Consider the following 72,089-nt stretch of genomic DNA (forward strand, 5'->3'; position numbering starts at 1 on the left):
TGGTGAGACAGCCTTTGACTCCCGCAACCCTGATATAGATTGAGAAGGTTCCAGAACCTGCCTACTAAACTTAGTCCATTAAGCTATAGTGCCTGCACAGTCCTCAAACACACCTAAATGTTACACCATATGTACATTTTTAACTCGTTAATATTTTAGAAACTGCCTTTAAAATGTAACCTATAAGCGTTTTAGAGGAGCGTGTACCTAACTCACGGGAGTGGAGCCCCAAATCATCTGTAACCCACAGTATGGATGTGCTGTACTATTGGGTGGAACAGCTACTGTACATTTGGAAGAATGGAAAATTGAGGTGAGGGAAGTTTCTTAGCTGTATTTGGTGATAACACAAAAATTTTTTCCCATGTGGTATAAAGTATATAGCAATGACCCCACCAATAAAGGTTACTGATCCTCAGTACCTGCAGCAGTATTTTTGATTTGTAAAGATGAGATCATTTTAAAATTAATAATAATAGATTTTGGATAAATGTATTAATTAAAAAAGCCTAAATGAACTCTGAATGAAATCTGTACTTGAAACATTTACTGTATATTAGGTATAGTTTAGACATAACAACTTTGTGGAATGTTCTGAAAATGTAATGTAGGCATGAGTGAGTGTCAGCGTATGTATAAATGTGCTTTGCAAGAAAATGGCACCCAATCTCATTACTTCATCTTTATGGCCACTGATGCCAGGATACTCTCAGATCCCCATAAGCAGGTTCAAAGAATGGTTCTTACATTATTACCAATATTTCTTGATGAAACCACTTTCCAGCTCAGTTATTCCACTCTAATTCATACCTTATTCGCATTACATTACTAATTATTATTTCATCACATTAATTTTCTTTTTGTTCAGTATTCTTCTGTATTTTGCTTTGTATAAATATGCCATCAACCGCAGATAACTTCATCATTTAAGAATAAATTACATTAGCTTCTAGATGTGTAAATAAACTGAGAGAACGTAAGATGCATAAAGATAATTCTTAATCACAATAATCATTTGAGTAGCTTCTTTGTTTAAAGTTAATGAAAATAAAAATGAACATCAGGCTGTGCAAGATCTATTTATAATGATGTGTGTCCATACTCGTAAGGACATGGAGCCTTTGGAACCTGACATGAAAGTTAGAATTGAGTTAAATAAGCAGGCTGAAATGCTCTCTGAGAGTCAGATTATAGAAACTCCTGCATCTCAGATATACCAAGACTATAAAAATATTTATCACATTTACTTGACCTCCACACGACTCATCTCAGTGGGACAGTCCTCATCTGACTCCATCTCATGAAATAAGTGTAAAGCTTCCACTGTTGTGTATTTTAAGTTCTCAGGCGCCTCCTCCACAGTAGAGCTGTCTGTTGCTGCCATTCTCTGTTTTCCCACATTGGGAGTGCTTGTAGGACTGGATGGGACAGGGTTTTGCACCCGGTACAATTCAGACTCCTGCTTCTCCTCACTCTCTGGTTTACTACTGGAACTCAACGGCTGTTCATGGCTTGCTAAGCAAGGAAGGAGATAAACTGTCCCAGTGCTGCACACTGCATTAACAAAGGTATATAAATCTTGATTTCCACTGTCTTTTAATAGGCAAGAAGAAATGGTGTATTGTACATCAGAACCAGAAAATAACTTTAGATTTTGCACATTTCCAGCATTCTGACTGAGATTCTTCTCAGTGTCACTATTATTATTCAAGCTTGTTTCCATCTTCTGCTCCTCAACATAATCTGAATTTTCCAGCTTTGGTATACGTTTGGATTCTTTTTCCTCCTTTCCAACTGAAACACTTCCAAAACTATCTTTTGCACATTCAATCTCCAGTTCACTATCGAAATCCACAGAAGTGAAGCTTTCTTCCAGGCTGATATCAAACTGCTGTTCCTTGAGATAGTGTGGAGAGATATATCCAAGGAAGGAACTGAAGAAATGATCGATTTCTTCCATATTGCTTCTCTGTAATGCAAAAAATCATGTTAAGATATATTTTTTCTCTTATTAACATGTTAAGCTAGTCTGAATCTGAAATCATGCAAGAGTCACACTCTCCACCCTTACTGATAACATACTGTACATAATACCTTGACATCTTGAGCTTTGACTTGCGCTTTGTGCAAAAGTTGTGTAAAATGTCATCATTACCTTTCCACTTCCTGTAATCTCCAGAAATACTGTATGCCCCTATCTCCCTTCTTTGCCTGCAGATTTCTTACAGCCTCTCATGTCTGTATCTGGTTCTGTGCAAAATTAATCCTAAAGCTGGGACACAATGGGAGGAGCAGGGGAGATACTTGGATTGATTGGTCATTTGAAGCCACGAGTTGGAATACAGCCCTAATTTCTATATAGAAGGATGGCCAAATGAAGCCAGCTAAACAGCTTTCAGTCATACAGCATAGTGGTTTGATTGGAACCTGCAACATGGCTGGTGTCACAATTTAAGTTTAGAGTGGCAAAATAAAAAAGAGAAATCAGAACTAAGTTCATAGTCATTGACTTCTATAAGATGTTGTTTATTCTTTTTCATCAAATCTTTTCTATATTACAGTCTGGAAAATCTGGTCATCCTGTTGTATAGTGTGTAATTACACATGCTTTAAAGTGAATAGGATCTAGATGCTAGTAAATAAACTAGATTCTATGGATCACTTATCAAAACACTGCAAATGGTGCTATTTTAAATTTTAGTGCTTTACACAAATAATAAAGGGTTACCTGAACATGGAGGAACATTTTGTGAAAAATAAAATGAATATATAAATACTGTAAATAAATGTGTTTTGAAATGTAACAATAAATAAAATTATGTTTGTGCATAAATTAATTAAATGAGCCTAGAAATATGTTTTTTGTTGCTTATTTCATTATATATTTATTTTATTATTTCTTTACTGATTTATTTTAGTGACAATGCTTGCTATGTGTAATTGTCATTTTCAGCCATCAAAGCTGAAAGAGTAGGCTCAATGAATATTGTGTTTTGATTGGTGAATCATCAGTAGCGGGGATGTTCACAGTCGCAGCTTTCCACATGCCTATGAGCTGCGGGATTCCTAAGAGAAAGAAAGCACATGCTCCAAGTTGTGACTGTGTGTGTTCGTGGCAAACATGAATGAAAGAAAAAGTTGGCCAGAATAGCACCAACTTAACTTACTATGTCCTACACACTCATCTTGTAGCTGGCGTCATTAGCTGATGATCACTGTACAGAATTCATATCCAAGCAAATTGATTATTTTCTGGAGACAAATGCATCCCCAGAGGTTTCTGCAGGAATACTCTGGGAAACTCTGAATGTATTTTTAACAGGACAGATTGTTTCATATCTTTCTCACAAAAATAAACTGGAAACCAAAAAGATGCCTGAGTCAATCAGCAAAATTACCAGCATAGATCTAGAATACGGCCGTTCTCCAAATGAGACACTTTATATAAGACAGGTTTTGCAATCAGAATGTAACCTCTTGGCTACTAAAGAAAGAGAACAGATCATCTTTAAATTGCAACATCATTATTGTGAACACAGAGAGAAGGCAAACGAGATTTTAACTCAACAACTCCACAAGCAGGAAGTCTGCAGTGCAATAGCACCAATTACCAACATAGATGGAGATCATAGACCATAAAAATATAACCCACACATTTAGAAAGCACTATAAGTCCTTACATTCCATTCACTCTAAATAAGATAAGACACAGTCTAATGAGTTTTTTGACTCATTACAGATACCACAGCTAGATACAGTACTCTTAGTGATGTGGAATTGGATAAACCTCTGACATTCCCAGAATTACTAGATGCTATAAACTCACTTCAAAGTGGGAATTTAGCCGACCATGATGGCTACTCAGTGGATTTTTATAAAATATTTTCAAATAAGTTAGCTCCACTATTATTAGCAATGTTTACAGAAGCTAAAAACAACAAAATTCTACCTCAAACTTTTTGCCAAGCATTAATTTCCATCATTCCTAAAAAAAATAAGGACTTACTATAATGTGCATCATACAGACCAATCTCACTCCTGAATAATGATGTTAAGATACTCTAAAAAGCTCTGGCCAGAAAGATTGAGAAAGTGCTTCCTTCTGTAATATCACAGGACCAAACCAGATTTATTAAAGGCAGACACAGCTTCTAATCTTCTACATTTGTTTGATATAATATATTCACCCATTAAATCTAAGAACTCGGCGATCTTATTATCTTTGGATGCAGAAAAAAGCATTTGTCATGGTTGAATGGGACTATGTATTCACCACATTACACAAATTTGGGTTTAGCCCAAACATATGTGCATAGATCAAACTACAGTAATCCCTCCTCCATCGCGGGGGTTGCGTTCCAGAGCCACCCGCGAAATAAGAAAATCCGCAAAGTAGAAACCATATGTTTATATGGTTATTTTTATATTGTCATGCTTGGGTCACAGATTTGCGTAGAAACACAGGAGGTTGTAGAGAGACAGGAACGTTATTCAAACACTGCAAACAAACATTTGTCTCTTTTTCAAAAGTTTAAACTATGCTCCATGACAAGACAGAGATGACAGTTCTGTCTCACAATTAAAAGAATGCAAACATATCTTCCTCTTCAAAGGAGTGCGCATCAGGAGAGAGAGGAAAGCAAACAAATCAATAGGGCTGTTTGGCTTTTAAGTATGCGAAGCGCCGCCGGTACAAAGCTGTTGAAGGCGGCAGCTCACACCCCCTCCTTCAGGAGCAGGGAGAGAGAGATAGAGACAGAGAAAAACAAAGTCAAAAATCAATACGTGCCCTTTGAGCTTTTAAGTATGCGAAGCACCGTGCAGCATGTCGCTTCACGAAGCACACAGAAGGTAGCAACATGAAGATAATCTTTCAGCATTTTTAGACGAGCGTCCGTATCGTCTAGGTGTGCGAACAGCCCCCCTGCTCACACCCCCTACATCAGGATCAGAGAAAGTCAGCGCAAGAGAGAGAGAGAGAGAAAGTAAGTTGGGTAGCTTCTCAGCCATCTGCCAATAGCGTCCCTTGTATGAAATCAACTGGGCAAACCAACTGAGGAAGCATGTACCAGAAATTAAAAGACCCATTGTCCTCAGAAATCCGCGAACCAGCAAAAAATCTGCGATATATATTTAAATATGCTTACATATAAAATCCACGATAGAGTGAAGCCGCGAAAGGCGAAGCGCGATATAGCGAGGGATCACTGTACTCTATACTAGTCTTGAAGCCTCAGTTTGTATTAAAAACATTATTTCAGACTACTTAAACTAGAATGTGGTACTCAACAAGGATGTCCCCTATCACCATTGCTTTTTGCAATCACCATTGAGCCATTGCCTGTTTTCTTTTGAAATGCGTCAGAGAGAAAAGGGATTTTCAGAGAAGGACTTGAAAAGAAAATATCATTATATGCAGATGATATTGTACTGTATATATATGACCTGCAAATTTCCATACAAGCATTACTAAAAGCACTAGCAGATTTTCAATAGATATCTGGACTCAAAATTATTTTGAATAAAATTGTGCTTTTTACAGTGAACCCTATAGCACACAATACATGACTAGATATCTTCCCATTTATTTTAGTATATCAGTTTAAATACGTGTAAACATCACATGTAAATATAAAGCTCTTTTTTAACAAAATTTTGTCTGTTTGCATGGAAAAAATTAAACACGATGTAAATAGATGGTCCACCTTCCATCTCACGTTAGCAGGAAGAATCAACATTTTTAAAATAAATACCCTTCCCAAACTTCTTTTCCTATTTCAAACCATCCCCATATACATTAACAAATCTTTTTTTAAGAAATTAGATTAAATTATAACCTCATTTATTTGGAATTCTAAACATCTGTGCATCCAATGGGTGACTCTACAATGATCTAATGTAGAAGGGGGCATGGCTCTGCCTAACTTTCAATGTTATTACTGAGGGGCAAATATATAGGCCATAAAGACCTGGGGCCTCATGTATAAACGGTGCGTAGGCACAAAAATGTTGCATAAGCTCGTTTCCATGCTCAAATCTCGATGTATAAAATCTAAACTTGGCGTAAAGCCACACACATTTTCACGGTAGCTCCAACCCCGGCATATGCAAGTTTTCTGCTCGGTTTTGCAAACTGGTGGCACCTAGCGTCAAAGCAGTGTTTTTGCTCCAGTGTGGTTTCCCTTTCTTTTTAGATCCACATGCCTGACAAGGCTTTATCATATACACTGAAACTAATCACATATTGTTTATTAGTTTAAGGCATCTGATTGTAATTAACCTGTAACAATCTATAATGGTCCACGGAATGGCCAAACTATTCCAAATACCATTGTTGCTTTAGCGTTGTTACTCTCACTGCACCTTCTTCTTCTACTTTCAGCTGCTCCCATTAGGGGTTGCCAGAGCGGATCATCTTTTTCCATATTACTCTCACGGCACCACTCGGAGCAGCTGATCGGAAAGAGAATTATCGGTATACAGAATCAAGCACACACTGCCTCAGCCATTTGCTATTTGAACTGCTCTCATCCGACAAACACTTCAGAGCCTTTCCTGCACGGACCTTGCGGTTCAGAAACAGTTTCATCCCAAGAACTATAAATGCATTCAATCAATCCATCAAGTGCTCCTTATAGAACTGTTTGTACTTACAGCTGTGTTTGGTGCACTCTCTGATGAGCTTAAAGTGGAGAAGGACAAACAAACTGTGATTGCCTTTACCTCACTACTAGCACGTGGGCTTATTTTGTTCAACTGGAAGAATCCCAAACCACCACTTTTAAGTCAGTGGGTAACTGATGCCCTATACTATCTGAAATTGGAGAGAATCAAATTCTCACTCAGAGGATCTGTTCAAATTTCTTTTTAAATGTGGTAGGATCTGATCAATAACATTTTAGAATAATCTTCTATATCGGAGAAAAGAATACTCTTCCTTCCTTGCTGCTTCAAAGATTTGCTTTGTTGGCTGGCTCTCCTCTCTTTCTATCTTCTGGGTTTTGTTAAGTTTAACTTGATTGTATGGATTGCTATCTGCTTTTAATGAAAAATAATAAAAACAAAATAATAAAAAAAGAATTGCCCCATATGGTAGCAACTTTATTTCAAGAAAATCCTAAGTTAAAATTTTTATTATTGTGTATTTTTTATTAGGTTTGTGTTTTGTGTATTTAATTTCTCTATGTTCATTCTTCTGCTATGTTTTACTGTATGTTTTTTGTGGTTGGCTCCCGAGAGGAGGGGGCACCTGTCCATCTCCATCTTGTGACTGTCCCCAACCCTATAAAGCCTGAGCAAACACACAGTCCCCTGCAGTACATTGCATTTACTAGGTGTTGGTGAGTTCTCTGTGACTTTGCTGTGCTTTCTTTGATTAACTGGGATTTGACCTCTTTTACTCTGTTTTTCATCTCTCTCTCTCTTTGGATTTAGATTGTAGGACTTGGTTGCTACTGGATTGACTATTTTTGAAGGTAACTCATTCTCTGCCTTTTGTGCTCCTTCGAGCTTCTTCTGTGACAGTGCATTTTGGAGATAAATCTTTTATTTTAAAAGTGTTATTTTTATGTCCTTTGTCATTCAAGCCAAAGACTGATGGACCCTTAATCTTGTGGAGCTTCTTGCAACATGTTTTTGGGAATTCTGTGCTAAGGAGCTCCCTAACTCATGACATTTGCGACTCAATTTGAAATAAAAGCAAATGCTCTACCTTCCCTTAATCAGATTTTGAACTGTTAACAGAGCATACAACCTCAGAACACAATGAGTGCTGAAAGCATGTCTCATATGATCCACTGCAGAATACCTTTACCACTGGTACTTTACTGCTCAAAGACTGATCTTTAATGGCTCATGAGATATAAAAGACATTCTCATTTATGTTTCATTTAAGAATCAACTTTGTCACAGATGTTTCTCCTAAATGCATTAAGAGAAATGGCTTCAGACAAAAAGAAGACATGAGATACAACTGAGTTCAAAATTAAGAATCTGGTTTGAAAATCATACTATAAATCGTGAGATCTCCTTCAAGTCCTGTTTTAACCCTTTATATTTATTACTTATATTTGGACTGAAGCCTTTATACAAGGTGACTTACAACATTTGAGATACAATCAGTTACCCTTCTTTTATTTCTCCCGTTGGAGCACATGCAAATAAAAGTGACTTGCTCATGGTCACACAGTGTCAGTAGCAGAAGGATTTGAACCCAGTGTCTCAGGGGCTGAGGTCCAAAGTCTTAACTACTGCACCACACTGTCTGCTTTTTCTTCTAGAATGAGTGTGATCTAACTGGAGCACAGGAATATAAATTAGAGAAACTAATGGTATTATTCAGAAGTAAGGGCTAGAGTTTTATAATCATAGTAAAGTGTCTTATTACCACAGACAACTGTCCATAAATTTCACTGTATATTAGGGAGTGCACTATTTCAACTGTAAAAAAATACGTCAAGGAACTTTATGAAAATCTGAGCCCACTGTGTGACTTTGCTGATATTCCAGAGAAGACACTTGTGAAAATACTATATTTTACTATACTATATTTTTTCTCATGAGAAAAATCTGAAAAGCATGAGACAAAAGAAAATGTCTGCACTTTATTTCTTTCTGATCTCATTGTTGTCTAGGAGAAACCAAAAAGTTATTAAGAAGATCTCTTGTTTGATTTTTCATTCTTATGGGAATGTTTCTGGGCTCAAAATACTGAAGATTACTAAATGTTGATGATGTCATTTGAGATGCACGTTATACTTTGTGGATTACATAATGGAACAAGTTGGCTTTGAACCCATGTGGTCCACAGGGTCTAACTATAGATATGTCACCTTATCATATCTTCAGGAAAAAATTAAAAAATGAAACAACATAGACTCCATCACTCTACAGACATTTTTCCAGGTAATAAGCAAGGGTGAAAATTTGAATTTTAAACTAATCATTCACATAAAGGTGATCCAGACCCAAGTGCACAGTTCTTTTAGGGGCTAATGTCACAGACCTGTAAACTGTTACAGAGATCATAAACAGTTTATATCTCCAAGTTACAAAATCAAAAAGAGCTATAAAATATATTTAGCAGTGTAAATTGTGATATGGGAGAAGGAGGATATCCTGAGGATAAATATACTAAAACATTTTTAATACTACAAAAATGATCCTGATGTATGTTATACAGAACAGAATTTTACAAACCATAGTTCTGGGAGGAAGAAACATATTTCTTTTAAATCAAAACTTAGAATTTGGTCTCAGGCCAGAAGTGCTTAAGTCCGCCTTGATCTTTTTAAAGAGTTAAAACCACAGAGCTAATTTTGAACATACCTTCAAAAGAAGTGGATCAATCCCACTGATTCTTGGTTTAGGAATTGAAGGTAAGACAAAGGCTTTAATCCTACCAGAAAAAAAAATCAAAGGATAATATTAAAGGTTTCCCCAGTAAAAAATGCTGATTTTTGTATCAGCCATATAATTATCATACCAATGTTGGTGTAGTAATTGCCCTCAAAAGCTCTAGTAATTATTGAAATTCCGCAATCCTCTAAATGCTGTTTCAATCCATTTCAAACACTGAAGCAGCTACAAAACACACATCACCTTATTAAAGCCCAGAGATAAAGCCATCATTCAGATCTCCTTCCTAGTCACGGAGATGAAACAATGTATGTAACAGAGACCTTTTCAAATGTATGCCATGAATGCCACAAAATCAGCTCATTATGAGAACTTTTGTAATGACTGAAAAACTTGTATTACATTAAAAAATAAATCTTCCAAGTAAATAATAAAAAATAAATCCCACACAAAACTGTTCAGGTACATCTGACACCTCAAAGGAAAAGACAAAAAAAAGTAAGTTAACATAAGAAGAAAACAGATGTCAAGTACAGGGATTAACAAAAATGTGCACGGAAAGCAGAATGATATAGTCAACCAGTATATTTGATTCAAATACAATTTCCAAAACTAGTTCCACTTAAGAATACCTTTCCTCGATTCTGACTTTTGTATATTTTTTAAGGTACATTTGTTCATTACATCTACACTGGTATGAATGAATATGTGTGTGTTTGTTACTGGTGCCCAGTTCAGTGTTGATTTCTACTTTGTGTGTGATGTTACCGGGGTACGGTCTGGCCCTCCATGACACCAAACTGGATTACGAAAGTTCAGAACAGAATGGATGGACAGAAGGACGTTTAAGTTGAATACTACACATGGTTCTGAAGAGAGCCATGCAGTTTAGGAGACGACAAATAATGTATGTTCATTAACTTGAAACATTTCCAATAGAAAGATGCTAAACATAAAGCGCAATTAAAATGTAATTGTTCTACTCAAAAAGGGCACAAGCACAACAGAATTAAAAGCAACCAGGACCAGAAGATGATGCATACTCAATATGAAAGTGTGCATTGGTAACTGTCTCCCAGTTAAGTTTAGGGCTCATTTCAAAATTCTCCTTATAAAACATATAAAGTCTTAACTGGTCAATACCCTGCTTACTGTACTTACCTGAACTTATTATTATTTACAAACCAGAGCGCATGTTAAGATCTCAAGATGCTGGTCTGCTTATGATTCCAAGGATTGATAAAATAACAGTCGGAGGTTGAGCTTTTAGTTACATTGCTCCTAAACTGTGGAATGGTCTGCAGGCTACTGTAAGAGATGCCCCTCCGGTCTCAGATTTCAAATTCTGGCTGAAGACTCACTACCGCAGTTTTGCACACACTGACTAGAATGCTGGTTAGCTGTGCATAGTTTATGTATGTTGTTTGTCATTAGTAATAAAATATAAGTAATATGATATTAATCAACTGTTACTAACCGCACCCTATTCTTTTCTCTTCTCTATACCCTCATGTGGCACATGGTGCCACTGCTATACAGCCAAGTTGTTTGCCTGCCTGTGGAAAACTCATCCCAGATAAAAGAGTACAGAATCACAGAAGGGTAGAAGGGTCCTTTTATCAGATTGGCCGACCCCGCACTTGACTCAGCTGTAAAATGGCCAATAGGAGGGAGGCGGCTTGCAGGCAAAGGTCTACATGACTCTCTGTCTGGCTTGTCTCTGGCTCCATTTCTGCAATCTGGCTGTTGTTCTACAATTAGCTAATGGCCAGCTATTGTTGTTTTCCATTTATGGTACTTACTTTCAACTTTATTTTTGATGTGTATGGACAAATCTGTAATCTCATATGTAGTAGTTCTGTATTTAGAGAGTGGTACGATCTATTCTGGCATTTTGCTTTGAAAGTTGTCACGGCGCTGAATGCCTGCAATTTGTGAGGAGTGATGTACAAGAACAAAGGAGCATTTATTATATTATTGTATTTCTGAGATGGCAATGATAGATTGGCCATCTAGCTCTATGAAGAGGATGACTTGTGTTCTGTTTTGTTTATAGCATTTACCCCATTTTTAGACATCCATTGCACACCCAACCTGCCTGGAAAGGGATCTCTCTCTGAATTGCCTTTTCCAAGATTTCTTCCAATTATTTTCCCCCCTACAAGTTTTTGTTGGGAGTTTTTTTCTTGTCCTTTTAGGAAGTCAAAACAGGGCCTTTTAAAGCCCATTTAAACATTCACTTTGTGATTTGAGCTATACAAGAAGTAAATTGTTGTTGTTGTAAACATTCACTTTGTGATTTGAGCTATACAAGAAGTAAATTGTTGTTGTTGTAAAAAGTCAGAAGTCGGAATGTCACAAATAGACCTAAACCAAAACACTTAACATAAGTTGTAGTCAAGATACTTTGCCAAAGATTTATAACCCAAAAGACTATTTGTACACCATTAAACAACAAGAAAGACTGATATGGTATATCCACAAACTTGTCAATGATGTTGACTTATATACTGTTGCATTTGTGATGTCAAACGACTCAATTTCCAGTATCATGTCCTCTAGTAACTGGACTGTGCATGATGGGCACCGTTAGTCAAGACAGAGATTCAAAATATAACAGAAATTAACAAGACTAAAGGAAAGTTAGAAATTCTCTATACTTGATAACAAGAGGAAAACTATACAAGCGCAGATAACAAATTAGGTGCAAAAAAAGTATAAAACGTATTATCATTATATTAATTTTTTTTATATATTTGTGTAACTGATCCACACATCCTATTGCGATCAGCCACCCTAACCCTAAACAACAGAGAATGTTATGAAGAAGTGAAAATTACAAAGTTTATCATGTAACTGCAACACACAAATGAGATATGACCAAAAAGAGAAACACAAAGTGATAAATTAAAAAGAAAATCAGCACAACTGCAAACAGTTTGTACCTGCCTACACTGTTCAGCCTATTTGCATACCAAAGTACTGTACAAAATGCACTCTCTTTCACCATTCATCTCTTTTCATCATTCATCATCTCAAATATTTATAGCTAAATATTTCTAAGACAAATGATATGGTTATATGTCTCAGGTGCTCCCTGCTTTGATTGTCTCAACTTTAACTAAAGGATAGACATTGGAGATGGTAGAGCACTACAGACCATCATTGATAATAGAATAAACTTTGATCTTAACACAGAACAAATTTGTAAAAAGAGGCAGGCATGACTTTTCTTTCTTAGGAAATTCTACTGTTTTAATGACATTGTGTTTATAAGCCATCTATTATTAAATTTTTTGTAAATTGGTTTGGAAACCTCAGTCTTAGGAATATCTACCATCTTAACAACATTGTAAAAATTAGCAGCAAAATTATGGGTTCGCAGCTAACCTGTGTCACTGGACTGTATTAAAACAGGTATGAAAGAAGGCTGACTCATTTCTGTCAGACAGTTGCCATTCAATTTTTCCTTAATTTCAGATGCAATTGTAATTAGGCTGTAGATTTAAGTTTCTGAGAGTAAGCACTCTTTTATTCCTAGAGCTATACGCATTTTGAATGCTGTTACTTTTAGGGATGTTGCTAAATTCTAAATTATTACTTTGTGTTTTGTTGAAGGTAATTATTCTTCTTTCTACTAATCTTGAGTGTCTGTATATTTGATAACCCTGATAACCCTGGTTGTCAGTTGTTTCTTTATTTTATTGGATATGTGAACAATGTCTTATGTTTATGTACTTTCCTGCTGGAAACAAATTTCCTTCTGGGATAGTAAAGTCTACCCAACCTAACCTAACCCTCTCTTTCTTTATTATATCCTCTTACTTTCACCACTGAGACTTTTTCCAATTCACCTTTTGACTCCAGCCTTAGTAAACCTGTCTGTGAGATGGCTTTAAACTCCTTCCCAAAGTCATTTGCCACTAAGCCCAGAATTACTATGAAATCAAGTGTGGTTCTATAAATTCTCCTGGCAGTTTCTGATACCAGTTTACCTCTGCATCTTTCACAGCCTTTAAAGTTACAAGTTTCTTAGGCAATTCCTGGGTTGCCTTACCTAAAAGGGCCACACCATTCTATTATATTTACTCAGAGAACATGTGATGCATTCTGATAGGTTAGATGGAAACAAATTGACTCTGGCAAACCCTGCCTGCCTTTCCCACTTGAGGGGATAGAAGGGCTTCAAGGGTGATTTTAGAGTTCACACTAAATTTCCAAGTCTACTTTTAAGTCTGGGGTCTTATATTATTAAGCTTTATTGTTAGTGCTGCAGTTTGTAAAGTTATCAACAGTAAACAGTACATGTGGGTTACAGTATTTCTGTTTTCAGTGAATCTTTAGAATTCATAAGTAATTTTACCAGCATCTCAAACACAGAGATGAATAGCCACTTTACTGATGCTGTATAATCATAATTAAAACTAAAAGAAGCCTTTGTTAATGGTCTTGTTGCATTTTAGTGAATGAGTATGTGATAAGAGGTCTGTGGCGAAGTGCTATTTAAATAAATAATCAAGTACACTATCATGCAGGCTCCAAGAGTGTGCCACTTCAAGGGTGATTGGGGTGCTTGGCTGATCGTGCATTCACGTACTAATGAGAGCGGGTCAGTCAGATGCTTCATTCATTCCTTGGAGTAGGTGAAGGACAGAACCTGAACCCAGTCAGGGCTATATACACAACGGGGTCAAAAAGACAAGATCATATAAAATCAAAAGATCAAGAGGAGTGGAAGAAGAAAGAGACAGGATGGTGAGAAGCCTGTCCGGTAAAGAATGCAGGTAGGTGGTTGGGAGTATGCCCCAGGAAGTAAGCAATAAGTCTTTATTGGATCAGGGATGCAAGGGATGCCAGGAAAGTGAGAAGGGAGACGGGAGGACAGCCAGCTCTGAGGGGTCTGGCAGACGCCAACGGAGGCAACGAAGATGGGGATTGGACTGGAGGACAGCAGCTGCATGTGTCTCCATCAGCTCAGCAAGTGAGCCACGGAGACAGGAGAATGGAAGTTGCCCTGGGTTCACTTAGAACAATGAAGAGAAGAGCAAGGACCTGATGACTGTGTTGTTTTTATTATAGTTTTATCATTGGATTATTTATGGAATTTTAACTTGCAGACTGTCACTAATTTTATTGAACTATTTTTTATCGAAGATCTTTTTGCACTGCATTTTGGACACTGTTTGCTTTTAATAAAAGCACTTAAAACACTTTGCGCCAACCCCTGGTTGACTCTGTGTGTTCTCATTTGCCCAGCTCATCCATGGGTATGTTATCAATGGTTCCAGGTTCAAGAGACTCCTCGAAGGAATCAGGGATCATGGAGCCAAATCACACCATCAGAGTAATAGATGCATTTTTGCAATACATAAACTAAAATATTACTATATTTTGGCTTCATTATCTATACCAGCTTCTGGAATTCAGTACCAGTTCCGAAAAGGTTCTGAAGAAAATAATGGATAACTTCAAACCTCCACCCATCTTACTGGTGCACTGCACAATTATGTGCGTCCCTGATGCACTGTGTCATCGCACTGCATCCCTCTTAGAGCATACACTGTGCATTGAAGTCCCCCTTGAAGTCTGCAGCATGTCAAAGCATGCTGGTCCCTGTCTACTCTACCCTGTGTCAGAGGTGGGTGGGTTTTGGGGGTTGGGTGTTGAAAGCTGTTGTTTACTTCCATTACCAAAAATACCAAAATGTTGGTATCCTTCATTTTAAATTTTGGATTTGTCAGTACTTTTTCAGGACCAGTATACCTCAGACTCCTAGTGGGCATATGCAAGAATGTGACACTTCTAACACTCAATACTCCCAGGGATCGCTCTTCCATGGGCTTGCTTCTGTTTCTACCAGGACAGTTTAAATCTAACTACAATTCTTACTTAATCAGTATTTGTTCTTTCTGAGCCTACTTATTTCATTACAGGGTCATGAATGGCCAAAGTCTGTCCTTACTGTATTGGACACATGACTAGGATGTGGCTCTGAACAAAGAATACTGATACAGGTAGGGGGAATTTAGAGTAGGAAATCAATTTGGGTCTAACATCATAGGTGAGTGAGAGGAAAAGATGAGGTTTTAGATGAGAGGAGAAAGTGCCAAATACTGTAGATTGTCATGCATTTATGTTTGTTGGGATACTGGGGGCACCTGAAGGGTTGGATTACACCATATACAATAACAATTTACGTTCCTGTTCCCAAAGACAAGTGACATTACATCTGGTCCCTTCTCACTCCTCCCCTTAAACACATAAAAGAGGATCAACAGAGGAAGTTGTTGTCAGTTGACTGGCAGCAATCCTGTGTAACGTACTGTATATCTGTACCTGGTGCTATTTTTGAGAAGGGTCTTGCACCTACCACATATTAAGTAGAGTTTTCCCAGTTGATGTCAACTCTTTTTGTCTCAGTTGTGTTTCTTTTATAATATATTGACCAGGCACATGTCAAACTCCAAACTGCTGAAGTTAGGAGGCATCAGACCTAACCTTCGTGCTACTTTATGTACCAACTGAATATGGGTCATTATTACATGTTTTACCTGAGCCTGTTAATTAAAGCACAGTAATTTATATTTTAAGGTCATCTCAAGTCAAGTTTAATTCTTCTACCTCAGCTTCATTCTATTTAAAGAGAGAGAAAGGTTGCGGTATGCTCTGATATCACATTACTACACCCACTACATAATGAACCACCTGGATTGGGACCAGAGTGCAGCGGGTTACACCTCAGCACCACACTGGAACAATGTGAGTTTTTTTTTACTGTGGCTGGTGTACCCATCCTGCCACAAACCCCAAAGCTCTCCTGCTTGCTAGGCTGGATGCAGATTAACGTCATACCCAGGACGAAGCTAATGCAGGTTATGGGCCTTTAAAGTTTTTTTTTTTTAACACATTACGGGTAAATCTGTGCAACTCTGTTAACTTCAGTGGAGAACAAATAAAAACAGCACCCTAATCTGAGACATTCAATAAAGTAGGCTAATTTCTTATGGGACATTTTCGCACTTTAATAGAGTGGTTAGTGGTGTTGCTGTTACAGGCTTGGTCACTGTCTGTATTAGGGTTACATGATCTCTTGGTTCTTTTCAGGTACTCCTATTTCATCCGACATTTTCAAAGCATGCAGGTTAGCTTAATCCTAAATTGGTCCAGAATGACCAGGAGTATGACTTTGCCCTTAGACGAAGTAGCATCTCACCCAGGGTTCTTTGCACATAATTTTACTTGGATAGAGTGTAGCTCCCAATTATCCTATAATGGAAGAAGAGTGTTCAAAAATTTAATCAATGAACTTTTTGGACTGACTTGTATATTTTCAAAATATCTTTCATGTTTTCTCAGTTATTTTATGTCCATTGTACTGTATTCCAGCGTCTCAGTCAAATTGTTAACTATTTATATTGAATTAATTTAAAAATATAGAAAATCAGAAATACAATAGATGAAAATGTTCATTGAAGAAAAGTCTAATCTTTAACTAGAGAGCTCATATTGCCTCCATCATGAAGGTTAATCAATATTGACATCTAGTGGAAGGATTGCAGCAGCATTACAACCAGATAAAAACCCGACCATGTCCTATTTATGCAGGAACAAATCTCTTACACACAAGTTGAGAAACTCATGAACATGTTGTGTTAATTAATTTACTTTACCTTTTTCCATGAAAAGCCCCACCAAGTCCAATAACGACTATTGCAGTTATGCTTATTCCAATTGTCAGATTTAAGGCCAGCAATGTGCCTGCAAAAACAAAAGAAAAGCAAACTGATTTTATGTGTCAATAACAATATTTCTAACAAACATGGAATTTGCCTTTGCTTCTTCTGTGTTTGCTCACTGGAAGTTAATAAGTCTTGGTTTGTGATTTGTCTTCTTTCATGCTCAGTTATAATAATCCAATTTCTTAACAAAAAGTCAATAAATGCATTAATGTAGCTGTTCATCTTAATAGACTTGCACACATGTAGACCTGTACAGCTTTAAACGGGGGTTTCCCCATTGACTTTCTATCACATTGTTTTTTTTTGTTCATGCCTAAAATATAGAAACACCTAAGTGAACTTCCTCAGAAAACAGCAAAACAAGCAAATTAGACTAATTATAAAATATTGTAAAGATTTTTAGTCCTGCATGACACCATCATGATTACTACATCTATCAGAAAAAGAAGGTCAGCACATGGCGTAGTAGGTAATGCTGCTGCCTCATGGTTCCATGTGGAGTTTGCACATTCTCCCCCTATTTTTGGTGGGATTTCCTCCCACATACCCAAAGAGGTTCTGATTGGGTTACCTGGCAGTTCCAAACTGGCACCTTTGAGACTCTGAGCATGAATAGGAGTGGCACCCTGCCCAAGGCTGTTTCATACCGTGTACCCAAGATAGACTCTTCCTTATTATGACTCTAATTTTGTTTAAGTAGGTTTTAAATGGAAAGCTATATATTTGTGTTTTTCTATACTATAAGGCATCTTGGCATTGCATAAACAATGCCTCAGTCCCACTGTTTTACTCACTTTCTCTTCCCATCCTGTTTTTCAAACCTTAAAAAATAATGAAACACTATTAACCATTTTATATTTTTATAGAACATCCTCGAAATTCAAATAATCCCTTAAATTAAACCTTCCAGAAGTGACAGATGATTCTAATTGAATTCCTTCTAATTAGGTGTCCAAAAGAAACAGATTTTTTAAACCCCCTGGCACAGCAAATATGAAAAAGTATCAGGTTTTGACATAATAAACTTCAATATGTTGTGATCAAAAGGAGTGTACCCCAGAGCCCTGGACTCGAGACTCAAATGCACGTATGCAGTGAAGAGTTCAAATCAAGTGAAATTTTGTTATATAAAAGTACCTTTCACAGGTTTTTTCTATCTAGCTCACAATTAACCACAATATAATAACGAATCTCCTCAACTCTCCTCTAGGTAAGTCTTGCTCTCTGCCTCCTGACTCCAACTCGCCTGGGTGAGGCAGAGTGGCCTCCTTTATACCAGACCTGGGAGTACTTCCCGTGTTGCCACATTACACCGAGGAAGCACTTCCGGATCTGGCGGAAGCCTCACAAATTAAGGACAGCCATTCCCTGAAGCACTCCCTGGCACAACCCTGCAGGGCTGCCCCACAGGACTACAACTCCCAGTATGCCCTGCAGTTATGGATCTATGTACACCAACCCAGGAATGCTTTCACCAAGCGCACTGGAGGTCCATGGAGTCTTGGTATGCTACTTCCCTAAATCCATCCACTGGTCTGACCTCCCATCCGGGCAAGGTTCTTTTGTTGAATCCCACCAGGATGCTAGTCCATCAATTTTGGCATGGCATGTCTAGCTCCTGGCTGAGATAGGACATGCCCTGCCCCTGAGTGTACAGGCGAGGAAACAGGACCAATCCATCCTGGCCTATCCACTACAATGTATATTTGACATTCAAAAGTTAATTTCCATGTAATATTTCATATATCTAATAGATGGGAGTGCTGACGTAAATTTCACTCACATAACTTCATTCTAGTGTAATTCCACCTCTTTCTACTATTGCAAGCAGTGTAATTCTACATACACGATATGTACAATGTATACAGTATGTATAATGTGAAATGGTGCCTGACTGGCAAAAGTACCAAGTTTAGAACTGGCACTAGCAGGGCACAAGAACACTGGTGAAGAAAAGAGTCTGTCAGCTTGCCAATATAGGGAAAGAAAAATCCATTGCAACATGTCTGTCCATAAGTTAACTTTAGCATCAATATTTTTTTCTGAGACAGAAAGATATCCTCTGCCTCTGAAGATATATGCTTGACTTGCCTTTACTACCAATGCCAAACGTTTTATTTTACCATATGTACCATTTTTCATGTTTTGATGTAATTTAAGCTGTTATGCTCCAGGAAATGTTTCACTAATCCAGTTCCTGCAAAATATTGATGAACCACCCTTTAACTCTTCCTCCTTTAAAATGTCCCCATTTGTGGACATCATAGGCTCACAGCTCCCCCAGAGTTTTATTTTCTCCAAGGAAGCTGCTGACTACATTCTTTGTTTTTCTCTACTCCAACTGGCCATAGCTCAATGATAATATTAATGGAATATATTATTCTGATCTTTTTGAGTCAAACAGTTTGATTCATTATACTTTGTGTATAACAAAAAGGGATCTCAATATGTCACACTTATTACTTAGTACCTTTTTGATTTTTCAGATGGTATAAATTTTGTAATCGGTCTGCTCCATTTGCTCCAGTGACCAGAATTTTTTCTCTTGATAGAAAAATCGAATGCTTTAAAATGACACATCGCTTTTATTAAGCAATGCTTAGACTATAACTAATTTACATGTTAGGACACATGTTAAAGGTAATGATGAACAACTCTGTATAACACCATTACAACACAACCATGCTGAATTCCCAATGGAATAATGCCATGAAAACAAAAGTTTTTCTTCCCTACAGAAAGCATGTTTACAGTATTGCACTATTATTTATCCAATTTAACTTAACATTTTTTTGGTTTCTCCATTTCCTGTCAGCTCCTTTAACTGTGGACTGTTGACCACCTGTCCTTCAGATCATTGCCCACTTCCCTTGTAATATTATTTGTTTGCAGTCTGTTTAATTCTACTCTGGTGCCCACACTTTTATGTGTTGAGTCTCTCGAACCACTTCCTTTGTTTGTTATTGTTTAGCTTCAGCAGTCACATTTTTCGTTGACTTCCTATTGTTATTCTTAAGTTTTAGTTCTTTGTAGGTATTTAATTGTCAAGTCTTTTATGTTAAAAAAATGTTTTTCATTTTGAACTTTTCATTTTAGGCATGCTGAAATGCACCTTTTATGCTATTCATATCTGCTGCTAAAAAATTTTATATTAGCTTTTCTTTTAAATAAACATTTTGGTTGCCATGATCATATTTCCCCCTGTATGTATGAATGACCTAATGTCCTAATTGCCCATCTGACTCATTACATACCCATTACACAAAAACCAGAGTGTGCATTTTTCATGTTCTTACAAGGACTATGTCCCTGGCTTTAGTTTTGCTCATTGTTATTTGTTTTCTTAATGTAGATGGCTAGACGGATGAACTGGCATTCTGAGCAGGAGAGAGTGTGGTCCCTTACCTGGACGAGAGGCCCTAAGGGAAGGATTTGAATAGGCATCCCAGGTGGGATGGTTTATGGGTAGCTTTCCTGGTCAAGAAGATATATTGGAAGGACAGGAAAATACTGTCTCTTGGGGCCATGTAGTCCCCACCATATACCAGGTGTTTGGTTAGAGCCCCCATTTGTACAGGGCACCTTGGGAATTATAGTCCTGATGGAAAGCCCTGTCTGGGTAGATGTGTGCCACCAGAGGGAGCTGTGGGGAGAGGACACATTTTCAACAAGTTCTGCCTGACCCTGAAGTGCTACCAGAGTGTAATCGTGTGACACAGCAAGTGCTCCTTGGTCTGCCACAAAGAAGCTGCTCGACCTCATCCAGGTGAATTGGAGTCGGGAGGTGGTGCAGATTGACAAAAATCCAATAATTTTAAGGCTATGGTCATTTTTATTATCGTTTATATGAGTATTTTATAGATTCCTCAATTTTATGTTTTCTTAGTAGCTGAAATAATATTGTTATTAGTTGCTTGGGCTATTGCTACCACATTTAGGAAGTCGTTGCAGCATGATGGCCATTTTCTTTGATGAAAGCCCAAGTTTCTGGATTTTGTGGAATATTTGACAAGTTCAGTGTCTTAAAAATGAGTCAGGATTTTCTAAGTATGAATTCTGGTTTGTGTTTTGGGCTTGATCACTATTTTTGACCTTCTGTTTTATTGTATAGGCTCTGATCCATTATTTTTAGTTTTGCCCTTAGGGTCTACTATATTTCTATCACTGGAAGTACAATTTCCAGAATTGTGACTGTTTCTGACATTGTTTTAGTCTTTGTATTATAAGTGACTGTAGACACCCCCAAAGTTTTATTTTCTCCAATGAAGCTGCTGACTACATTCTTTGTTTTTCTCTACTCTAATTGGCCATAGCTCAATGATAATATTAATGGAATATATTGTTCTGATCTTTTTGCGTCAAACAGTTTGCTTCATTATACTTTGTGTATAACAAAAAGGGATTTCATTATGTCACACTTATTACTGAGTACCTTTTGATTTTTCAGATGGTATGACCATTGTAATTGGTCTGCTCCATTTGCTCCAGCGACCAGAATTTTTTGATTTGCAGCGGACTCTCACCATGTAATTTCCTGATGGAAGATCTATTAATTCCATGCATGGTTCCCGTAGAATACCCTTTTCCTGAAAAAAGAAGAAAATATGATGTATGAAGAGAAAGGATAAGCCTGGGTTATTTTAGCTGAAATGAAAAGTAGTTTGAACAAGATCAATGCCATGCATAAATCTGCTATGATTTCAGTCCTGTTTATATCCATTTACTTTCTGGAATGAACATTATATCAAATTTTTGCCTATCCCTGTCTGTGACTTTAATCAGGTACACCTCCAAATCAGCCTCTTTAGGAACTTTAGTCAGCCTCAAAATGGTGCTACACATGAAAAACTTTTGGAAAAGACACAAAATATTTAGAACCATCTTAAAATGTGATTCTAGCTGGAAAATAATGTTACGCTTTGCTCGCCCACCCCCTCGCCCACAGGGCGTCTCTGCCGGTCACGTTGTGAAGGGGCGGTCTGAACACACGCTAAGGAGATGCAGTTGGATCAGCTGCTAGCTTGCTGCTGCTGCTGCCGAGCTGCGTGTTCTGCTTCTCGCACTGCAAGTTGATCATTTAAAAGCCTGTACAGCAGCTGTCCTTTTGACTCACTGCCTTGTCTCGCGGGACGTTAAAGTGTCTCTGAGAAAATCATGTATCGTCCCCTTCAAAGCCTTCCAAGATTTTTTGTGGAATAGAGAGAGATGAATTTCTGTGACTCAAAAAACTTGTTGCGGGATATAAAGAGTTATAAAGAGGGTTCAAAGACAAATCATAATACTAACTTACTTGCCAAAATATCTATCCTGGTAAAGGTTATGGGAACTCGCAACCTGTCTCAAAGCAAAGTTTGCAAAGCAGGTAACTATCCCAATCACAAAACACACATACATACCCCTGGCCAATTTAGAGTCCCCCATCAAAATTTCCTTGGACTGGGAGAGAAAATCCATCAATATGAGCAAATGAGGAGCATGCCACCATAGTGGCAAGTTAATTGGAACAGCAGAATATATTTGTGACCTTTTGTTTATTTTGTTTTCAACCTTATTATCTGACTTTGAAGAAAACAGATGCATGTATCAGGGACGTTATATTAAGGTCATGCAACGCCTTACATATCTACAGTACCCTAGCTGCATTCCTGTTTATGTACTATATAATAAAATATGTATTAATATATACACCATGGGATTCTTATATGTTCTTTGTCTTATCCGGTTTCCATAGAGGAGCTGACCCTAAGGGCATTGCTACCGTAAATTCTAACAGCTGCAAGTCTGACTAGTAACTTGATGTGGAACAGAATAAAACAAATACCCTTATCAAATACATAATTCTGGAAGTTTCCTTGAGCATGGAGAGAATGCTCTTTGAAGTGCTAGACATGGTACTGAGCAACAGTGTGATGTGTAGGACCAAAACATTAAGAATAAAGATTCCTCTTTTACTTTAGCCTTGGCATTTATTACCTGTCACATATTAAGGTGACTAGCTAAACTTAATTTTGCGAAACTATAAATATTAAACTTGCATTCTCATTACTTAACAACAGCTCTAGTCAATGTTCTTAAATAGCACATATAACATTGCTGAAATTTTAACACTTAAAAGAAAGTTTTGTTCCACTCACCTTCCACTCTTCAGGCTCAGATGACAGTCGAAATTGCAGCTCATAAATTAATGTGAGCCATCCAATGTCTACATCAGCTGTCTCAGGAGCCTGCCAGGTTATGACCACTGTCTTCCCCGATTCTCCAAAGCTGTCATTTGTAATTTTGTATGAGATATTCACAGGTGGGTCTGGTTCAACTGTAATGAAAGAAAACAATAAAAAGTTCACTATTTCTGTCTATCACTTATCTGCAAATAGAAACAGCTAACTTCAATTTTGTTAACATACCCTTTTAACTTTAATTAAGATTTAATGTAAAGCAAATTTCTTTAAGTTATAAATAATAATTACAACTGTGTATTTATTTAATTAAGAAGACCCACATATCTAAATTGAAGAGACTGAGAATTGCAAAAATTAGCACATTCATTACATCTGAATTTAAAAATTGAATCAGTGGTCTTGTCTTTTGGTTTTCATTGTGCCCTCTAGTGGTCTTGTGGGACGTTAGCTGCATCAGAAAAACTGGTGCTTCTTTGATATACTAAGAGACTTCTTGTGAGTATCTGGTGTCTTGCATACATCATATCTATAAAAATATTCACCTTCCTTAAACTATTAATATTACACTGCTGGCATCAAGTGCCAGAATGGATCCTTATGCTCTTTACATGGCTCTTTCAGGTGGCTTGCTATCCTTCAAAGACTGTATGCTGTTACCACACTAGAAAAAAATCTGTTTGTGATAATGTAGGCTTAATATTTTTTATAGGCACCCCTGCCACTGGTGATGGAATGCCAGCTCATACTATGGATGACTCAGCACTGGGTGATGCAACTTGTCAGTGCCGTTACAATATGTTCCAGTATGAACAGAGGCCCTAGGCTATTCCACTTATGAGGCCCTTTCACCTTCCATTTTTAAGTTTGTAAATTACATGAGAGATAATAAAATTTTGCTAACAATTTGAATGTAGGACCCTCTTGATCTTGAGGCCCTAGGCTGAAGCCTAGTTAGCCTATAGGAAAATCCAGCCCTGAGTATGAAATATTAATGCATCTAATTTCTTTTTTTCTCATTGTAATGAAAGTGCAAAAACAAAATTTTACCACCTTACCCAGCCATCAGGTCTCTATATCAGCTTTTTAAATGATCAAATCATTGAGAACCACAGCCTGTCCCAACAACAGGGGGAGCAAAGCAGGTCACATCTCATGATGAGGCCACACTTTCATAGATAATTGTCAATTTAAAATGGAAAACAACTGATTTTGTAAGTATTCATCCTCTTCATATAATACTTGGACAAATATTCATTACCATGAATTTCTTGTACTACTTTAACACATGTGCATGCTACTATATCTGCAAAATTTTCATTGCAAAGTCAATCAGCTTTCAAATGTAATCAATTGGACTGATGAAAAGTCAAAGAGAAGGCCACTCAGGAATACCCCTGGCCCATTGTGGTTTTGGTTGGATATTTGTGGTTGTTTTTATAATTTTACTATGTTTTGTTTTCTTGCAAATTAATGTTATTTATTGTTTTCATTCAGTATTTGCTTTTTGAGGACAATAGATAGATAGATAGATAGATAGATAGATAGATAGATAGATAGATAGATAGATAGATAGATAGATAGATAGATAGATAGATAGATAGATAGATAGATAGATAGATAGATAGATAGATACTTTATTATTCTATGTTTACATCACATTTAATACCTAGGGACACCTTCCATGACAGAACTGTGGTTGAGCATGTGTCAATTGATGACATGTCTGATGCCATCCTATATAAGACTGAGGTTCTGCAGTTATTTCTCTCTCTAAACTTTATTGAAAAATAAGGGATTCTTTACTAAACATAAATTAAAAGTACTTCTTTAAGAATTACAGGAGAAAATCATGTTATTTTGAGTACAATTTCTGGTTTTGCCTAACTACAAAAATTGTTTTCTTACAGCTACAATTTTAGCAGTTGTGCTCATATGTCCACCAACTATGTAAAACAAAAAAAAATTAAGCTGCCAACAATACTCCCTCTTCATGCAAAAATGTTCTTATTAGTCCCAGGATTTTCTTTGTACAGATTTGTGAATTTCCCATCGGGATTAATAAAGTATCTATCTATCTATCTATCTATCTATTATCAGGTATGCCAGTTTATGGTGTTTCTCAGGAGTATGGTGTCGACAAATAATATGGGGAACGATTTGGATGTGACAGCCACTAACTCCTTTTCCTTTTGCTTTAGAAGAGAGGTTAACTATCTGGAATACCAATTACATCACCTCCTCACAGGATAACAGTCGCACCACTCCTGCTTCTGCCTCACTACATAAACGACCTGACCCAGGAAATCCTTGTAATTCTTGACCTACCCTTTGTCTCTAAAGAGCTAATCACACATCAGCATTGACATATTCTTTTTTTTTCAGTTGCCTCAATAGTTCATAATGGGCATTAAATAGGGTAACACACTGGTGTCCCAGCTCTTCTTTTGTTTCTTTTGCATTATTTTACAGAATGTATTTATTTTGTGGCCTGGTATGGCATGCTGCTGCCGCCATCAAGTTTCATGACATGGAGCATGTTCTCTGGATTCTTTGAGGCATGATACTTTTTCAAATATGGCACTTGGTCCTGAGGCCAGAAAGGTCATTTATGGTCTAATTGGGCAACAGAGCCTTCTGTAACTCTTTAAAACTGTAGTTAAGACATGAAAAGGATTTATTCTGCTACTTTCTCAGACTCCTCCTCGAGCCGCTATCTTATCTGTTGTCAGAGGCGCTATTCCCCTGGTAGGGCCACCCAAGGCAAACTGGTCCTAGGTGAGGGACGAGACAAAGAGCAGTTCAGAAAACCTCCTATGACGAAGAAAAACCTTGGATGGTGTTTTCCCTCACCAGGATGCGGGTCACTCCTCAGGAGCCAGGCCTGGAGGTGGGGCTCGATGGCGAGCGCCTGGTGGCCAGGCCTGCACCCATGGGGCTCAAATGGGCACATCCCATGAAGAGGCAACGTGGGTCCCCCTTCCCATGGGCTCACCACCTGTAGGAGGGGCCAAGGAGATTGGGTGCAGTGTGAGTTGGGTGGTGGCCGAAGGTGGGTACCTTGGCAGTCCAATCCATCAGATAGTCGAACCTTGGATTCAGGAGGAACAGTGTGGTTTTCGTCCTAGTCGCGGAACAGTGGACCAGCTCTACACCCTTGGCAGGGTCCTGGAGGGTGCATGGGAGTTTGCCCAACCAGTCTACATGTGTTTTGTGGACTTGGAAAAGGCATTCAGCCGTGTCCCTCGGGGAACCCTGTGGGGGGTGCTCCGGGAGTATGGGGTGCTGGACCTCCTAATAAGGGCTGTTTGATCCCTGTACAACCGGTGTCAGAGCTTGGTCCGCATTGCCGCCAGTAAGTTGAACCCATTTCCGGTGAGAGTTAGACTCCACCAGGGCTGCCCTTTGTCTCTGATTCTGTTCATAACTTTTATGGACAGAATTTCTAGGCACAGCCAGGGCGTTGAGACTCAGGATTGGGTCACTGTGTTTTGCAGATGATGTTGTCATGTTTGCTTCATCAGGCCGTGATCTTCAGCTCTCTCTGGATCGGTTTGCAACCGAGTATGAAGCGGCTGGGATGGGAATCAGCACCTCCAAATTCGAGACCATGGTCCTCAGCCGGAAAAGGGTGGATTGCCCTCTCAGGGCTGGGAGCGAGATCCTGCCCCAAGTGGAGGAGTTTAAGTATCTAGGGGTCTTGTTCACGGGTGAGGGAAGAATGGAGTAGGAGATCGTCAGGCGGATCAGTGCGGCATCTGCAGTAATGCAGGCTCTGCATCGGTCTGTCGTGGTGAAAAAGGAACTGAGCCGAAAGGCAAAGCTCTCAATTTACCAGTCGATCTATGTTCCTACCCTCACCTATGGTCATGAGCTATGGGTAGTGACCGAAAGAACGAGATCGCGAATACAAGCGGCTGAAATGAGTTTCCTCCGCAGGGTGTCTGGGCTTTCCCTTAAAGATAGGGTGAGAAGCTCAGTCATCCAGGAGGGGCTTAGAGTAGAGACGCTGCTCCTCCACATTGAGAGGAGTCAGATGAGGTGGCTCAGACATCTGATCAGGATGCCTCCTGGACGCCTCCCTGGTGAGGTGTTCCGGGCACGTCTACCTGGGAGGAGGCCCCGGGGAAGACCCAGGACATGCTGGAGGGACAATGTCTGTTGGCTGGCCTGGGAACTCCTCGAGATTCCCCCGGAAGAGATAGTAGAAGTGGCCAGGGAGAGGGAAGTCTGGGCATCTCTGCTCAAGCTGCTGCTCCTGCGACCCGATCTTGAATAAGTGGAAGAGGATAGATGGATGGATGGATGGATGGATGGATGGATGGATGGACTTTCTTAGACTTTTTTAAACTGCCAGTGCAATTCCTGTGATATCAAAGGTTCTCAAATCTCAATACTGGGAGGTGATTGGTGCTTATCATGGTGGACACCAATCATTTGGAAAAGCTCTGAATTACAAAAAGAAGCATTTCTTGCAATGCTAGAACAGCAGCCTGTGGATTTATGGGAGAAGCCTGTTAGCTGTCTCAAAAAGGGTGAATGGGATATTCCCCATTTCAAGGAGTGACCTTCATGGTTTATAATTCCTAGAAGTATTAGGGTTCCTGAATACAGTCCTTAGATAAGGCTGTGTCAGATATATCTGGTGAGGATAGGTATTTTGTCTTTGAACTTACTGTAACTCAAGACAAAACAGTAAAGGATTTTAATGAAAAAGTATCAAGATGAGATGTGATCGAGAAGACAGAAAATACATCTGACCAGTAGTTAAGTTTAAAACAATAAGCAATAAAATTAAAGCCTTTTAACCGGAAATATATTAGTTTGTTAACAGTAATAGACTAATCAAATAATGCAGCACATTCCAAAAATGGGAGTCCTAATAATATTGGATACTTCAGAGTAGAAAGTGCCAGTCTTTATGCCAGTGCTCTGAATGACATCACAAGTTGCATAATTTTCGGTGATCTTGGGAAAAATCACCCTAGCAATGCTCAATGTTCTATTATAAATAATATGGCGGCTGTTATAACTAGAAGTCCCAAAAAAGGTAAGGCTCAAAAAGCACTTCCACTAATCCCCACTAGAGGGGTATATACTGCCAAACCCCAACAAGATAAATGGGCAAACAGAAAATTTATAATGAAATGAAAAGGTTGTATTCTTCACAAAAATGCTCTGCCACATAGTTAAGCTCCATAGGGCAGTGTTTCCCAACCTTTTTTGAGCCACGGCACATATTTTACATTAGAAAAATCCCACGGCGCACCATCAAACAAAAATGTCACAAAAAGTATATGTAATGAAATATAATGATCTTCTAGTTTCAATTTATTCACAATTTACTTACTTAGTGTGAAACCTGGGCCTGTTTAGTTGAACACGATGCTGATATACACGCAGGAATTGAAGAAAGACACACACGAAGATCTTCTTCAACAGCTCTGAGTCTCCCTCTTTTTTTTAGTTTTTATAGCAGTCATGCTTGAAAAGCCAAGATCGCATAGGTAGGTTGTGGAAAATGGGAGCAGGGCTGAAATAGCTCTGCTTGCCAGAATGGGGAACTCCTTGGCAGCAGTCAGCCAAAAACTGTCCAAAGGTAGATCAGGAAAGCTCAGCTTTAAACAACGATTTTCTCTCAGTACAGTTATTTCCTCCTGCTCCTGCACAGTCATGTCCTTTCCAATTGTGGTTGAGCTATATGGGTTCCTAACTCAGTCAAGGCAATGAGTGGAAACTGAATGGAAATAAAATGACAACTTCTGTTCAACAGTTTTCAAATGCTTGCCTATTGTCTCACACAGTGCAGCAATGTTGATACCTTGCCATTTCTGAATGTGTGGGAACATGTCAAGGTTTCCACTTTCCACATGTTGTTGTCGGAGCTGCACCTTTGAAGGAAATCCATTTATTTTATCTGCTCTTGTGAGCAGGTTTTCATTTTGGCCTTGCATCCGTGTGTTCAGGTCATTGAAATGTTGAAGTATATCCGTCGGACATGCCAGTCTTGCACACCACTCATCACTTGAAAGCAACTTAGCGTCATCACACCTCTCATTTGTCAAAAACAATTTAGTTCCTCCCGTAGCTCATACACACGGGATAAAACTTTGCCACGGGACAGCCACCGGACCTCTGTATGCAGCAATAGCACTTTATGCTCCGCTCCCATTTCCTCACACAATGATGTGACTTTTTACAGGTCTTGTCTTCGCAAAGTTTATCATGCGCGCAACATGAGCTAGGTCTGGTAATGTCTTGGCAAAGAGTGACTCAAGGTGCAGAAAACAATGCGTCTCAATAACATCTGGATGTTGCTCTTTCACTCTGCTTACAAATCCATTGGTGCGCCCGAACATGGCGGCTGCTCCATCAGTGCAAACACTTATGCAGTTTTCCCATTTAAGTCCTCCTTGTTCAAGGTATTTTGATACAACTCGAAAAATTTCCTCTCCTGTTGTTCTTTCTGGAAATTCCTTGCAAAACAGGAAGTTTTCTCTGATGGTGTCTCCGTCTACAGAGCGCACATTTGCCAAAAGTTGTGCATGTCCACTGATATCCGTAGATTCATTGAGTTGCAATGCAAATTTTCCACTGGTGTGCACCTTTTCCAAAACGATCCTTTCAATGTCTGCAGATATGTTATCAATACGTCTGGCAATTGTATTATTTGAGAGAGGGACTTGGGCTATTTTTTTAAGAGCGCCAGGGCCGAGCATCTCATTTACAATGATTTTGCAGGCAGGTAGTATTAATGTCTCTGCCACCATGTGTGCCTGTTTTGATTTAGCGATGAGTTCAGCAACTTGGTAGCTAGCTTTGAGAGCTCTCTCATTCGTCTTTGTGGTTTTCCTCACTAAAGCTGCCTGTTTCTTAGTCTGTTCACGAAGTTGAGTAAAATATTCTGTGTTCTTGTTTTCAAGTGATGGGTGTTTTGTTTGGAGATGGCGTTTAAGTTTGCTAGGAACCATGGCACTATTGGACAGCTTTTCCCCACATACCAAGCATAACGGAATCGGCTCGGTTGGTTGCCCGGTAAATGTAAATCCAAAGGAAAGACAACTTTCATTGTATTGTCTTGAGCTCACCTTTTTTGCTTTCTTCTGACCACTACTCTTACTAAGGCCTTCATCTGGGTCACAATTTTCTCCAGGACCCAGTTTGGATTGTGTACTTTTTCTTTTCAGATATTTATCCATCGCTATCACTGCTGTCACAGCCGAAGCATCACTAATTCTACTGTTTGAATGGCAACAGGTAGATACACAGATTAATCAGCCATCTGCTGCCACCTTGCGGGAAGAGTATTTAATTGTTCTGCCTATCACTGTCGCATAGACGAATGAAGACAAATTATTTGCAGTAAATAAATAATAATTTTCAGACCAATTAAGTGAAACTGGATAATTTTCCACGGTACACTTGATGATCTGTCATGGCACACTAATGTGCCGCGGCACAGTGGTTGGAAATCACTGCCATAGGGCACAATTGCAAAATGAGGTTACTTAAAAACTCGTTAATCCAAATAATAATTCATTACATTTATATGGCGCTTTTCTCAGTACTCAAAGCGCTATCTACACAGGGAGGAACCGGGAAGCGAACCCACAATCTTCTTATTGCAAAGCAGCAGCACTACCACTGCGCCACCTGTGAGGACACAGACCCAATACAGAAACCCCAAGGTGAAGTCAAAAAACAGAGCACAGAGGTCAAACATCCAGAGATGTCAAAAAAACACAAAAATACCTAATACATACAAAAGAACCAAAAATGAACAACGGCAACATAAGAAATTAATCTGAACATTTGATTTAACAGTGGCATGATAGGACATTATCAAAATTGAACAGATATTGTACTAGCTTCAACTACTAAGCATTATGTGGACTTTTTAAATCTAAAAAGTCAGCATTTGTGGAAATGTGAAAATGAAACAAAAACATATTCATATTAATTCATATTTATAAATTCATATAGTGTATCATTCTGTTCTACATGCATGTATTATTGCAATATGGCTAATTAATGAATCTAATGCTTTGCAATATACAATATTTTTGATTTTCCCCTGAGGTGTTTAAATGTATACATGTTTCGGTGTGCCCATTCTGGAGTAAGTAATAACTCCGACAGACAAGTAAAACACATTTTTAACATTTTTTGGGGTAGTGTGAAAGGAAAAAACTTGACAAGAGAACCATGTCAATGGAAATACTGGTGAAATTTAAAAAAAATAAATAATAATAATAAATTATAACACCCGATACTGTACCTACATTTTTTATGTGGAAAAATTTTGGTTTATTGTATTTGATCCACCATCTTGAATTTTAAATAAAAATAATTTTAAACTTGTATTCTGCAACCCAGAAAATCCCAGCTACCAATTTTGGTCAAAATCAGTTAATAAAGAAACAGTACTGACATTTTTCATGTGCCAAGGGGATGAAATCAAGGGAAGGAGTGGGGAGTCCAGGCTTCATGGTAGTCTATCTTGTCTTTTTGGGAGTAACTATGCAAAATTTGGTCAATATCAGTCAAAAGTTTAGGATTGTATAGGGAACATACGGCATAAAGACATTCGTACAGACATTCTTTTTATACATACACTAGCCACAATACCTGCCAAAAACAGATAGTATAATAATTTAAAAATATTTGCTATCTCTTGCCCAATGTGTATTTTTAGCACCTTTCCACGTGTCCATGTGTGTCTGAACCTCTCTTCACCGCTGCTCCCACTCTTGAGTACATTTCCATAAAGCCTGCTTCTCAGATTTTGTCATTATTGCCGGGGCATCTTTCTTGCCCTTTTTCTTGTTTTATACTTTCTGTCTTTGAAGGTGACTCTCTCAGCACGTGCCTTTACTCCTTTGTGCGTCTCACACTTGCACTTCCTCTTTCGTCACGTCACCAAAGCCAAACTGACTAATTAGATTGCTCTGAGGGACAGGACACATAGATCTTAGTGTTTTATTATAAAGTAGATAAATCAAGAAATGAATGTGTAAATAATAATATAGGGGTCCAAAACCCAAATTTCATGTACAACATGTATTCAGACCTTAAGAAGGCAACAAAAAATCCAAGCAAATAGTACATATATAACAGGCTTAGGTCATGAAGGTGAACGAGAAAATCTATAGTAGCAGCACTGGCATTGGAAAAGATCTGGCTAGAAATGTCATGTCATTGGATACTGTTCAGATGTTTTGGTTGAAGTGCTTTTTTATTGTTATGTTGAAGGCAAGGTGGAAGCCTCTAGACTGGTAGACTGGCAGTAGAATGGTTTCTCAGAAAGAGAATCAAAGGACATATTTAGTTACTAAGAAATCACAATCTTCAGTCTCACCAGGGTGCTGAAATGGACAGTCAGGTTAACAGTCAAACTTCAGATTCATGTGTAACAATGTGGAATCCATCATTAGTTATTTAAAAGTGATTAAATCTTTCAGCATGTTTTAATAGAGTAACAGAATAGTTATAAAATGAATATACTATGTTGTACATACAAGCATTTTCTTAGTCCTAAATTAACTATGAATGATTTTCATGCACTAGAAAAATTTTTACCTGCATCAGCCACATCTAGACAATATTCATCAGAAGTCTGAGATCCAAAAGTGTTCCAGGCTTTGACATTTAGACAATAGACCTCCCATATTTGAGTGTGCCTACTGTCAAAGAAGCAGCTATTACTTCCACCAGTCACATAGTCAGGGCATTCATTTACTGGCCCAAAACTTAAAAAAAAGAAAAGAAAAAGATTAATTGTCATTTTCTAACCTGCATAGTTCTGAACAGGGTTGCAGGGGGTGCTGAAGCCAATCCTAGCTAGCATTGGGTGCAAGGCAGGAACAAACCCTGGACAGGGTGCCAGTCCATCGCAGGGTGAACACACACACACTTTGGTAAATTTAGTGTCGCCCACCTAACCTGCATGTCTTTGGACTGTGGGAGAAAACCGGAGGAACCTAGAGGAAACCCACAACGACACAGGAAGAACATGAAAGGAGAACCGGAGACGTGAACCCTGGTCTCTTTACTTCTACCACTACGCCACCGTGCCACGACAGAAAAAATGAGTATCATATTAAATAATGTGAATAAAGTATCAACAGAAGCAAAGATTATAAAGAACAGATATGTTGGGCAGAGTATATTTTTCTTACACAAGGATTGACATCAAGACAGCGCCAGTCTTAGAGCAAGGACATTAGCTGGTGTCCCACCTCCCAATTTCAAGTACAGTAGGGCATTCATTTTGTAGTAGGCAAAAAATATACATGTCACATTGATTTTCACAAATTATCTATTTATAACTAAATGCAATTTAATTTTATAAGTTACTTAATGAATATGTTAATGTGTTATTTATATTAAAGCACATATTTTAAAATATGGTTTAAAAAATGTTTTGCAGTTTATTGGATATTTCCAGATGTCTGATCTATTTGAGATTAGCCATCTGAACAGCATCCTGTCCTTATTATGTTGGGTAATTCATGCTCTACTGTACTTATTTTTAAATGTAACCTTTAATTGAGAAAAGAAAAAATTCTAGAAACTGTTGGAAGTGGGATTTGGGATGAATTAAGTAATGATAATCTCAAACATTTGGGGCTTGCTTAAATAGCACACCTGTTTGAATTTTGTATTTTTTTCAAATGAATGTCATCTTATTTCCATGTTACATCATTAAACTGTTGAGAGTTGAGCTAAAAGCTCTATACAGGTATATAATAAAAGTGCATCATAATATAATGCAAGTATAAATACCCTGTTAATGTTTAAACACATACTAATTGGTTATACACTGAATGGGCACCAGTCACAGGGGGAAATGTACAATAAACAAAGTAATATTTTAAACAGAAGGTACCTTTTAATTAAGTGTAAGGAACTTAACCCAACTTTGGTAATGTAAGTAAACATCACTTTTTTCCCCTTCTCTTATTTCACATAATTTGAAACTTATCAAACCTTTGCTTCCCTTGCTTTTAATGTGAAGAAATTAAAAAGAAACAAAAACCCAAAAAATAGCTCACTTACATTTTAATACAAGATACTTGATTAGAAATGATACACACACAAGTCAGAGTTAGGATGTTAATGTGTGCAGTAGAAATATAAACCATACACATTTTTAACAGTGTCTAAATCTGCAAGAGTAGCAAGACTGCATGATCTCTATTATGAGCTCTTCTTTCTTTTTTTTTATAAAATATAAGTGTAAATACTCCAATGATTTTTCACATTCAAGAAAAACACAGAAATCCATATGTTTTATATTTTAGGCTATCTCACCTATGGGTGACAGAGTCCATTTATACAGCAGGTCAGGTTTTAATTGTTTAACTATTTTTTAAGAAGTGCCATCTGGTGGTTAAGTGGAGAATATCACATGCTCAGAAAAATCAAAATGCATGAATTACATTCAAGACAGAAGTGAGAAGTCAAGCAAAATGACATCTTTTATTGGCTAACTAAAACATTACAATATGCAAGCTTTCGAGGCAACTCAGGCCTCTTCTTCAGGCAATTACAATGGTATTACATCTTTCCTGAAGAAGGGGCCTGAGTTGCCTCGAAAGCTTGCATACTGTAATCTTTTTAGTTAACCAATAAAAGGTGTCGTTTTGCTTGATGTCTCACTGCATTCATAATAGCTAACACGGTATGACACCCTCATACTACATTCAAGATAAAAGTCACATGTTTATACAAGGTCTCCAGTCATATTGTTGACATTAAAATTTTGCTAACATTGAATAACTGAATGTTATACTAGGGCGGCACAGTGTCGCAGTGAGTAGCGCTTCCCGGGTCCTCCCTGCGTGAAGTTTCCATGTTCTCCCGTGTCTGCGTGGTCCCGGGTCCTCCCTGCATGGAGTTTCCATGTTCTCCCATGTCTGCGTGGTCCTGGGTCTTCCCTGCGTGGAGTTTCCATGTTCTCCCATGTCTGCGTGGTCCTGGGTCCTCCCTGCGTGGAGTTTCCATGATCTCCCCTGTCTGCGTGGTCCCAGGTCCTCCCTGTGTGGAGTTTCCATGTTCTCCCATGTCTGCATGGGTTTCCTCCGGGTACTCCGGTTTCCTCCCACAGTCCAAAGACATGCAGGTTAGGTGCATTGGTGATCCTAAATTGACCCTAGTGTGTGCTTGGTGTGTAGGTGTGTGTGTGCGCCCTACGGTGGGCTGGCACCCTGCCCGGGGTTTGTTTCCTGCCTTGCGCCCTGTGTTGGCTGGGATTGGCTCCAGCAGACCCCTGTGACCCTGTAGTTAGGATATAGTGGGTTGGATAATGGATGGATGGATGGATGTTATACTAGCATAAAACATCAACTGCATACAGCCTGAGGAATGAGGTGGACTTCTCAAGTGTAAATGTTGCTGTATTCTTGTGTTTTTAAAAACTGTAAAGGTTTTCTTGTATTACACAGGAGCATCTTGCAGTAAAGCACACTTTCTCATTTCTGCCATTAAGTAAATGCAAGAAACAGTTCAACAACTGTAAATGAAAGGGATATTTTGCCCGGTACTTTTGCTTTTTCTTTTTATAAGGCAGAAGAAAATGCTTTTGAACATGCACATACATTTGTTATAGATATTACTCAGCACTTACCCCACAGTATAGGTGAGAGTATAGTTAATGTTCATGGAATCAGTTGTGTTGCCTGACTGAGAGGTCCACCAGCAGGTAAAAGTTTCCATATTGGCTGATCGACAGTATTTAATTTGAGGCTTTGCTGGCAGAAAAGTTGTATCTGTAGGCACACATAAATAATAAAAATATGGTAAGTAACCTTATAACATTGATAAACAATGTATGAATATGTGGAGGATGTCGATGACCATGCAGTAGATTCAGAGAGTATTCAGACCCCCTCACTTTCTATACATTTTGTTATGTAAACTCTGTCATCAAACAGCACTCCATATCCTGGAATGATGAGGCCAAAACAGAACCTTAAGAGATTTTTACAAATGTAGAGTGTAGGAAGATGCACACAGGTAGATTACATCCTATACAGAAGAGTTGATCTGAAGGAGACTGAAGACTGCAAAGTGGTGGCAGGGGAAAGTGTAGTTAAGCAGCATAGGATGGTGGTCTGTAGGATGATGTTGGAGATCAAGAAGAGGAAGAGAGTGAGGGCAGATCCAAGGATCAAATGGTGGAAGTTGAAAAAGGAAGACTGCAAGGTTGAGTTTAGGGAGGAGGTGAGACAGGCACTGGGTGGCAGAATTACCAGACAGCTGGGAAACTACAGCAGATGTAGTAAGCGTGACAGCAAGAAGGGTGCTTGGCGTGACATCTGGAAAGAGGAAGGAGGAAAAGGAAACCTGGTGGTGGAATGAGGAAATACAGGAGAGTATACAAAGGAAGAGGATGGCAAAGAAGAAGTGGGATAGTCAGAGAGATGCAGATAGTAGACAAGAGTACAAGGAGATAAGGTGCAAGGTGAAGAGAGAGGTGATGAAGGCTAAAGAAAAGGCGTACAATGAGTTGTATGAGAGGTTGGACACTAAGGAGGGAGAAAAGGACCTGTACCGATTGGCTAGACAGAAGGACCGAGCTGGGAAAGATGTGCAGCAGGTTAGGGTGATAAAGGATAAAGATGGAAACATACTCACAAGCAAGGAGAGTGTATTGAACAGATGGAAAGAGTACTTTGAGAGGCTGATGAATGAAGAGAACAAGAGAGAGAAGAGGTTGGATGATGTGGAGATAGTGAATCAGGAAGTGCAATGGATTAGCAAGGAGGAAGTAAGGACAGCTAGCTAGCTAGCTAGCTAGCTAGCTAGCTAGATAGATAGATAGATAGATAGATAGATAGATAGATAGATAGATAGATAGATAGATAGATAGATAGATAGATAGATAGATAGATAGATAGATAGATAGATAGATAGATACTTTATTAATCCCAAGGGGAAATTCACAAAATGAAGCTATGAGGAGGATGAAAAATGGAAAGGCCGTTGGTCCAGATGACATACCTATGGAAGCATGGAGGTGTTTAGGAGAGATGGCAGTGGAGTTTTTAATCGGATTGTTTAATGGAATCTTGGAAAGTGAGAGGATGCCTGAGGAGTGGAGAAGAAGTGTACTGGTGCCGATATTTAAGAATAAGGGTGATGTGCAGGACTGCAGTAACTACAGGGGAATAAAGTTGATGAGCCACAGCATGAAGTTATGGGAAAGAGTAGTGGAAGCTAGGTTAAGAAGTGAGGTGATGATTAGTGAGCAACAGTATGGGTTTATGCCAAGAAAGAGCACCATAGATGCAATGTTTGCTCTGAGGATGTTGATGGAGAAGTTAGAGAAGGGCAGAAGGAGTTGCATTGTGTCTTTGTGGACCTGGAGAAAGTATATTACAGGGTACCTCGAGAGGAGCTTTGGTATTGTATAAGGAAGTCGGGAGTGGCAGAGAAGTACGTAAGAGTTGTACAGGATATGTACAAGGGAAGTGTTACAGTGGTGAGGTCTGCGGTAGGAGTAACAGATACATTCAAGATGGAGGTGGAATTACATCAGTGATCAGCTCTGAGCCCTTTCTTATTTGCAATGGTGATGGACAGGTTGACAGACTAGATTAGACAGGAGTCCCCGTGGACTATGATGTTTGCTGATGAGATTGTGATCTATAGCGATAGTAGGGAGCAGGTTGAGGAGACCCTGGAGAGGTGGAGATATGCTCTAGAGAGGAGACGAATGAAGGTCAGTAAGAACAAGACAGAATACATGTGTGTAAATAAGAGGGAAGTCAATGGAATGGTGAAGATGCAGGGAGGAGAGTTGGCGAAGGTGGATGAGTTTAAATACTTGGGATCAGCAGTAAAGAGTAATGGGGATTGTGGAAGGGAGGTGAAAACGAGAGTGCAGGCAGGGTGGAATGGGTGGAGAAGAGTGTCAGGAGTAATTTCTGACAGACGGGTATCAGCAAGAGTGAAAGGGAAGGTCTACAGGACGTTACTGAGACCAGCTATGTTATATGGGTTGGAGACAATGGCAGTGACCAGAAAGCAGGAGACAGAGCTGGAGATAGCAGAGTTAAAGATGCTAAGATTTGCATTGGGCATGATGAGGATGGATAGGATTAGAAATGAGTACATTAGAGGGTCGGCTCAAGTTGGACGGTTGGGAGACAAAGTCAGAGACGCGAGATTGCGTTGGTTTGGACATGTGCAGAGGAGAGATGCTGGGTATATTGGGAGAAGGATGCTAAGGATAGAGCTGCCAGGGAACAGGAAAAGAGGAAGCCTAAGCGAAGGTTTATGGATGTGGTGAGAGAGGACATGCAGGTGATGGGTGTAACAGAGCAAGATGCAGAGGACAGAAAGATATGGAAGAAGATGATCCACTGTGGCAACCCCTAACGGGAGCAGCCGAAAGAAGAAGAAGAAGATTTAAAAAAAAAATCTGAAATATCACATTGACACAAGTATACTGATCCTTTGCTATGACACTTGAAATTTTGCTGAGGTGCATCCCATTCTATTGACCATCATCAAGATTTTCAACACCTTGTTTAGAGCCCATGTATGGTCGATTTAATTGATTGGACATAATTAGGAAAGACAAACAACTGCCTATGGAGGGTTCTACAATTGACAATGTGTATCAGAGTAAAAACCAAGCCATGAGGGTAAACGAATTGCCTGCAGAACTTAGAGACAGGACATATATAATCAGTGTTCAAATCTCTGAATGTTCCAATTCCAAGCTTATAAGAGACCAAACTGAGGTCTTTAAAATGTTCAAAGTCATTGATGAAGTTGAATCAGAAAACGTCTTAAATCAATTAAATAATGAATCACATACTTGAGGACTCCATGGAAATTGAGGGCAACTGCTTTTAATGCTGAATCCAGCAAGAACTGTGAGAATCTGAAATAAACTACTATGCCAAGTAACTGAAAAAGAAACCTTAGCAACTTCTTAAACATGCAATGACTAAACCTTCGCTTTTCTCCCAGCTTTTATATACTTGTGTTGGATTGTTGTTTTTTCTGTCAATGGTCTGAAATGGCAGTTCTTCATTCTTTTGCAGTGTTTTACCTAGATTTTTAATTCTGCCTGCATTAACCCAAAACTCTATCAAAATGGTGAAAAGTTAATGTCTGATATTTGGCATACAAGTAAAATGTGCCATAGGTTATGAATTGTATTTTTGACATTTTCATATATTACCCTGGTCAGTTTTTGTTCTCACTGCTTTAAGTTACATGACTCTGTATTATTTCAGACTCTTTACTAATAAGTAATGTCCTTGCTTTGTTGTTGTGCTGACATATGCTGTTCAATGTTGCAGAATGAACACGAGATTCTCAGCGGTATGTTTATCACTCTTTCCTTCCAGGGATTTTAAATGTATATATTTTTTCCTTCCAGTTGGATTTTATTTGTTCACATATTAGCGGTTAATTAGGCACACTTCTATATTATAAACACAGACATACAGACATACTAGCCAAGTGTGTTCTTTGGGATGATAAACAACCCAAAGACTCCCTGGCAGTTTTACTATATTTGTGAACTTGAAGAGGCATCAACTAACTCTTAAGAATTACCCAGTGCAGAGAATGTGGCCCCACCTTTGCTTGCTGCCCCACTGGCTTTCGTAAGAAGACACTGGAGATACCATATCTTAGCCGTATCACTGGTATATGAGTCCTATTCATCTTTGTCTCGAAAAAATGCCCCCAGATAGACAATGTTTTTAGTGAAAACTTCAAGCTTTGCTCTCTGTTGCTGAGATGTTTTATTTGCTAGCTGTTAAGCTGTGGCATTTGCTTTGTTTCAACGTAGTATGTTTTCATCTGTGTCATTAGCACAACATCATTTGCTGCACACAGGTCTTTCATAGTGAGAAGTGAGGTGTATGCATGCACCATCTAGTGGCTGTGGTTGAGCGTGAGCAAAGCAGACTGCTCCATACACACACATATATTTTGTTTATATATGTCTAATTATACATCACTAGAAATGTAGAAATATTGATAGTATGAGGTAAAACATTATTTTAATGTTGCTTTAGATATTAACAGATGAATGTCATATTGGTTTTAAAAGTGCAATCCCTAGAAAAATGGCTAAATTGCATCATGATACTGTATATAGTGTGTTGGGCAAGTAAGTCATGGTCATAAATTACACTGGTACAAATAATACTTATTAATCAAAATATTTCATTAGCACACACTCATTCACAGGACTTTTCAGGAGTATTGAGTTAATAACTGGAGTTACATTAATCGACTCATTTTTGTAACTCATTTTTTTTTTTAATTATTAAGGAGGGTTTCGAGATTGAGTGAAAAGGGAGGAGAAGAAAAGTATCTGTTTTTCTATTCATTCCTTCATTTCCCACCACATATCTGGGACCGGGTCACAGGGGCAACAGTCTGGTTAGATGGCAAGCCTGTAGCCCATACGTCCCTTTTCTCCAGTCTCACTTGCCAACTCATACTGTGGGATCCCAAGGCATTCCCTGGACATCTGGGAGATATAATCCTCCTAGCAAGTCCTGGGTCTTCCCCAGGGTCTCCTCCCAACTGGTTGTGCCCATAAAACCTCCACAGGGAAGTGCCCAGGAGGCACCGATACTAGATGCCCAAACCACCTGAATTGACTTCTCTCCATGTGGGGGGTTAGCAGCTCTACTCCGAGCCTCTCCTGGATGTCTGCGCTTCTGACCCTACCTCTTAGGGAGAGCCCAGGACCCACAAGAACCTGCAATCTTGTCATTATAGTCATTACCCAAAGCCTATGACCATAAGTGAGGTTAGGGATATAGATCATCTGGTAAACCAAGAACTTTGCCTTCTGGTTCAGCTCATTCTTCACCACTACAGATCAGTATAGTGACCACATAGCTACTCTTGCTCATAACTACCCCTATCCATCTGTCAATCTCACTATCCCTTTTCCCCTAACTAATGAACAAGACCCCATACTTAAACTACTCCACTTAAGGCAATAATTCATCTCCTTCTTGGAGAGGACAACTCATATTTTTCCTACTGATGACCCTGGCCTCAGATTTGAAGGCGCTGATTCTCATTCCTGCCACTTCACGCTCAGTCACAAACCATCCTAATGCGTGCATAGCCTGAACTTATAATATGGAATTTCCCTCCTGTAGGTCCACCACTTGCAGTAGGAATAGGGACCGGGTGGAAGGTGATCTGGGTGGCAGTCAAAGCCAGAGGTCTTGATACCTTGGAACCCAGACACATAAACTGACTCTTGAGTTGTGGAATGTTACCTCCCTTTGAGGGAAGGAGCTGGAGGCAGAGCATTACCAATAACATATAATTGGGTCCACCCACTCATAGGGTTTTGGAACCAAACCTCTTGAAAGATGCTGGACTCCACTTTACTTGGAGTTGTGTGGGGGGAAAGTTGTCGATTGGGATTGGGCTTCTTATTGAGCCCTGACTGGTTGATGTCATGTTAGAGTTTGTTCTGGAGAATGAGAAAACTGTTTTTTTATTCTTTTTAAAATATTTAAACGTTTATCTATTTTCTGTTGTTTCTTATTCTGTTACAGCAGAATCCTGAAGGGCCACAGTGGCTGCAGGTTTTCATTCTAACCCATCTTCTTAAGTAGAAGCCAGTTCTTGCTGATAATGAACCTTGGTACTGTATTTAATCTTCAGTGACTTGTTAGTGTTCATATTCTGCCACATAACTTTTTTTTTTATCACACAGTACATTTTCCTTTAGTGAGAACATTATCCAAATATTTTGTGGACCTAACCATATTTACATTTCTTGGTCTTTCACTTTGCTCACAAACGGAATTCTATATGTTTTCCTAAAACAGATATGCCATTATGAACATACAGTACACAGATGCAATTGGGACCTGGTTAGATGGCAAGCCTGTGCTTCCTTTGGTATTTGCATCCCATTAGTTGGCAGCAGGTGTGACACTAGAGGTCGCTGTCGCTCCTCAAACCCCACAGACAAACATCCAAGACACCAAGTAAAAGCACTAGAAATAATTTTAATTTCTTCTTTTCTTTGATATAGTGCCACAGTGCACCACTACTACCACAATAAACAATAAATCAATAATTACAAATACAATAAATCCTCCTCTCCTCCCAGCAGCTCCGTCACACTACCCCCCAACTCCGGCTCAGCTTGCTGGGTCTCACATAGTCCTTTATATAGTCCTTGACCCGGAAGTGCTCCTGTCCTTCAGTCCATGTGATTCAATAACACTTCGGACAGATGAAGACTTATATTTTTCTTCAGCCTGGAAGTGCTTCTGTTCTTCCGTCCCCGTGACTTGGGAGTACTTCCGGGCTATAGGGAAAATAAAAATGCCTGTGTCTCCCTGCAGTGCCCCTGCAGGGTTGTGAATCCAAACTCTATCTCACATGATGCCCTGTGAGAATCCGGGGCACCACTCTGCTGCAGGGAGGACTCCATCTAGTGGCCTGGATGTGTCGGCCGGGATTAGCTGCCAGCCGTCTATCACACAGGGTATAGAAATAATAAGCAATTAAAAAGTCTTTAATTAGCGTAAGCCACCATAATTCGGAGTGTTCATAAGAAATGTAATCATTTACTTCATTAGGTAGATGTACATAATAAGAATAATTACATCAAATATTTTAAATATTAAAATATGTGCTTTAAATTCAGTCTAAATATTATAATTTATTGTAATAGAAATGTGTAATTTTTCACCATCTTATGTAACTAAATAACATCATTTCAATCAGATGGGTACATAAAACAACAAATGAAGTAGAAACTTGTTTTTTGGAAATAAAGACTTATAGCCATATTGACATACTTCTGTGGATATGCAGACATTTATAAACAACAAGCTTATTACAAAACAGCATGCATTATTGCTTATGGACACTGTGCAGACAGCAGCCTTTTCCATAAGTTCTGTGTTCTCTTTGTTTTTTGTCTTTGTAGTTGCCAGTTTTTAATTACTTTTTTTCTTGAGGTTCTGTTAAGTCTTATTTTTTCATTGAGGACAAATAAAAATGATCTATCTATCTATCTATCTATCTATCTATCTATCTATCTATCTATCTATCTGTCTGTCTGTCTGTCTGTCTGTCTGTCTGTCTGTCTGTCTGTCTGTCTGTCTATCTATCTATCTATCTATCTATCTATCTATCTACAGACAGACACATACAATACAATACAATACAATACAGTTTATTTTTGTATAGCCCAAAATCACACAGGAAGTGCCGCAATGGGCTTTAACAGGCCCTGCCTCTTGACAGCCCCCCAGCCATGACCCTCTAAGAAGACCAAAAAAAAAAAACCCTTGGAGGGAAAAAATGGAAGAAACCTTGAGAAAGGCAGTTCAAAGAAAGACCCCTTTCCAGGTAGGTTGGGCGTGCAGTGGGTGTCAAAAAAAGGGGGTCAATACAATACAATACAATACACAGAACAGAACAAATCCTCAATAAAAAATACTCACACATGTGAGTAGGGTGCAGCTACAGGGCTACATAAATGACAATATCACTTCCAGGCCATGAGAAGACACTATCCTGCCTCTTCCCCTCAGAAGGAATATAAAGAACATCAGCGCTGGATGTTGGCGTTCATTTGTGTATTGTTCATATTCCATGTTGGGGAAAAACACTGTAATGCCAAATTCAGGTGAGTTTATAATAGGTTTTTTTTTTACCTAAAGGAAATACCTACAGTAACAATAGTTTTTGGCTTTGTTTTTTTTTCATCACATGTGGCAAAAAAACAAAGTGAGTGATTATAAGTGAGACATTTTTTCAGCTAATATTTTGTAGCAGTCTGCAGAGACAAGACAGCAATTCACATTGTTGGAACAATGTTCAGAAATGTCAATAACAGTGACATGAGAGGACTTGATGAGGTAAAAAGGACATGCAAATTCAGAAACGTGCAAGCAAAAGGAGATAAACAGAACTTGCTGTTGAGTCTTGAGCATCTGGTGGGCTGCTCTTAAGTGGTTCTGGTCACATCTTACTGGTAAACACCTTTCAGTGATTTTCAGTTTCTCTTTTTCATCTACCGCTCCTGTTAAGTGTGGTGTTCCTCAGGGATCCATTTTGGGTCCTATTTTATTTTCTATTTATCTTCATCCCATAGGAGCTGTTTTTAGGAAGTTTAATATTTCTTTTCATTGTTATGCTGATGACAGGCAAGTCTATATTACTGTGTGTAACTCTGCAATGTATCGACTCCACAATTGCCTTGTACAATTAAGATCCTGGATGACTGACAATTTTCTCGATCTTAATCAAAATAAAACAGAACTGCTGATAGCTGGTCCTTCTGCCAAAGCTCGGATTGGTTTTGATCTTCTTGGCTCTTTCGCTGACTTTTGCAAACCTCATGTTTGGAATCTTGGGGTTATTTTTTATAGTAACCTCTCTTTTGAGAAACAGATAAATTCTGTGGTCAAGAATTGCTTTTTCCAGCATTGTCTTTTAGCCAAGGTTAAGTCTCCTAGGGACCATGAAACAACCTACTCATGCGTTTACTTTTTCTTGGCTTGTTTCCTGCAATTTATTGTATTCTGGGATCAGCAAATCCCTGATATGCAGGCTGCAGTTGGTGCAGAATGCTGCTGCCCGTTCATTGGTCGGGGCAAGAAAGTTTTATTCTGTATCTTCAATTTTATGTTCTTTACACTGGCTGCCTGTTAGTTTCAGAATTGACTTTAAAGTTTTGCTGCTGGTTTTTAAATCAAATTTTTAAATGGTATACTTCCACGTATTTATCTGAATTGTGTGTTATACACCAGCAATCCAGAGAGTTTAGATCTACCGGTCAGTTGTCTCTTGTTGTCCCTCACACTAAGTGTAAAACTAAGGGGGACAGGGCTTTTACAGCTGCTGCACCTCACCTGTGGTACTCTTTACTTAATTACATTAAGGAGTCACCCTCAATTGAACTGTTTAAAACTAGACTGAAGACTCATTTCTAACTTTCCATGTCCCTTAATGATACTGATGGTTCCTTTTCATAGTCATTTGTTTGCCATGCTGACATGGCACAAGTGCTTTTGGACCCAGATTGAAAGGGAGCTTCACTTCCTCAGCTGGGTGAGTTGGAGTCGGGAGTGCAGCAGGACAACACTCAGAATATTTTATATTGAGTGGGATTGTTTTGCTTTATGTGGTGAAGAATAGGAAGCATGTGAAAAGGCATTTTGAAAAGAAAATTATCTTTTTGAATTCGAGATTTGGCATAGTGTAGACGTCCGAGTTTGGGGTGCAGGATGCCTCACCCAAATATCCATGCCATACATTATGGGTGATCAAGGAAACTGAAAATTGGTAAATAAATTCATCACACATTTCCTTCAATTACACATTTTCTCTTGGGAGATTGTTGCAAATAATAGAGCACAGATCATTTTGATAACAAGATATCTAAAAGGTATTAACACTGAAAAAAACTTTCAGTGGTATACAACAAAATGTAACATTCTCAAACCCATTTTATGCAATTCAGGTTCAGTACCAAACCTTTTTGTACAGAATTTTGCATAGAATTTTGTCCCTATTTAACTAGTAGTATTGGCTTACCCACTTCCCTACCCTAGATGTCTTTTACCAAACCAACAGTGATACTACCTGCTTGCAATTTGAACTCTCATTCCAAATTACTTCCAAACTGAAAACAGGATGTAGCCATTTAAAACTTCTGTGATGGATAGGGACTCTTTATAAAATCCTAGAGTGATAACATTCAATAAACTCAGAACAACGGTAACTCTCATTTAAAAAATTGGTTGTCCTGAGACCTTTACAAACCAACTGAATTCTGTAATGGGCTATGCTATGGGCAGCATGTATCCTCCTATCTCAACACTATGTTCCTCCTGCATACCTATCACAAGAAATTATAACTGAGCCCAGGGCTTGGATTCAATAAGCATACTATAGTTTAAAATCCATACAGCGGTCTTTCCCATAATTTGTGTCAACTTCAGATGTTAAAGGCAAGTAAAACAGCAACACTATCACTAAGTACATGCAATTAATGAATTATTCAGATGAAGTGTGTCAAGAAATGCCACTGAGGCTCTGTTATCCATGTAGCAACATGCCTTTATAATGCCTCACTCTGACTGCTTGTTTGATCTTTAGCCAAGTCAGAGGTTTCTTCCTTTTTTAATTTATGTGTTGCTTGTTATAACGTTTCTTGAGCTTCTGTGAAAAGCAAAAATTTCCCTTTGGGACAAATTAAGTACTATCTATCTATCTATCTATCTATCTATCTATCTATCTATCTATCTATCTATCTATCTATCTATCTATCTATCTATCTATCTATCTATCTATCTATCTATCTATCTATCTATCTATCTATCTATCTATCTATCTATCAGCATAACATGGGTTTCTACAGTCTATTTAAACTGCTCTATGGGAGAATATCTTTGGTATAATTGCCTGTCTTAGGCTAAAGAATCTCTCTCTGGCCTGTATGTGTTTGTGTTTGAGAGAGAAGGCCATTTCCCCATTGTTGGGAAAGGCATATGAAAGACACAGCATACATGTCTTCCTCCCATCTTCCCTATATAAATAAACATGAAAAAAGTGCCTGCATTAAGCTTTTCAACAGAAATTCTTCATATACCTTTACTGACAACTGATTGACAACAACTGCTGTTTATCAGTAGATATATCATTTCTAAAACAAGCAAAAATGTGTCAAAGATGATTCACATTTATGGTAACTATCAGCGTTATGAAATGTAGAAGTGGCTGTTCAAGTGAAATCAAAACTTTAACCATTAAGAAGCATGTAACTGTCTGAAAATAACTCCAGAAATCAACCCTAATTTCATTTTATGTTGAAAAAAATCAAAATGATACCGAAAAGGGGAAAATTTGTACCATCCACAATGTTAACGACTTCTCAGTTGTAGACTGGTTACACTAGTAGACACTGGTTACAAGTGCATATTATGTAGGGGAGACTACTTTGAAAGTGAAAACTCATAATAAGAACATAATGATGATGTATAATATGCAGCTTATTTTTTTAATAAATGCTAAGTTAGAACTGTTTGATTTCTCCTTGTATATCTATTTTCAAACCTAAATAATTTCAGGGATGTAGGGGCCCATTCTGCCTATTCTAGCGAATAAAATCTATTTATATATGCATATAGTGTATGTGTGCAAAAAAATGTTAAAGCTAATTTCATACTTAAAATAAGTAAGAAACATTTGTGTGATCATTGTGTTACAAACTTTATTCACTTTTTACCACTCTTCAGTATATATATAATAGTATATAGCATAAATAATAAAAAATATTTTATGACCATATCTTTCAAACCCCACCTTATTATTCCCCTGCCCCACAATTCCAGTATGTTTAATGATGACACCTGGTATGTTGTCAAAAGCTTAGGAATAAAAAAACATTTTCTCCCTTTGTGGACTACTAGCTACATATATCTCTCTATTATAAAAGAAAATCTTGAGACGAGACTATTGCCAAGAGATTTTTTCAAGTCCCGCCCTCCTTTTAACCATTTTTCAACCACACCCATGGTCCAATCACCTCTCATTCGTCTGAATGCTTTTGTCAGATACAGTTCCTTACGCTCTCAGCTCTTATAAATGTTTACATTTTACTCACTTTAAGTTCCTAATAAAAGAAGACTTATTATGTCCAAATCTTATTGAAGAATTTCATCCCAAAGAGTTATCAACAGAAGAAATGAGTACACGGGCAATTCTAGCACCAAGAAACGAGGAAGTCAAGCAACTTAACATGAAAATTGTCAATCGATTGCACAGCAATGACATGTAACATTTTAACAGACAACAGGAAAGATAATGTAGTACATAGTACATTATGAATATGTAACAATTCCCATGGATATAACAATCTATTTAATTTGTACATCCGCTTCCCCATACGTGAGCGGCAGATCCGCAAAATGGCTAGTGCATAGTGCCCGCCCAGGGGTTGAGAGTGAAGCGAGCAGGGGGCTGAGCCCCCTAGTGTGTATATATATATTTATACACACACACACACACACACATTTATATATATAAGTGTATACCTATATACAGACCCTGTCATGAACTCAGTAAGATTGACTGAAAAAAATTCAAGGAGCTGTAAGCACAGATGGACCCAAAAGAAAACAATTGCTATGAATGTTTCTTGAGAGATAGTACCAACATTTAATAATTTTTACAATACAGTTCTCTTTAATACCAGTTTCATTAATTTTAAGACAAACCTTGCATATATACAATGTCAAGTTATAGTATATAACACCTACAGTCACAATGTAACTAATTATTTTTTTATATGCTCGTTGCCAACTGAAGAAGCTACGCTTTTGTTCTTTGAACCTGACACATTATTTACATTGGTTTTTATAACCTTTTATTTTTATGACAGAATACAATGAATCTGTTATCATGCAGTATTTTATTCTACAACACAATAGTACATGATACAATACTGGCACCCTACCTGCTAAATATTTTGCTTACCTTTAACTTCATTTTCATGGGTGTCCGCTTGCTGCAGAGAAATTATACTTAATAGGATGAAAATTATCATGTTACTTTTTGAATTGTTAGCTCTTCAGTTTTCAAAAGTTAAACTATAATCCAATAATTTCAAACATGTGTCATCTGGTATTTTAAACAATGATTAGTTCTTATATAGAAAACTCCGTGCCAGAACAGTGCAGAGACGTGAGGCTTTGAAAGGCACACACTCCCAGCCAAATGGTCATGTGGATTGACATATGACTAAAGGGAATAATGACTTCCATTCAGAGTCTTCCAAGCACAGGGCAGTAATGTAACATCTTCACACCATAACTTTCTCCCATTTAAAACAGCACTTGATCTATATTAAAGCTTCATGCTTCTAAGATTTTCAAATAAGATGTTTACATGTGGATACTACACTGTCAGCGCATGCTCCCAACTTCCTCCTCCTCTTCTCCACTTCATCAAAGATGGGATATCATTATTATTCAAGTAAATCCTGTATATCCTACTAATAATACACACACTTTGGTTCCTCCTTTATTACATTGTACATACTGTATAGAGTCATCCCACAGCTGTCCAAAATCAGGAACAATCCCACCAATCAATACTCATAGTAATAACTAATTGGGCAACATCTCTTATTACTGACTTCAGCTCTTAATCCTGCCTGGTTAACACCCTTATACAGTTTACATTTTTCCTTTTGTTTTCTTCTTCTTGCACACTGGTGTTGTTTGTGCAGATTAAGATTAAGATGTTTATTGTCTTAAAACAGGGTCAACATAGCAGTACCCTTTGATAGACTTGTGCCTCATCTGCATTTGGGTGGGTTCTGCTTCCAATGAACTCCAATTGGGTTTCATCGGGCAGGCAATGTATGGATGAAGGTGTGTATATAAGAATTAAAGCATAATTAGGCGATTCATATTTAATAATTAAATTACTTTATTATATAATGATACTTTAAATACACCTGTAGTCTATATTTTAATACTTACTGTATGTAATGTGCTATGTAAGTGAATCTTACTTATCATAAACATGTTTTTATTACTATATAAGTACTCAATAATTTTACAACAGAAGTTCAAAGTGTTATATCTATTTTTATTTGTTCATTTAGATGTAATAAAGATCATTAACACATATATGTAAGATTAACTTTTACAAGCATATAGCAATTGTAAACAGATTTTAGGAGTCTGTAACTTCAGATCATTACATATATATAACGTATACTGTATATAATACATTAGCCAGCGCACCTTATGTTGTCTGTTTTATGCGCCATAACACATAAGGAAGCTTTCAAAATCTGTGAAAAACACTCACACAAACACATTCCCAACCACAAATGCTCTAACTCTGATTACCCTTCTACAAGTGGTCACTTTCTTGTCTCAGGCCCTCTAACTAACTCAAATTACTTTGCTACTTTTAACCTCTTTACTTTGCAGCTCTGTAATCACACCTGGATGTCTCCTCCTGTCCGTACTAGGCTGACTCATGTTGCACACCATGAGCCCCCTGCTATATGCCACAGATGTGCACCCTGACTAGTTCTCTCAACAGCCCCACCTCACAGCGCTCAAGGTAGGCGCCACCTTCTGTAACTATTTAAATATGATAATCTATAAACAGTGTGAGGGATGGCCGCTAGATGGAGCCCTCCCTGTAGCATGGAAGTGCCCCGAAGACCAGCAGGGAATTATGGACAATGGAATTTTTATTCCCAACTCTGCTGGACACTGTGGGGCCCACCAGAGGACGCTGCAGGGAGGCTCAAGGACTCTTACGTGTCCTATAACCCGGAAGTGCATCATGATCACATGACAAGAAGAAACAACGTGCTTCCGGGTTGAGGAAAAGGACTTTTACCCTGAACCGGAAGTCATAAGGACTTGTGGGATTGTTGGACAGGAACACCTCCGGGTCAGGGAATATAAAAGGACGATGGGAAATCCCAGACATTGAGCTGAGCTGGGTGGAAGGGTGGCAACGCGTCTGGGAGTGTGGAGGATTGTTTATTGATTAGATTATTGTTTATTAATTATATGAGATTTGTGGAGTGTAGGTGCTTTGTGCATGTTAGATATAAAAATAAATATTCATCTTTGGATTTTACCTGGTGTCTGACGTGTGGTCTGAGGGTTCAAGGGGTCACAACAGTTACATGCTCACATTGCACACACAGGTAAACACCATCACCATATCATTACTTACCACAGTACTGCTCTTGATGTCCAAGATTTTGGATTCCCAAAACAAACAACTGATTGTAGTGTTAGGTGTTAGTTTTCCTAAAGTGTATTCAGTACAAAAGAGTTTTATCGTGGTTTTTTTTCACATTAGTTTTTGATTATTGAATTGTACTTTTTAGCTTTGTCTTGATTTATGGCTTATACCTCAGCTAGTGGCCTGACTACAATTTTTGGCTTCACAATCTCCTGGTGCTTCATAAAAGGAAACCATGTTTTTGTTTTGCTGCTTTCCAACTGGGCAGAAAACAATGTTCTTTAACTTTAAAAGGATCCCCAATTGACTTTCCATATGTCTAATGACCACAAGTGGATGAAAACTTACCTACTGTTTATGTACTGTATGTTTGGGAAGAGCAGTGCTGTCATCACACACCCTTTTTAAATCCAGTTTACATGGGGTTTAACTCTGAGCCCCAACTCTTCTGCTCACTTTAGCCTTTATTTACTGTATTAGCTGAAGTATAGCTCAAAATATAACACGATCAACAAATGAAACATGGTGAGCTATAATATATTTGAAGACAATAGAGAAATTTTGGATATTGCAGGAAGCAATTGTGTGAAAACTGCTTGCACGAGTTAATGTTTGCTGCTCTATTAATAATTTACAACTTTCTTCCTGCAGGTTTTAAAGCTGGCATAAAATATTAAAGACTGCCCTACTACTGCTAACCTCAAGTTGTTGAGAATTATGAAAAGCTTGCGATACAGCTCTGGAATTTTTAAATTTATTTACGTTTTTTTCTGTGCATTATTATATTATTTGTGTTACGCACATGGAATTATTTATGAAGTCAGAGGTGACTGAAGGCGAAGACTTCCCCTCAGTGGACCTGACTATGGAAACCTTTGAGATATGGTGGCTGATTTAATGATACATCATGTGTCATGTTGCTCCCATACATATTATATCTTTTTTTTTAACACTGATAATTTTGAAACTGAATTTCAAATAATGCAGGCGTTTCAAAAGAAAAACATAGAATAGCACTGTTTTTATTTCAAAGAGAGCCATAATTATGTTGTTGGCTTCTGAAAATCTTCCTTTAAGATGTTCACTTTAAACAGTTGCCTTTAAATCTTTTTCAAATAACATAGCTATACATTTAAAAAAAATGAACAATAATCATGCCCCACTCTGATCATTACAACCAAATCAATGAAATGAGTTTATACTGCTGAAAGATCTGATCAACATTTTTTAATTATGGAAGGACACAGCCTCCAGATTGTGTTTCAGGATGTTTTGTTGTTTTTTAGTACTTCTTTTTTTTTGTTTATGTTGTCCCATTTCGTTGACACTCTTTTGTTATTGCAGATACAGTATTTAAAGAGAGTCGTGATAACATGTTATGGGCACCACCACATGCTTCAACATGTGATGCTACTGTGCCTGTTGTTTCACCTATAATTAGACACATCTTTGTTAAATTTTTTAGCAAGTCAGATTCTACTATTTCTTTGAATGCTACCTTTTCAATTTTGCTTATTTGCGATATTTTTTTTGTAGGGACTTAAAACCTTTATTTATATTTTTATTTTGAATGTAGTGTTTATTTTGCTTTTCTGTTCTTTTGTGTTTTGCTTTCATTTTTTTTTTTGTTTGTGAAATCTTTTGTTCTAGCGCTCTTCCAAAACTCTTTAGATAATTATTTTGTTGTATTGTTACTCAGTTTTTGTCCATAGTGAGGCAGGTAAGAAAACAAATCTTTGCAGGCTCGACCATGAGGCCTTCATCTTTAGTATCTTCCCTTGGCCAGCCCTAGGCCTACTACTAAATTTGCAATACTGATGTTTTAGTTTATCTGCCATTATTTTATACCAAGGTACTCTAGAGGGTGTCTTCATAAAATGTGTGTGTGTGTTTGTGTCTGAGTGTTATTGTGGCACCTTAGTCACTATGATACATCATTCACCAATCATAATTACTTTCTACCAAAACCAAAACACTGCTATGGATTAATGTATGTTGTTTTAGTCAATTTTGAATCATTACTTGAATTTATATGGGATTGTCTAATAGTGTTCATAAGGGCAAAGTTCCATGGAATTATTGTGTGGTAGGAATACCAGGATAAGTGAATGTGATGCCCGACAAACAAAAGTAGAAAACAAAAGTAATAAGCAAAAAGTAGCGAAATGCCACTTTTTTATGGCATTTCATGCAAGGTTGTTTTCTTAAGAATCATCCGAGAGATACTGAACATCGGCAGTGCACCTATATTTAACCCAGAAGTAATTGGCTTGACCCCTGAGGTGACCTTTTCATTGTTGAAATGGTTATAGTAGCCAATTTCATGCCTGTTCCTCCATATATTTTCATATTATAAATTTATCAAGAAAAAAATTATGGAAAATCCTGGTGGACGCATCATAGTCCATAACCAAAGAGTGAACTGACTGATAAGGCAGATTGGTCATGTACTTGTTGTGAATAGGATGTGCTTGCAAACTGTCCCCAATTCCAAATATTTGTACGATAAGGGCAAATGACAATAATATAATGCATAAAAGCGCACATTGGAGGGATAACACAATGTGGAACAGAAAGAAAACAAACACCCTATTATACCTCTGGACCTTCCTAAACAGATTTTGCACCCTGATCTCGTGGCTAATGCACTTTCTGATCATTAAGTAGAAAATAAGCACTCCTTTGCTCACCACTCTTGTACTGATCTGTGTTCCTCTCACTAGTCGAGCCTTTCTTTTTAACTCCACTCCTGACTCTAATCTCAATACAGTGATGGGGAAAAGGTAGACTTTAGTCCATTAGACTGAAGTCCTTTCTGGGCCAACCCCAGTAACCACTTCTGCGGTCATGTGGCTATGTAGAAACCCTGAAGCCATATCCCTCCGGAGGTTCCAGATGTACTCTCCAATCCTCAAGAAATGTTGAATATATCCTCCCCACTGACCAGTTGGCATACCTAAATAATTTAAAGGAACTATGTACTGCCATTTAGCATACTGGTAATCTACAGTTTCACTGGCAATTATTCCTTTGCTATTCATTGGGAACTTGTAATATCTGTTTGTCTGTCTGTCTGAATGCATCCTCAGGTGGACCTTGTACTGTATGTTACTTGTCTTACCTTTACACCATACAACCCATTTGCAATGTTGCATCTGTACCGCTGGGTGTAGGTTTGATGTGTTTATTGTAAGAGGGATGTAAAGGCAGAGGGAAAGTCCAAAGAATTTCTAAACATATTTGAGGAGTATAGAATATGAAGCATGAGGGAAAACTGAAACAAATTAATCTTTTCACCATTAAGAGAATATACTGTATGTTTCATAACCACTGGCAGATTTCTTTTACAGTCCAGATGGGTCAAATTAATTATTCAAGAGACAATAGGGAAGTCAGGCCTAGCCAAAGTTAGTAACAATAAAGATTAATAATAATTAATAAAAGTTTAGGGAGACTGCTAAATTCGAAGTCATAAATTTTTAATCAGAAGATTCTAACCAAAATTTTAAAAGTTTTCTTGGTCATTTTTTCATTATTATTAAACAAAGTTTGAATGCATTTTAAAACATGCAGGTACCTTTAATGACATCACTGTTACTTATGTTACTTATTCTTTAATATTATTGCCTATTTGTTTCTCTTTTCTTGTAACTTTCTCTTTTACATCTTGTAAAGCACTTTGAGCTACATTGTTTGTATGAAAATGTGCTTTAGAAATAAATGTTGCTGCTCTCACATTATATGCCTAGAAATCACATAGCATTATTCCATTTAAACCCACAAAATGACAGCAGAACCTTACTTGTCTAATCCATTGTCTATGAAGGGAATGTGGGTAGATGCTACTGAAACAATGGCAAAGGTTAGGGAACTCCATTGGTAGCTCTTTTATCTTTCTGTTTAGAGAGAGACAGTAAGTGGGTAAGTCATGTATGTACACTGCCAGCAGCCACAATACCCAAACCTTCCTGTCCTGTTTGTGCTTTCTCACTTGCTCCCCTTTACCCTCATGTAGTCTTGCCCTTCTTTCTCCAGGATCTTCAGATATTTTTTTTTTCAAAGGTAAGCAGAGACAGGACATTTGGCAAGCTTCCTCTTATGAGTTATGCTTGAGAAGATAATAGATACATTTGTTATTTTTCTAGGTTCAGACCTTGACTATTCTTGTGTCCCTTTACAATCCTTCCCATAAAGCAGATGTTTATAGATTACTTTAAAATCAGTTCAGCAAAAACACAGGGCTGATGAAACATAATTAAAGATACATTTGTTACCAAATATTTCTTCATATAGATGTCTATAGATAAATTATATATTGAAAGTATCACATCAGAAACTTTCAAAGCTTGACTCAACACTAAGGCGAATAGAATTTGATGTATTATACTTGATGTACTGTTGTTTTTAAAATGTTTCTTACTTGTAACTACCGAGAGTCTGTTTCTTACTTTGTCTTCTTTAATTGTACTCTCATGGATCATCTGCTTTAAACACTAAGGATGTTCTTCTAACCACAAGCACTAGAGTGTCAGTCAGGTATCCCCGAAAGAGGGGAACATAAAAGCCACATGTAAAATCAGCAGATACTGTGGCAAAACTAGCTGGTAAAACATTATTTACAAACTTTTGACTTTTTCTGAAAATAATGTTTAACCATTTGTGTGTTCAAATAAATGTACATTCCAGATTTGACACAGCGTGATGTTTTGCAAAGCTCAGAAATACACAAAGTAACTTAGAGGATGACTGCTCTTGTGGGACACACACATGACTGCTATTCCAAAACTGATGTATGCATCTAACTAAATGCCAGTGATGAATTTACTTTTAAAACTCATGAATCAAACAATAAATACAGTACATTGAATTTTAATCCTTTGGGTCCTGAACTGTATTGTTGGTTCCATTTAGCAAAAGCTAAACAGATCTGGTCAAAACATGGCCATACAACATACACCACTGATTTCAGATCTTCAAAAATGGAAGCATTGTTATCCTGCTCATCATAGATAAAGTATACTGGAGTCATTTCCAGTGACACTGCACTTTCAAGTTGACCACTTCTTTTTACCTTCTCTGTTCGCTTCAGATTCATTTTGATGTGATTTTGTGATAGACTACTCGAAACATCAATCCATCCATTAATTGTCTTTACCAGCTGCTTCACTGCAGGATTCATTCCAATACTTATACTGGTAGCATTGAAAGCTAAACAAAAACCCTCTGGATGACATTCCAGTTCATCAAAGAGCACATTCTCCCACCCTTCTACACTCAGCTGTTCCAATATTTCATCCAGGTACTTCTTAAAGGTTGTCAGGGTTTTTGCCCCAGTTACAGGACTCTGTAGTTTGTTACATACTTCCACAACTCTTTGTTTAAAAATGTGCTTTCTGAATTTTGGCATAAATGCACTTTCCCTTAATTTACTTGGGTGTCCCAGAGGGCATGACCTACTATTTCATTCTAATGAATCAACTTTATTTATGCCATTGACAATTTTGATGACCTGGATTAGATACCGCACAGCTTGTCCCACTTGAGACTTACAGTAAGAGCTTTAACTCTCTGAGCCTGTCAGAGTAGGATGTGCCTTTTAGACCCAGTATCCAAAGATATGCACGTTAGGTGTCCCTAGTGTGTGCTTGGTGTGTGGGTGTGTGTGTGTCCTGTGGTGGGCAGGCACCCTGCCTGGGGTTTGTTTCCTGCATTGCACCCTGTGTTGGCTGGGATTGGCTCTAGCAGACCCCCGTGACCCTGTAGTTATGATATAGAGGGTTGGATAATGGATAGATAGATGGATGCACTTGGTTGCTCTTCTCTGTATACCTTACATATGTTTTTTTGTAGTGTGATGGCCATAACTGCAGCTAAACCAACAGTGTTTACAATACAAGTTTATAGTATTCAACAGTTTTAACAGTTTTTTCAACAGTGTACTGACTATCTCTCTCAGTCCCTTGCAGACCTTTCCCGGGAAATCCTGCCTCTTGCCGGCCCCAAGGATGACGTCACTTCCGGACACGAGGACGCCACTCCCAGTTCCTGCAACGCTGACGTCATTTCCTTTCCAGGCCTTTAAAACTGCCATCTTGCCTCAGTACAGGAAGTTCTGTTCTGGACTCTGAACTATACACATCGTGTACATAAAAAGAGCAATTTTGCAGCCGAGCATAATATATGGGTGGCTGCCCCAACCCTTTATGATGTTTCCGACTCATTCTTGTGACAGTGGTGTAGTCGGCAGGATGCAGCTTTCCCAGAAGAAACCGGGAAGGAACCATGAAAGTACTCAGGTAGGAGAGTACCGGGGCCATGTTTCCGAGTGGGTGGCGTGCTCAGCGGTCCAGAGTGGCATGGTGCAGGCTTCGCTCCCACCAAGGGACAACGAGCCCCTAGTCCTACACAGGGAGAATGTGGAGGAGACCCACCGACGTGGGCTGGTTCCTGGGGGGAAAACGAAAAGGGTTTACTATGTTCTCTCAGAGGAGAGGACTGAGCCGCCCGTTGAGATGTAACCTAGACACTGGAAACTGATACTCCTTTTCTAATACAACTTACCCAAACAATGTGTCACTCTATTCCATGTAGCTTACTGTAGGAGGTGCTCCTTCTTCAGCCTCTAACCCAGTATGAAAGAAGTGGCTATCACCCTGCACCAAATGCCCTGTATTTACTTTAGTATTTCAGTCACTCAAGATGTTCAAAGTACAGAAGTTTTAAAGCAAAGCAATAATTATTAAAATAGAATAATAGCAGCAGGAAATATCTGGATGTAAAGCCCTAATAAAAATACAACCATGTTTCAAAGTCAAACAGCTTCACACCAGTTTAAAAAAAATTATACTTATGAAGACTGAAGAGCAGTGTCCAAAAACACATGTGAGGAAGAATGTCTGTCTGAAAATGGCTTATTGTAAATCAAAAGTGAAGTTGTTGCAAGGACGTCATCTTCAATGCCCAGGTGGATGGTTCTATCTATTTTACCCTCGGGCAACCTGTTCCAGACTTTATGATATTTCACACGGATGATTGGCTAGCTGTTCTGATGAAAGACAGCTCAGACCAGAAGCTTTAATCATACAAATATGTACCAGCAACGTATCCTTAAAGGATTGTTTACCTATGCTGTGTCCTGTGCCCCTGAGATGGATACATTCCAACTGGCCAATAAATCATACATTGATTGGCCATTCTTACCTAACATTATACTACAAGTTATATACTGAGATAGCATGAAAGAAAAAGTGTATACACTTAGATAAATACATAGAAGTGTGAAACCTAAACATGAAACGGTGCTGCTCACAGCGCTAGTCTGTATGAAATAATTGTGAGTAATACAGTATTTCGGGCTTCATTTGCAGTTCATCATAGTTCATCTGAACAAAACTTGCAGGACAAAGTGGTCCACTATGGCCTTACAAGCAAGATGTCTTCTTTTCCCAAATGCCTATATTAGCTTTCCAGGACAATAATGTAACATTTTATTTGCCTTTTAAATTTCTTCTCCACTTGTCTCTCCAGAAGTTTTGTCAAAACCTCTAAATCCTTTGTAGAGTTGGATTCCTGTACATTGAACTTCATTTTCCAATTATTTTTCTTTGTTTTGTATTGTTTGTCGCCTCAGTATCTTCTGTCCCTTCAATGTCAGCATGCTTTGTGAATTTCACTAGTTTACAAACTATACCTGAATCTACAATATGTTATTAATACAAACTAGAAACAGTAGCATGTCCAGGAACAGACCATTGAGGGACACCAATGATGACTTCACCCCGTGATGAGCTTCTGCCTCTTGTCTTTACATTTTGTCTCCTTCAGGTCAACAAAACATGACTGGACTAGAATGAAGCCTGGGTCTTAACAACTTTGGAACTACCAGACTGCACTCTACTGTATAGTACATCTCAAAAATATATAATATTCTAGAACTAAAAAGAGGTACATTTTCTTGCTGCTGTTAGTTTTTAATGGAGAATACAAGATGAAGGGCAGAAGCTTGATAGAAGGAATCCATACCAGCAGAAGCTTGACTACTCATTTTCTTTTATTTGAGTGAACTGAGAACCTTCATTGATGCAACACAATACATGACCACTACGAAAAAGTTTAAATGCAGCCCAAGATCTGTTACATCCTCTGAGAAGACGAATATTTGTGCAGACAGTCACTGTCCCTTGGGATGCATTATATTTAAATTCTAGGCATATCTACATATTGTTCTTGTTTCCTATACTAAATGTAAATTAGATTTAATGTGTTTTAAAAGCAGTGGAAAGAAAACAAGCTCACCATGAACCCATCTGTGTTATAAATAAATAAAAGAGTGTGAAGCCTGTATATTATGAAATAGCATCTTAAGCAAGTCAGAAAAGTTGTGAGGACTCCAAATATGTCATAGGAGTCTCAGCCCCAGCTCCAGTGACCTGTTTCAGGCTTTGCAGGCCCAAAAGGGATTTTAGCCTTAAATAATAAACTGAAATGTCTCAAAATATGTTTCCAAAAGCCCAAAAGGAGGGGTGACTGTAAACCTCAGGATTGTATTGAAAATGGCAAACAGGAATCTTTATAAATCAATATTTTAAAAAGTTGCAAAATCTAGAAAAAAGTTCAACAGAGCAAAAATAGGTACAAGAAGTTGCCTAAAAAGGAAAACCAAAGCAGTCAAGTCGGGGAGTCAGAGTCAGAAGTACCGGAAACCCAAGTTGAAGGATTTACACAGACTCCACAGCCCTGCTCCCAAGGTGAGATATTTTCAAGAGATTTCCTTTTTTTCTTCTGCTTCTACCTTTAAAGGCTTATTTCCTGTTTGAGGCCAAGTTGGGCCCTTAAGCCTCTCATTTCCTGTACCAGGTCTGCCTTGGATTATATCTATTTTGTGGGTTTTTTGGAGGCCTCAACCATTTGTTATTCCCTGGAGCCAGAATCACAACATAAATGAATGATTCCCAGCTCCTGAGCCTTCTACGCTTACTTATATAGCCAGAAGAAGGACTCAGAAGTAGTGACATCAGGGTAGTGCCACACACAAGTAAATTTAAAGATCCATCCATCCATCCATTTCCCAACCCGCTGAATCCGAACACAGGGTCACGGGGGTCTGCTGGAGCCAATCCCAGCCAACACAGGGCACAAAGCAGGAACCAATCCTGGGTAGGGTGCCAACCCACCGCAGGACACACACAAATACACCCACACACCAAGCACACACTAGGGCCAATTTAGAATCGCCAATCCACCTAACCTGCATGTCTTTGGACTGTGGGAGGAAACCGGAGCGCCCGGAGGAAACCCATGCAGACACGGGGAGAACATGCAAACTCCACGCAGGGAGGACCCGGGAAGCGAACCCAGGTCCCCAGGTCACCCAACTGCGAGGCAGCAGCGCTACCCACTGCGCCACCGTGCTGCCCTAAATTTAAAGATACAGCATACAATTATAAACATAATAGAAAATAAATAAAATATGGCACATAATCACTCAAAAACAACAAAGACAACAATAAAATGCATAAACACACTAAATCCATAACACTCTAAAAGGCTCATACACCAGGTCAGGATCTTCCTTAATCTGCCTGGAATGGACCTCAATCAATCTGGCTTCAAAAGTTCAAAATAATTTTAATGTCTTTCCTAAAAATATACAAAAATGCCCTCCAAGGAAGAAGAACAGTCATTCCTTTGACTTGTTTGACAAACCCAACAAAGAATCTTTATCAATAAAGATATTAGGCTGAGGGTGGTCTCAGAAGCAGTGACATCAGGATGGCCCTACTTCTTGGAATTCCTTCCACAAAATACAAGGAATACTGAAGAACACTTAAGCAGAACAAGAGTAATAAAAATGAATAAATAAGCATATGAAAAAATAATTAAAAATAAACAAAGAAGACACAGAAAAATATAAATAAATTAAATTATAATCCAGGGAACATACCCTGCCTGGTTTGTGCTGTTTTGATGGTGATACTAGAAAATTAGCTTAGTTACCAACTAGAAAATTAACTCTTCACACTTGAAAGTACTGTACATTGTGGTACAAATTTAACATCTTATTAAAGAAAGAAACATCTTCTAACATGACAAATCAGTAATCAAGCAGGAGAAAAGCTGTTCATTGTATCTTTTAATTACTCTTCGGCAAAATGCCTTAGAGTGAGCATTCTTCAAAAACAGTCTGTTACAGCAGGGTCAGAGTGATCAGAGAAACAAAGAATAGAGGTTCATTTTATAAACTACTGAATTTACATACAGTGTCAATCAACGCATACATTTTACTCTGGTTGGTTCGTTGGTTTACACCCAAATGACTTATGTAAAATAAAAGTCTATTATATTATATTCTGGTTCTTCTTATACCTTTGAGTTGGGCCACCACCCTTGACATTTCTGTAGATATAACAACTGTCCATTCTGGTTCTTTACAGTACATCTGCTGACTTCTTAGTCACCTCTTAGTCATCTTTTAGTACATTTTGTTGTTCAGTTGACCATTATCTGATTTCTGACATTTATTAACCCTTTATGCTATTTCTTTAAGATGAATGCTCTGTTACCCTAAAATTATTCTTCCACAACATGTTCAAGGTGTGACTGGTATATAATATTTTTATGTGTACATCTTGTTCTGGTATACGTACAAAAAAAACTGCACACTAAAGCATAAAGCTTAACATAAAGCTTAAAGCTGTGACATTTACAAATTCTATACATAATCAATTAACTCTAATGTTTCCCTCACCCAACACTAGGATTAGAATTTAATGTGCTTCTGAGTAGTATGACTTGCACTTCCTATTTAAAAGCTGCCATACTTTATGAACAATTCAGAACATAATAGACATGCTATACTACTAGTTTTTTTCATTATTAATTAATTGTCTAACCCACCTTATCTAGTTCAGGGTCATTGAATACTGGCAAAAGCCAAAATTGGATGAAGTTTCAGTCCACCACATGGCTCACTAAAGCTCAAATAGCCACACTGTATTATTTCTGAACATACCAAATATCAAAGTATTCTGAATTATGCACAGGATATTTTTTTCTTCATTATGATATGTGAACATTTTGAGACAACACATACATGGGTTTTATGTGAAGGTTTGCAGGACCTTAGAGTGCTTCAACCCGAGGCACATTCAAGTTATATATACATATATATAAACATACCAGAGAAAGGAATGAGGAGAGTTCTTAGCTCTAATGACATCTGAAGAAGAGATTAAAAGGTGTAGCATGAAATGATGTATTTGTGCTCAGAGCTGAATGGAAGTAGAACTTCACTTAGTTTATAATCAACATCCATATTACTAGAGCAAGTACCAAATACAATGCTGTCTGTGAAACTCCAAGTTGCAATACTCAGTAACTGCATATTCAGTAGATTTATCATCATAAGTGTTCTTACACAATAAAAGAATTGTGTAGTTCTTCATAGTGAGTTGTCTTGTTTACAGATCAGGCAATGTAATATGTGAGAGAATAATTTTAGGATAGTATAGCATTCATCTTAAAGTAAAGGATTAATACATGTCAGAAACCTGTTCTGGCATATCAGGAAACCAGATAAAGGTCAAGCAAACAACAAAGACAATGATATAATACACAAAATGTACTGAAGGATAACTAAGAGATGAAGAGATGTCCTATATTTAACAAGATTGGACAGTTGTTATATACAAAGAAATTGCAAGGGAGGTGGCTCAACCCAAAGGATATAAGAATAATAATATAATAGACTTTGATTTTATACAGATCATTTGGGTGTAAACCAATGAACCAACCAAAGTAAATGTATGTATTGATTGACACTGTTACGTAATTTCAGCTGCTTATAAAACTTTTAATATGTGACCTTTCTGATTATACTGTGAAAAAATGCTCCCTGTTCAAACATTAGCTGAAGAGTAATAAATGACACAGATGGACAAACCTTTCTCCAGCCTGACTACTGATTAAAAAGTTTTATCAGACTTGTCTTGTTAGAAGATCATTTTCTTTCTTTAATTAAGATGTTGTTTGATTTATACCACAAATATTAGGAAACATAAAGCACTGTTAATTATTACCATCCCTTAAGGACTTTTTAGCTGCCTAGCTCTCTGTGCTGCTTTGTATTTAGTGTTATTTTATTTCAGTTCAGCTGCATAATTCAGCAGTGTTTAATGCTGCCCAGTCTGGTTTCCAACCCAGTCACTGTCTATATAGAGTTTAAATGTTGTTTGTGTGGGTTTTTACCCTGTGGAGCCTGTTTTTTCCCCTCACCCCAATTTTACTTTAAATTGACCACATATAACTGTGCTTATCTCACACTAGCAAACTTTTGTGAGCAGACCCCTATTCCTTACACTCTTTTGGCTTCAGGCGTTTGACTTATAATTTTGTAATTTATTTACTTATAATTTTTTTTTTTATAATTTTATAATTTTGTCCTGTTTTAGTCTAAAAGGATACAGTAAATGTTTGGCATGACAAACTCCTTCCTGAATGTGTGGTATCAGTGTTTACTATATATGACTGTTAAGATGCAATGATGGCACTGAATCAACAAATAAGAGTAATGTCACAGATATCTTTGTTTGGCTTAGCCCTTTAATATGTAGTTTGAGTAGTTAATTTGTTACTGAGCTTTCAGTCTCTTTGGATTAATCCTATGTTTAGTTGAGCTGTCATTAGTGTTGAGGAGAATCTAAAACTGGGTTACATTGGTGTTAACAGTGGGATTGTTCTTCCCTGAGGACAGTAAATTTAAGCACACAGGCTATGAAAGTGTATTACATGAGAACCTATTACAGTTCATTGATCCCCCCACACCCATAAAAAGTTTCAGAGTGGTATACATCACCCCCACTGCAAACGTTCAGTGAGTTTGGATACTTGTATATCCAGTAGACCACAGGGTTATAAGCACAATGGCCAAGTTCAATCTTAGAAGCAGTTGCTATGGGCTAACCTATGTCAACTGAAGATGGGATGCCTTACTCTGAACACAGTCAAATTAAATGAGGGAGAATGTAACAACATTCATAGTGTGAAGGTTGCAATGGTGACAATGCTTGCAATGATAACAGTAATGCTGGTTTCTTGGCCTACAGAGGTCCTTTTTGGCTCAGCCAGTTACGTCTATGGAGCAGTACATTCAATTTGTAGAAAGGGATGCAAAGGATGCATATAAATTCAATATAAAAAGAATTAAATAAAGTAATTAATTTTTATACATTAGTTGAACAACCCCAGCCCTGAAGCTGACTATATCCTGGATTCAATTTGCTCTTTACCTTTATTATCAGTAGACATATTAGTTTTTTTGTAACATTACAGGACAACTGTCACTGTAAATATTTAATGCCAACAAACACATTAATCTATATCTTAAACACTATTCTTTTTAAATGTACATGTTTACAAACTATTCTGAATTATTCTTTGATGTATGTTGCACTTTTTTAATTCAATTTCCTTTATTCTGAGGATGCAGAGACTCGTGTTTCATCAGATTTTGTGAATAAATAATTTGAATAATATAGCATGTTTTTTTGGCATAATAATATTCCATTGTGGAAATTTCTGAGATATTTTGAGCATAATCTTTTTCCCTTGTGACATGTCAAACAAAATGTGTAATTGTTTGGTTTACAGTAGCTTAAAATAAATGATGTTTACCCAATGTTCACATGGGATTCCTTCGGGGTCTTTGGCTTTCTCCCATTTTTGAGAAACATTATGTCAGCCTGATTTTAATTAAATCTTGTATGATTTCTCCATGACTGTTTCTATAGTATATGCTGGTATTCACAACCACATGAAGATTATTCCTCATGATGTTTACTGCCAAGGTAAGTTTTGGTCTTGGGCATCTAAAATCTAAGTAGTACATATAGTAGGGGAGGGGAGGGGACTTCTCTGTTTAAAGAGTAAATTTGTTAATTAGAGGTTCATATTACAAACAATATGTTTATTGATTTTCATTTGTGTTGTGTTGTGTTCATTTGGGTTGGTTGTTTACTAATAAATGGGTCAGCTCAGCCTTTGATTCATCCTACTACTAGCTTAAAATGAGAAAAATTAAAAACAAATTGTTATGAATACAACTACCCACTATACTAAAAAGTTTATTATAGCTCAGTTGTCTAAATCAAATATTTGTAATGATGGATGTGATTTCCCCAATGATATTTGACTATGTGTCATACAATGTCATAATTCAAAGGACAGTATTCAAATGATTATTTAAATTTGAATTTCTGGGGTACAAAAGACAACTAACTGAATATTACCTAATGAAACATAAACCATTTATGGTCTTCCGTATATATAATGTTCAATACACACATTCTAAAACTGGCTCAATTTAATTCAGCTTCATGGTGTCCTGAACCTGTCTTGGGAGCAGTAAGGCAGGAAGCAATCCTATACAGGGAGCCATTCCATTTCAGGGTATGCTTATGAGTACATCCATACTCACACTCATGAGAATCATGAGTTAACCTAACAAACACCTATTTGGTGACGTGAAGGAAAACCCATACAGACATGGGGAGAACATGCCAACTCCACACCGATCACTGGATGAGTGAGTTAGAAAAAAGATGGATGGTTGAGTTAAGGAGATGGATGCTTCTTTAACCTGTATGACTTCCAGTTCTAGTTTTTTGTGACTGTTTAGTTAGTATTATTTTTTGAGTCTACAGTGAATTCAGAAAGTATTTACACCATTTCAAAAAATCCAGTATATAAAGGTTTTAGAGACTTGCCCTAATGACTTGTAGATGTAATTGCTCCCAAAGGGGCTTCTACAAAGCCCTGAATTAAGATTCTGAATATTTATATAAATGAGAGATCCCAGTTTTAATTTCAGTGCATTTGCAATTCTTTCTGAAAACATGTTTTCACTTTGTTATTATGGGTTATTAAATGTAGATTGATAGGAAATATGGCTAATTTATCTATTAGAATTACTATACTGTAAAGTGTGCAGAAAGTTAAGGGGTCTGAATTCTTTCTGAATCCATTACATATATAACAACAGAGATAAATTGTACTGCTAAGTCATCCACAGTCATCATGTAGCAGCTTGAGGTCTGATACATGGTTAAAGTATGGAGTTGGGAAGTCTGTAGATTTTTGTGCAATCCCACTGTTACTGGGACTGGAACTTACTGCAACTCCCTCTCTATCTATCAAACAGTATAAATATACCATATAAAGCACCCCTTTCTAATTCAGAGTTCCAGACAGCAACTATTCTGGCACCACTGGGTACAAGGTGTGGTAGCAATCCTTTGCAGAGCACATACACTCACGTATTGATACTCTCTCACACTGAGGCAAATTTGGAGTTGCTCGTTAACCTAACCTGTATTTTCAACAAAGAAAAACTCACAAAGACAAAAAGAGATATGCAAACCATACGTAACAATAAAAGAGATAACAACCAGTCATGAGATTTGAACCCAGGCTGGTGGATCAGCGAGGCAACAGTCCTAACTACCCATCTATCTTTGTTTGTTTCGGAATTTATGATCAGCTGTCACACTAATTAGCTGACAGGCATTTCAGTCCAAGGGCAGTTTCTGCCTGCATCTGTCATATTGGTTCTGTTGGGTTATTTGTCCTTGTCAATCCCTGTGGTGTGTTACTGAGTGTGATAAGTGTTTGATTTGTGGGCTTTTCTTTTGTACATGCAGGAAATGTCTGATTAGAGCAGTACAGTGTTTGTTTCACTTTTGTTTAAGCAGCTTGTTCTTTATATGTTCATGTAAAGAGTTAAATTATATATTGTGGTCGGTACTGATGCATTAGTGTCTGAAAAATCTAAAAAAAAAAAAACACCAGCAGATGGAGCAAAAGAGCCACAAATGGGTTTATACCAGTGTACATTTGTTTAACTGTGCAGAAATACTGTAGCCACAATGGCCTTTGTTATATGCAAAATATCCTATGCAGATCCTTTGCCATCTGTTCAGACAACAAAGATATTAAAAATTTTATGCAACTACGTGTCTTGTTTTAAAGGATCCATATAGAAAGTGGAAAAGATGTTAAAATCTTAGCTATAACTGAAGCCAGTATGTTTAGAGTATACTGTATTTCTACCTCTGGAGGGTCTGCTAAAGTATAGCACAAGTTACTAAATCTGGACCATAGTGATCACAGTAACTGATATACAGTATGCCATAATCTAACATTTAATGTAAATAAATGTAAAGAATTACACATAAGAAGTACAAATGTTAGATTTTAATAAAGAATGGAAGGTTTGAATGTATGAGAAGTGCCTAGGAGCCAGAGTGGACTCTTCACTTTTTACAGCCAGACAGTGTACAGTGGTCAGTAACACTTTAGTTTAGATTCTGCAAAAATGTATCTATTAATCATTTACTATTACGTAACAAGACCTTAACAAACACTTCTCTGTATCTTACACAGCATCAGTAATGTGTTTCTTCGCTTCTGCAATGTGAATTACTAACAAGACTTCACTTTGCAGTGCACTGAGGTGTCTTAACTGAGACTCATTTCTCCTGATATTACATATTTAGTATAAGACCTGTGTATCCTTCATATTAACAAGTCATTTTACCATCATGTCAATATACCGCACTGTACAGAGATGAATAACCTATCTATTGATGTTTTATAAGTGTTATGAAGACCCAAAGAAGTGTATGTTAAGGTCTTGTTCCATAAGAGTAAATGAGTAATTGAAGTCAATTGAAGTCAATAAGCTACCAGAATGTTATATATATAGCAGGATGTGCAGAATAGCAGGCAAGGGGTGTTTTGCTTAAGTCATTATATATACCCACTGGTAACGCCTCATCTGGAGGACAGTGTACAGGCTTGGATTTCGTATTACATAGCAGTGTTAAAGAAAGTTCAGAGAAGAGCAACTAGGCTGATTCCAGGACTGTGAGATATGAGCTATGATGACAGTTTGAAGGAGGTAAATCTTATCAGTTTAAGCAAATAAAGATTAGGAAGTGAAATAATCAAAGTGTTTAAAATTATTAAAGAAAATAGTGCATAGTAGATCTCTAATCTTCAGCAAGAACACAGGGACACAGTTGGAAACCTGTTATGTGCAAATTTCTCACAAAGATTAGAAAGATTTTCTTCTAACCGAGAACCTCTGACACATTGAAGAAATGAGTAAATTTTGTGGTAGACGGTAGGACTTTAGGGACCTTCAAATATTTTGGACCAATTATGCGAATAAGACTGATGAGTTTGTTCGGCTGAATGGCCTGTTCTTGTCACAATTGTTCTAATGTTCTAAAAGTGGAGACTTCTTTATGAGATTGGTAAATGTCAGTATTTTCTCTGGGTCAGACCAAATATAAATTCTTGAAATGTACTGTAGTTCCAATGTGTATAATTGAGACCTGAATTGTGGGCACTCAGCAATGAAAACAAATGATGACATTCTAGATTTCTAAACAGAGATTATTAAAAAGGAAAAAGAAATAAAATTTCTTCTTCTTCTTCTTCTTCTTCTTCTTCTTCTTCTTCTTCTTCTTCTTCTTCTTCTTCTTCTTCTTCTTCTTCTTCTTTCGGCTGTTCCCGTTATGGGTTGCCACAGCAGATCATCTTCTTCCATATCTTTCTGCCCTCTGCATCTTGTTCTGTTACACTCATCACCTACATGTCCTCTCTCACCACATCCATAAACCTTCTCTTAGGCTTCCTCTTTTCCTCCTCCCTGGCAGCTCTATCATTAGTATCCTTCTCCCAATGTACTCAGCATCTCTCCTCTGAACATTTCCAAACCAACGCAATCTCGCCTCTCTGACTTTGTCTCCCAACCATCCAACTTGAGCTGACCCTCTGATGTACTCATTTCTAATCCTATCCATCCTCGTCACATCCAGTGCAAATCTTAGCATCCTTAACTCTGCCACCTCCTGCTCTGTCTCCAGCTTTCATGACAAATTAAACTAGTAAGTACACTGACAAGATGAAATTTGTTTCCTAGACAGTTAAGGGATGCATAAAGTTGAAAAAAAGAAATCAAAGTTTAGTTTCCTAAATAGCACTAATTTAATATTTTATAATTGTTTTCAGCTGAAAAACTAAACGTAACTAATTTATACAAAAAAAAGCAGAAACCTTATAGAAGCATATATTGCCATCTATGCTGCAGACTTTAGCAGGCTACTTCACCACATTTCTAGTAGTAAATATTGTCATCATATTGCAAAAGATGCTATTTGTTCTGTTGCAAGATGTTGAAAATTAACGTTAAGCCGAGCTGTGCTTTCAAAATTTAGAAACCACACCTCAAAAATTCCTGTTTAATCCATGTTGAGTCAGTAACAGCTCCAGAAACAGAACACGGTTAAACTATACTAACAGCAAGATTGTAAATACCAGAAGCTATTTGTATTATGATTTGACTCAGAGAACTGACATAAGATCAGATGGATTCTGCCAATGTTTTATCAGTAATCAAACAAGTTACATTTATATTGCAGAATGCTATTACATGCTGTACATAAAATACAGTGCATCTCTTTTCACCATATATTGAGTAAATACCAATATACTCAAGTGGTTCCTGTTATGTAGCAGCAAAACAATAAGTCATATTTAAATATTTTCTGCAGAACTAAAATAAAATGAATACCAGCATGGACACTTTCAAGTCAAATGCATACATTTCTGTACGCTCAAAGCAGTTTTTACCATTTTACTGAGATACATCTTAGCTTGAAGACATCAGTCAGTTTTATTAGTACATGGCCTATAGTAAAGGAACTACTATTCAGTTTAAGTACTGCCCAAAATGCATCTATTACTCATTTACTCTTATGTAGCAAGTTATTAACCTAGGCTTCTTTTCGTCTTGATCACTTATAAAACATCAGTAGATAGGTTATTAATTTCTGTGCAGTGTGGTATATTGATTTGATGTCAAAATTACTTGAAAATATGAAGGATTCACAGGTCTTATACTAAATATGTAATATCAGGAGAAATGTGTTTCAGTTAATCCACCTCAGGCCACTCCAAAGTGAAGTGTTGTTAGTAGGTCACATTGCAAAGTTGAAGAAGCACTTTACTGATGTTTTGTAAGTGTCATGAAGACCCAAAGAAGTGTATGTTAAGGTCTAATAGTAAATGAGAAATAGATACATTTTTGCAGTACCTAAACTACTATTTTATCAACAAAAAAAATTAAAAACTATAAATTAAAAATTTGCAATCATGTATGTCTGGTGACAATCCAGTTAAAAAAATCATGAAGAATCAACCCATGTTAATAAATGTAATGCATAAAAATTACTGATTGAATAATTTTTCTAACATCCTTTATTTAGTCCAGTTTTAGAGAGGCAGGTGGAGCCAGGAATGTTCAGATACAAGGCTGGAGTAAACCCTGAATGAAGCCTCATTCCATCAGCCCACTTTGGCACAAATCGACAGTCAATGACCAACTTGACAGAATATGGCAAAAGAGATACCTTTCTGGTCTGGGTAGCACACAGAGATAATGGTTTGTTCAAAAGTAAAACTTCTTGACCTAACTGATGACAAAGAGACCTGAAACATTTGAGGTCAGGGGAAGCGGACAAAGGGATTACTTCAAAGCATTTAGGTCTAAAATCTGTAAAATCTTTTAACAAAATTTATGATAGGATTGATGATCATCAACCATAGAGCAACACACACACTAAAAAAGAAACCACCTTGATGGAAAGATTTTAAGAATGTTCCTAAAATGTTTGTTTATACCAGTTGTCCTAGAAAGAACATTAATGGCAGTATATATTAATAATCAGTGTCTTTGAGTTAATATCTCAGGATAAACCAAAGAAAGTTCTGTCATAAAAACACAATATTTTTAGTAATTAGAAACAAGTTGTGGACCTTTATCTAAAGCTATATTACAGTATGTAAAAATTGCTGTACACAAAGAAATAGCATCAATCACTTTATGAGCCATTTATGTCTTTATATATAGTGTGCTGTCATAGAAAGATGGTTCACTATTGTAAATATAGCTGTATAACATTGGACAATTGTAAAACAGTAATACAATTATTATAAATATGGAATTGTGACAAATTTTGTAAGAGTCCAGCAGAGTGGCTATGAATATCTCAGGAACAACTACAGCTGAAACAATAGTAACATAATGAGCTTCATCTAAAGTGTCATTTGAGTAATTTGTGGTTGTGTTGAATGTGCAGATGGCCAACAATAAAACAACTCTATGACCTCATTTTACAACCGACTACCTGTGTAGTGCTAGTGACACACAGAAGGTTTGATGTAGCTTTACTTGCCGGATGTGTTGAAAATAAGGATATTCAGAGAAAGGCACGACTTGGGCTCACTCATCTTCCTCTCTGTAAATATCATAGATTTTTGTAATAAATGCACATATAAGTGAATGGCCACTTGTTACTAATGTCTCCACTCTTTTTATGTCAGTTAAGTCATCAATAGCTTCTGATTACCTTCAGAAAAATGATGTTCTACTCTGTAATCAAAACAAAAATTCCCCACCCCTTTAATTTTTAGTGATTCCACCAGAGAAATTACTTATTTCACTTCATTGGAATGAGTCAAGGCAATCAAAATGAAGGATGAAGATAGCAATCAACTTCAATAAGCATGCTGGGAGCAAAACTGAAAGTAAATTTAAACATACTGTAATAACCACAGTCCAACATCTATCTACCACTACACTAAGAGCACTGCTAAAGATTTTAATCTGCAATCTCGAAGACTGAGCACATTTGACGTCGGTTTATAAAGCACCATACTCTTGGAAGAGTCCTTCATGAGGTTACATCTAAGACCAATGTACACCCCTAAACACCTAGAGCCTTCCAGAAATGCTATGAGTTGTCCACTGGGTTCAGTAAACGTGTCATATTCAAATATAGTTCTAGCTAGATGCAGTATAATAAACCAAAATGCCACAGCAGAAAAAAGAACCCCTTTGTTGTATTCCTTTTTCTCAATCACTTCATTCAGCCAATTCAGCCCAACACACTCATCAGTCTTGTTCTCTTCCATGGAAAGACCTATTTATCTTAAT

At 37.7% G+C, this 72,089-nt stretch overlaps 1 protein-coding gene across 1 annotated transcript; it reads right to left on the minus strand.

The window, feature by feature from the left end:
• Nucleotides 1-635: 635 nt before the first annotated feature.
• LOC114651181 (prolactin receptor-like) lies at nucleotides 636-36,038 on the minus strand. The gene is made up of 7 exons (XM_051926222.1): nucleotides 35,901-36,038; nucleotides 32,852-33,021; nucleotides 23,231-23,409; nucleotides 21,529-21,682; nucleotides 17,028-17,115; nucleotides 9,328-9,397; nucleotides 636-1,969 (listed from the first exon to the last, which is right to left on the minus strand). Exons 1-7 carry the CDS (start codon nucleotides 35,987-35,989, stop codon nucleotides 1,244-1,246), a joined length of 1,476 nt encoding a protein of 491 aa, XP_051782182.1. The 5' UTR covers nucleotides 35,990-36,038; the 3' UTR covers nucleotides 636-1,243.
• Between the last annotated feature and the right edge of the window lie 36,051 nt (nucleotides 36,039-72,089).

Source organism: Erpetoichthys calabaricus, chromosome 4 (genome assembly GCF_900747795.2).
Source record: "Erpetoichthys calabaricus chromosome 4, fErpCal1.3, whole genome shotgun sequence".
Classification (NCBI taxonomy): Eukaryota; Metazoa; Chordata; class Cladistia; order Polypteriformes; family Polypteridae; genus Erpetoichthys; species Erpetoichthys calabaricus.

Bases quoted from the DNA above. Each gene is read 5' to 3' on its own strand.
- LOC114651181 (XM_051926222.1), bottom strand. From the start codon at position 35,989: ATGGAAACTTTTACCTGCTGGTGGACCTCTCAGTCAGGCAACACAACT. The intron at 17,116-21,528 runs GTACTCAGTAAT...TTGTTTTTGCAG, and splicing joins ACCATCTGAAAAATCAAAAG to GCACATTGCTGGCCTTAAAT. The intron at 9,398-17,027 runs GTAAAGTAAATT...TTTTTCTGGTAG, and splicing joins GGGGCTTTTCATGGAAAAAG to GATTAAAGCCTTTGTCTTAC.